General features: G+C 32.6%; 4 protein-coding genes and 1 long non-coding RNA gene across 7 annotated transcripts; 3 read left to right on the top strand and 2 right to left on the bottom strand.

Annotated features, from left to right (window-relative positions):
• Window positions 1-17,715: 17,715 nt before the first annotated feature.
• Window positions 17,716-20,022, top strand: LOC111409330 (UDP-glycosyltransferase 90A1-like). The gene is made up of 2 exons (XM_023039375.1): window positions 17,716-19,052; window positions 19,366-20,022. The coding sequence occupies exons 1-2, from the start codon at window positions 17,745-17,747 to the stop codon at window positions 19,468-19,470; spliced, it is 1,413 nt and encodes a 470-aa protein (XP_022895143.1). The 5' UTR covers window positions 17,716-17,744; the 3' UTR covers window positions 19,471-20,022.
• A 5,711-nt stretch (window positions 20,023-25,733) lies between these two features.
• Window positions 25,734-38,320, top strand: LOC111409331 (photosystem I assembly factor PSA3, chloroplastic). Its single transcript, XM_023039377.1, has 3 exons — window positions 25,734-26,176; window positions 36,572-36,736; window positions 37,756-38,320. Exons 1-3 carry the CDS (start codon window positions 25,811-25,813, stop codon window positions 38,077-38,079), a joined length of 855 nt encoding a protein of 284 aa, XP_022895145.1. The 5' UTR covers window positions 25,734-25,810; the 3' UTR covers window positions 38,080-38,320.
• On the top strand, window positions 27,919-29,531 carry LOC111409329 (UDP-glycosyltransferase 90A1-like). Its single transcript, XM_023039374.1, has one exon. It carries the CDS (start codon window positions 27,949-27,951, stop codon window positions 29,359-29,361), a length of 1,413 nt encoding a protein of 470 aa, XP_022895142.1. The 5' UTR covers window positions 27,919-27,948; the 3' UTR covers window positions 29,362-29,531.
• Window positions 38,321-38,924: 604 nt separating the features above from the next.
• LOC111409327 (uncharacterized protein At4g28440-like) lies at window positions 38,925-42,816 on the bottom strand. 3 transcript variants are annotated; one of them, XM_023039373.1, is made up of 4 exons: window positions 42,660-42,782; window positions 42,388-42,403; window positions 40,797-41,031; window positions 38,925-39,567 (listed from the first exon to the last, which is right to left on the bottom strand). In XM_023039373.1, exons 3-4 carry the CDS (start codon window positions 41,017-41,019, stop codon window positions 39,377-39,379), a joined length of 414 nt encoding a protein of 137 aa, XP_022895141.1. In that variant the 5' UTR covers window positions 41,020-41,031; window positions 42,388-42,403; window positions 42,660-42,782; the 3' UTR covers window positions 38,925-39,376. The 3 variants fall into 3 exon arrangements, with proteins under 3 accessions (XP_022895141.1, XP_022895140.1, XP_022895139.1); XM_023039372.1 differs by lacking the exon at window positions 42,388-42,403 and having other exon boundaries at window positions 42,660-42,816; XM_023039371.1 differs by lacking the exons at window positions 40,797-41,031; window positions 42,388-42,403; window positions 42,660-42,782 and adding an exon at window positions 40,335-40,587.
• Window positions 42,817-50,467: 7,651 nt separating this feature from the next.
• LOC111409674 lies at window positions 50,468-54,455 on the bottom strand. The gene is made up of 3 exons (XR_002705513.1): window positions 54,211-54,455; window positions 50,724-50,779; window positions 50,468-50,645 (listed from the first exon to the last, which is right to left on the bottom strand). It is a non-coding gene; the product is annotated as an uncharacterized LOC111409674 (long non-coding RNA).
• Between the last annotated feature and the right edge of the window lie 17,634 nt (window positions 54,456-72,089).

The following is a 72,089-nucleotide window of genomic DNA, read 5'->3' as shown; positions in this document are numbered from 1 at the left end:
AGTGGTAAAAAGTGTTAAAACAACCTGAAAATCGGATTGGAAGTCGAAAGGGTACGATTTTGTTCGAAAACAAGTTCAGCAGAAACTTTGAACCCATTTTCTGGAACAACTACACATATGGTGGACAAACAGAGACCACCACCAGACTCCAAACATCAAGCAGAACATTCCGGTGCAGCGCGTGTTGAACATGCGCAGGTGGTGGAGGTGGCGCGTGAGACCACGCGCAGAGAACAAAGGCGGCGCATGAGGGTGCATCATGAGGTTTCAATCAGAGGTCAAAAAAGACAGATTGTTTCTTGATGAATTTCTGACCTTCTAGTGGTGTTGGATTTCAGTTTGGTACACTGTGGAAGCAGATACAATCTTGGGCAGAAAAGTGGAAACGGAGAAACTTTTCCGTTGGCGGCTCGGTGGTGTTTCCTAGTATTTCAGTAGCTGTTGGATGACTTAGGGCAGATACTGGAGGCTTCAAATCAATAAAGACTCGCATCTCTCCTTAAAATACGAACCAATAGATTGGTTTTCGCATTCTAACGCCCTCTCGAATTTACAATTGAAATATTGTGTTATTTGCTGCCATATTGTTACTTGACTCTTGTGATATTGGTTATGTGTTACTTGTTATGATATCATCATTTATGTCATCTTAGAAAGTAATTTATATATAAATTGGTTTGAACTTGCATTTGTGTGTGGGTAAATTGGCTAAGTAAAACTTTTTTCGAAAACATTATTTTACTAATATGGCCTCTCGAGTTGAATTGGCACAATTCAATGGTAAGGGAGATTATTCCATTTGGAGCAAAAAATGAAAGCTATTTTAATTTAACAAAAAGTTTCTAAAGCTCTTGACGACTAGGAAAAATATTCCGATGTATTAAAAGCTAAACCGGATGAAATTACTAAGATGAATAAAATTGCACATAGTTTGATTATATTGCATTTATCTGATGATGTGTTAGGACAAGTTGAATGACATAAGATTGCCAAAGAGTTGTGGGAGGCACTTGACAAGCTTTTTTTGGAAAAATATCTTCCAAACAAAATACATTTTCTTCAAAAACTGTTTAGTTTTAAGCTGGACCCGGAAAAGGATCTTGAATCAAATTTGAGTGACTTTAACAGACTCGCAAGTGTTTGGCCCACAACGACAAGAAATTTGATGATGAGTATCTAGCGGTTATACTTTTAAATGCTACGCCCGAATCTTATAGAGATGTTAGGAATGCTATCACGTATGCTAGGGATACTTTGACCCAAGATATTGTGACTGATGCTTTGAGGGCTAGGGAACTAGAGCTTAAGAAAAAGTCAAGGGGTAGCTCGAGAGAAGAGCGTTTGTTTGCTAGATGGAGGAATGAGATGAGGGAGAACCATTTTCAAAGTAAGAAGGGCAGAGGAAAATCAAAGGGTAGGTCTAAGTCTAGAGATAAGAGTGGTAAGAAATGCTTCCATTGTGGCAAGTTAGGACATTTCAAGAAAGACTGTAATGACATTAAAAGGAAACAAAGACCGTAGCGAAATGATGATCAGAACTTAGTTACTGTAAGTGATTCCCTCGATTGCCTACATCTTATGACTGTGTCAGGAGATTTTGACACTGAGTTAAATGGTGCCAATGATAACATACATGTCATGAATGTTTCTAATATTGATTTTGACACTGGGTGGGTATTAGACTCAGGTGCTACTATTCATATGTGTCTTGGTAAATCTTGGTTCTATAACTATAGAGTTATGAATCCTAGAAAAGTATACTTAGGGGATGATCATACACACAATGTAGAAGGAGTAGGTGATATTGCTATTAGGATGCATGATGGCATTATCAGACCCCTTAGAGGTGTTAGGTATGTCCCGGGCCTGGTAAGGAATCTCATTTCCTTAGGCACTCTAGAAGAAGAAGGTCATGAGTTCAAATCTCATGCTGGTACTTTAAAGATTTGTAAAGGATCTCTAGTGGTTATGAAAGGTCCCAAGAAGAATGGGTTATATGTCCTTCAAGGTAAAGTCTTGAATAGTAAAGAGTCGGCATTATCTTTAGTTTGTGAAGCTCAATCAGATCTTTGGCATAAGAGGATGGGACACATTGCGAACAAAGGATTGAAATACCTTAGTGACCAAAATTTACTTGGTAAGGATAGTGTTACACCTTTAAGTTTTTGCGAGACGTGTGTTCTAGGAAAGTTACACAAGGTTAGCTTTGGGACAGGTGAACACAACACTAAGAGACCATTGGACTACATTCATGCAGATTTGTGGGGTCCTGAAAAACACCCCACAGATGGAGGAAATAGATTTTTTCTATCCATTGTTGATGATCACTCAAGAAAAGTTTGGGAATATCTCCTTAAATCCAAATCTGAAACTTTTAGTAAGTTTAAGTCTTGGCTTGCCTTAGTTGAAAATCAAATAGGAAAGGGTGTGAAAACTCTTAGGACAGATAATAGTTTAGAGTTTTGCAACTTCGAATTTGATAATTTTTGCAAGGGAAAGGGTATAATGAGGCACAAGACTGTAAGACATACCCCTCAACAAAATGGGGGTAGCAGAGAGAATGAATCGGACTTTAATGGATAAAGTCAGATGTATGATGATTAATTCTGGGCTGTCTAAAGGTTTCTAGTGTGAAGCTGTCTGCACTGCTGCCTATTTAATAAATAGGTCACCTTCTAGTTCTGTTAACTTCAAAACTCCTCAAGAGTTGTGATCTGGAAAACCCCCATATTTGTCATATATTAGAGTGTTTGGTTGTGCGGCTTATGCACATCAGGTTGAGGACAAATTGGACCCTAGGGCTACTAAGTGTGTCATGTTAGGTTATCCAGAGAGAGTAAAATGATATAGACTATGGGTTTTAGGTGTAAAGGGCATTAAGATTATTAACAGTAGAGATGTAAAGTTCAATGAACTTGATATGCCTTGTCTTAAAAACATAGTAAGTCAGAATAAACAGACTGAGGAAGGAGAATCTTCTACTGGAAAGACGATGGAATTTGAGGCGAAGAGATTAGGAGATAATCTAGAGGACTATAAAATCCAACCTCAAGAAGAATCTGATCAAGAAGCAGTGATAGAACAACCTGAACTTGAAATTCCTAAAACTATTATCCCTAATCAAGAAACATCTGCAAGTACTAATTTGGATAATTACCTATTAGTGAGGGATAGAGAGAGAAGACAAGTGAAGCCCAATTTGAAATACATCTTTTCAAATTTGATGGAATTTGTCCTAGTTTCAGGTGAAGCCTTGGAGTCAGTTGAACCGACTTCATTTGAGGAAGCGGTTAACTGTGAAAATTCTGAAAATTGGAAAAAGGCAATGAGAGAAGAGATCCAGTCTCTAAACAAAAATGAGACTTGGAAGTTGGTTGAAAAACCAAAGAATCAAAAGGTAGTCCATTGTAAATGGATCCACAAGTTAAAAAAATGAGTAGGACCTAAAGACCCTTTAACATACAAAGCTAGGTTGGTTGCGAAGAGATTTACTTAGAGAGAAGGGATAGACTATAATGAGCGAAGGGATTTACTCAGAGAGAAGGGATAGACTATAATGAGGTATTCGCATCGGTTATTAAGTATAAAACTATCAGATTAGTCTTAACCTTAGTTGTCTAGTATGATTGGGAGTTGGAGCAACTAGATATTAAGACAGCTTTTCTTCATGGGGAGTTAGATGAATTGATTTACATGTCTCAATCTCAAGGGTTCGAGGTGAAAGGAAAATCAGAACTTGTGTGTTTGTTTAGAATGTCCTTATATGGTCTTAAGCAGAGTCCTAGGCAATGGTATAAGAGATTTGATGCTTATATGCTTAAAATTGATTTTAAGAAGAGTGAACTTGATGCATGTCTATATTTTAATAACTCTAAAATAGGCTGTGAAGTTTATTTATTGTTATATGTGGATGACATGTTGCTTACTAGTCCTAGTAAAGCTGAAATCATAAAGATGAAAAACCTTTTAAAATCGAAATTTGGCATGAAAGACTTAGGAGAGGCAAGACAAATCCTTGGCATGGTTATTAAAAGGAATAGGGCTAATAATAGGATGACTATTAATCAAGAGTCTTATTTGGATAAAGTGATAACCAAATTTGGTATGAAATTTGCTAAGTCTGTCAATATACCATTAGTTGTACACACGAACTTATCATTTGCACAATGCCCTAAAACTGAAGAAGGAATGCATGAAATGAGTAATGTTCCCTATACTAATGCCATTGGGTCTGTAATGTGTTCTATGATTACCATAAGATTGGACCTTGCATATGCAATTAGTTTCTTGAGTAGGTTTATGTCTAACCCAGGTAAACCACATTGGACTGCACTTAAATGGCTATTAAGATACCTATGAAAGAAGAAGTAACAAATTAGAACTTAAAGGATATGTAGATTCTGACTTTGCTTGGGATAAAGATCAGAGGAAATCTACCACTTCTTACTTCTTCACTTTAGGTGATAATTGTATCACTTGGAAATCACAGTTGCAACCTATAATTACACTCTCCAGCACTGAAGCAGAATATGTTGCATTAAATGAAGCTGTAAAGGAATGCATGTGGCTGAAACGCCTTCTATGTGAATTAAACTTATTGAATGATAATGCTATGATTTTTACTGATAATCAAAGTTCATTGATGTTGTGCAAAAATCTTATTTATCATGAACGTACTAAGCACATTGAGGTATAGTATCACTTCATTAGGGAGAAGTTAGCTTTTGGTGATTTTATTTTGCTTAAAATTGCAACTGATGATAACCCTGCAGATGTTGGAACAAAAGTACTTGCGGTTGGTAAGTTCAACAAATGTTTATCAATACTAAGTATTGATAATGGTTAATTTTTGTGTAAGTACTAAGCTGGAGTGAGCGATGATGATAAAAATAAGGCCATACTAATTTGGCGATGGATGTTATGTGATCCAAGGTGAAGATTTAAAGGTGGATCACAACATAGTATTGGTGCAAATTGATTGGTTTAGAGAATGTGACTTGGATTGTGCTAGTTATGGGATGATATGGACCATAGATTAAATCCAATGGTTGGATTTAATCTAGTGGTCAATTACCTATACTAGTGTTGTCACTCTCTAGACCATAGTACAATATTTGAATTTTGAATTCAAATGAATTGACTCTATAATTTCAAGACCTCTTCATTCTCTCTACTTGAACTTGGCATAACATTTGAGAGAGAGCATAGATAGGTAACCAAGTGGGAGCTTTCCATAACTCCGGCGAAATTCTTGGTGGCTTTCGGCGGATCCTTTCTCGGTATATCCATTGTCATTCCCGTGGACGACAGTGCATGATCCGGTGTGGCACAAATCTGAGTTTAACGTCAAGAACACTTCATTGGTGGTGTTGAATAAGATTTGAGTCGTGTTTGGTTCAGTTTTACACTTTGAGAGTTTATTATTCCGCATTGTAGTTGTAATAATCTTTTGTATACTACACTTTAAACTCTACACCTTAAATGACAAGAACAGTAGTCCATGAGCGACATATAATCTACAAACACAATCAAAAGTAATTCCTCTCATTCTTCCTACACATTTAATGCAGATTACACCTACTTCCAATTTTATTTTTATTTTTTTGAAAATTAAGCTTAAATTGAACAAGTAAATAGAAAGATGTCCAAACAAAAGTAATAATAAAAAAAATGCATAGTAGCATACTAGTAGCATCTGCAATCTCTTCGGCCCATAAATAACCAAATTGTCACTGCAATCTTTTGGCCAAGAACGATAAAATCCAGTAGGTAAATGGTTTGCAATATATTATAATTTTAATACTCATGTCGTACTCAGATAGATGTTGATACTATGTTCATAATTACAGGAAATATGCACACACTATTGAGGCAACAATCTGAACCAAGCACAATTCTTCATATATGTTCAATATATGGTGGCATTATTTAATTATGAAACAAATTTTAGAAACACAGTTTAGAGTCACATATTATCGATACAAATCTATGCATAAATCATAAAACACGAATTGTCTACATGCAAATCACCAACACAATTTTAGATTCTTAGGAAAAGTGTGATTTGTGTATAGATAAATTATCAATTAACATAATAAAATAACAAATACAATTCAACTATAATATAACTTATAGTTGAGAAGAGATTTAGAATGCAAGCCTTAAGGAGTCACGCTAAAGATGACGTCCTAAAATCATATTGCCTCCTCTTCGTGTAGGTACTTTTGGTACTATATGGCTCCAAGATGAAAATCATGTGACTCACAGCCGATTCTCCTTCTATAAGTACGACTATATGGAGATAAAGAACGAACCTTTATCAAATCTCCAAAAATTTTCAAGTTATGTTTTCTCACACCGTTTATCTCAATGAAAATCACTCCCTTTTAGAGGGATAAATTTAACCCCCACACTTACAAGAATTCAATAATTTAAAATGTATGTTACACTATAATATTATTAATTTAATTTGTATCAATTATAAATACAAATAAAAACAACAAATTAAAATGCGTTAATTTGAAAATTTAAAATTTTAATTATTTATTTTGCGACAATACAAAGGAAATGGAAATTGTATATTTTGGCAAAAAATGTAAACAAGACATAATTTTAAATCTTTCTTTACCATCCATAAGAGGCAAAACGTAAATTTAAATCTTCCTATTAAAGTAGAATTTGAATTTAAATCCACCCAAATATAAATAAGGATGCGAAAATAGTTTTGAAAATGTAAACTTACAATCAATTTTACAGCACTATTGAAAATGCTCTTATGTCTAACAAAATGTGTGTCCAATTCAATGTGTTTCATCCGAGGATGAAAATAGTATTTGATGCTAGAGCACTGGCACTTCGAATTATCACACCACAGTGTAGGCACCAATTCATGATGGAACTTTTAACTCTTTTATCTCTAGGTAGCATAGACATGAAGCGCCTAAAGCATAACCACGCACAGATTATTCTCCAGACGGGAAAACCGAACGGATAAGAGAAAAAGAGATGTCATTGTGTCTCAAAAAAAAAAAAAAAAGTACCTTCAATCAATTTCCAAATGCTTCAACTTGTCCTTTGTTAGTAACTTAGATTTAGCTCCTAAGTCCTAACCAAAAGATGAAAGCGTGTTTTGGGGTGCATTCTAAATAGTTGCTACCCCGGTTGCCTTTATCCCCTTCGGTCTGAGAAAATCATAGGTTGCGATCACACTGAGTCTGCCTTCAGCTATGTATGCGGCCAGTCTGTCCATTCACAAATTTTCCCATGTTTTCTTGTTTATAAATATCTTGGTTTTTCCTTTTTCCTTGACTTTAATGAGTCAAAATCAAACCTAATAGTATACTTACATAGTCTATCTTGGTGGTTGGTTGGACTTGTAAACTTGCCAATCATTATACTTATTTCTATGTAATTCATCTCCAGGCATAAAGTACCAATAGAATTTAGACATATAAATTGGACTTTGGAAAACCCAAAGCAGCAGCTTGTTCATGGAAGAGACCTCGAAATTTTTGGCTGACAGATGATTGTTTGGTTTCCTGCAAGTGGACGGAATCGTGAACAAATAATAAAGTAATGAATAGAGTGTCAAACCCACAAGAACTATGTATTTGATTGAGTTCAAATTAATAGCAACCTTAAACAAACAAATTTTGAGTTTTCTATTCTAATATCTAAATTATCAATTAAACTAGAAAGTGATTCAATGGGTTTCTTCAGATATGTGAAAGCATTGCTAAGATGTCGAATCTCCATTGTTATTCCATTTTTAGTGTAACAATTAAAGTGATAATTAGAAATCATTAATGTTGGTCAATGTTCCCAATTTAATTGAAAGCATCTCTCGATAGCGATCAAATATATTCACTTCATGTGACCCTTCTATATTTTGATAAAAGATGAAAACATGATAAATCCGCTAATAAGTGTTAGAACACCTTTTAAAATCATATAAAGTATAGAAGTATATCTCTATCATCTATTGCACTTTACAATATTTATTATAATGTACTTAAACCTATTCTCCGTCTCGATAATAATAAAATCAACTAACAATTCAATTGATGATCAAGTAATTAAAAAGAACGATAAAAACGATAATAAACATCCTTAAATTAAACCAAATTAAAGTCAAAATAATTAATCAAAAATTAAAAATATCACTACAAGGATTCATTTCATCCTAGTAATGTATAAAACTGGCCTAACATATTGAAATTACAAAAAAAAAAATCATATTTAAGTGAAAATAGATAACCCGATCTTTGATAAATTGAGAAGATGAAGATAAATCTTGAAATTTTAAATCTCTTCAATTATTTCCTGATGAATCTCGACTTGCGCCCTCTTTTCTTTACTGAAAAACCAAGTTTGAATCTTCACTTAATTGAATTCTTGCAAGTTCTTTTCAATTCTCTCACAAAAATTATGAATTTTCCTCCTTTAATGATGCTGATTGATGAGTATTAGAAAATGAGATGTATATGAGAGATGTAGGAGATGTCTCTTTATATTTATTCTACTGTTACGAATTTGTAGGAGTGAAAATTGGTTGATGTTAAATGTAAAAATTTGTTTTCAAAAGAGTTCCAATCAAACAAGAAAAGTTACCTTCGCACGTCGAGTCAATATTATGGTCATAATTTTCTCTCCTGATATTCGATTGAGGCGATTCAAAATGTGATGAAAATATAACTCAAAGGGCTATAATTTTGTTAGCAATAAAACTCTTCCAATTCGGATGTTTGATATGCCAAAAATGGGCCTTAATGTTCGACTAAAAATCTAGTAGACATCTTGTGTGATTGGAAATCAATTTATGATAATATTCTGATCATATTCCATTTCTTTTTAACTTTTAATTTTATCAAATTAACTCCTAGCAATCTTCAAAGTATCGTCTTGTGGTTCGAATCAATCATTGGATATTTGTAATTTGGTCTTCAAACTTTTTACTTCGCCCCATTTTTCACCCTTTTTTGCTTCTTTCTTTCAATTCAACTTCCAACCATCGAATTTTACCTAATAAATGAAACACACAATAAGTTAGGTTATAATTGCTTAAAGAACTATTAAATGTCAATATTTTTAACACGCGCAAATTTAAATATTTGCTTGTCCTCAAATAAAATCATAACCTAAGCTAACAAACGTACAAACACGTAAAATATTTTGGTTAAATAATCTGATTTTCTACCTCAGGATTTGAAATTACGATATTAAATCTACCAAAAGCTTCAATGTTACAATACCAAAGTCAATGTCCACTTTTCCAATGCAAAATTGATGTGTGTGTGAAGAATTAGTTGTTTTAATTCTCGACCCTTTGTGGTCAAATATATTCTTTCATCTCTTGTATGATTCCAACCAATTATCTTTCTTTTTACTCGTTCCCAATGTGTAACCTAAGGTTGAATTATTCATTATTATTCTAACCCTCTCTAGTTCATATGCAAGTCAACATATTAATGAATAAGGATTCTTCAATAATTTGATTGCATCTACCGCCTAGACTCTATTAGGCTAACTATCCTTTATCAAAAGTCACATTCCCTCAAGCAAGTATTTGGGACTTAATCAAGGCATTACTTCTTTCGTTTTTTTCATACACTTGTTTTTTTCTAATTTTCAAAAGTATTTTTATTTTTAAATTTTTTTCTTTTTGCATTCTCTCTCTTGAGCTTTCTAGATGTCTCGTCTAGAAGGCTTTAGGTCGATAACTCTCAAATCCGACGATTTTAGGGCACTAGGTTTTAAGGACCTTAAAGAATAAATAACCTAAGTCAAAAAGGCTTCAAAGAGAATAATTTTTTTTTATGCAATTTCCTCTCTAATTGCTTTCTATACGATCCTTGTAGCGAACTTTGGACCGATAACTCTCAAGTCAGATGACCTTAGGGCACCAAATTTTAAAATACCTTTACAAGCTTAATTGCTCGAATTATAAAGGCTTCAATGAAAATTTTCTACATTAAAACAAAAATTTATGCCTTGATTAGTGTAATGTCTCTTATCAAACACTTATTCAAGCAAATCGACTACCAACTTAAGATTTTTGCCCAATTTTATCCTATTAATCTAAGACAATCCACACACAATAACTTTTTTCATACAAGGAATTTACACTCACATTCGTATCTTCTTACAATAGTAAAATCACTTCCAAACTATACTAGATTCGGTCTTAGAATAAATAATTTAGTATGATTTAGGTAAAGCATCTTTGCTTAATCTTTCAACCTACTTAGCATATGAATTAACTTTTTTTTTTTTTTTTTTTCGGTCTACTAAAACAAACACACAAAATAAACACACAAAAACCACAAAAATATATGAAACTATAAAAAATAAAAAACTCAAATTATTTCCCAACCCCAAACTTAAAGCCGACATCCTCAATGTCCTAAAGCATAAGTAAGAATTTAAGTGGACGGGGAAGAAAATGAAGAAGGTACTCCCAAATTTTTCTGTTGAATGTGTGAGGCATTATGGGTAACGACTAGATAATCTCCTTTATCATACTTTTTCCTTGGTCTATATTGGTTTAAGTGTTCCACGACGTAATGTTCCTGTACATAGCAGTCAAGCTAAACATTAAAGATCAAATAATCATAACATGTGTTACTTAGCCCAAACAATCGAAGTAACCAACAATAAACTCAAGGGCCTAAGAAGAAACTTGATAGGATGGTAATATCCTATAAATTGAAAAGTGTCTAAGTCTAATGCAAACTAATAATGAATATATATGGTGCAGTACAGAAAGTAAAGTAAATAAAAGAAAAATCGGTTTGTCTCCCAATAAGCGCTTAGCTTATAGTCTTTAGCTTGACTATCCGGAGGGATTAATCATGGTAGTTCACGATGGAATTTTGAAACCTAACACTCATTGCAATTTTTAGCTTTACATCCTCTTTTGCCCTCAAAACCATGAATCTTTGCTCTCCTTTCGCCCAAAGCTTCTAGATGTTTAGGCTCTGTCTATTTCGAGCCTTATTGTACTTCTTCAGCAACATATTTGATATCCTCCAGTACTAATGGTTACTTCGATGGATTATGTAGTTTAAAGATCTCATATATGCCCCCCCACCTTCACAGTTAGCTTACCCTTCCCCATGTCAATCAAGGTTTGATTTACTGCTAGAAATGGTCGACGTAAGACTATTGGCATATCTTCGTCGTTTTTGAGGTCCATAAAAAGGAAGTTCGCAGTGAATATCAGTTTTTCAATCTTGATGAGTACATCCTCAATCTTGCCCCATGGGTATCTGATGCTCCTATCTGCCAGCTGCAATGTAACATTCGATCCTTTAACTTTCCCAACTCCGAGTTCCTGAAAGTAGATAAAGGCATTAAATTTACACTTGTACCTGTATCACATAAAGTATTAAAATGAAATTCTTTGCCTACTGAAATAGGTAAAGTGAAACTCCCAAGTCTTTGAATTTTGATGGCAATTTATTTTGCAGCTTTGCACTACTCTCCTCAGCCAATGCCACTTGATCCCAGTCTAAAAGCTTTCTTTTCTTAGATATCATGTCCTTCAAAAATTTTGCATACATCAGGATCGGTCAAACTACATCGATGAATGGGATGTGAAGTGGAGCTTTTTCAGCATATCTAAGAACTTCCTAAATTGATCATCGAGCTTTCCCATTTGCAGTCTTTGTGGAAAAAGTAGTGGTGGCAATAATTTTTTAGTAGGAGCAATTTCCTTAACCTTTAGGTCCTCTAATGCTCTTTCTATTAATGCTTCTTTGTTCTGCTCAGATTCCTTCAATTACTCCTTAATCGTAGTATGTATCTCTTCTTTTGTATCAACTGGTCTCTTTACATTAAACTATGACGGTTGAACTCCACTGCAGATAGTTATTGCCTCAATCTGCTCTTCTTCCACAACCTTTACTACCATTACCTACTTTTGGGATTTGTCTTTGTATCATCGGGCAATGTTCCCGGTAGTCTCTCTGAAAGTGCTTTCGCTATTTATCCCATCTGATTTTTCAAATTCTTGATAGCAACTCCTTGAACTTGCAAGGTTTTATCCGTTCTTTGCATGTGTTGAGTCGATATTTCTACTAATTTAGTACGAGATCTTCTAGTGAAGACTTCTTTTCATTCTGCTAAAATTCGGGTGGTACAATATGTTGTATTGTGATCTGAGCTCCCTAATTGTTACTTCATTGAAAGCCTAGGTAATAAGTGTTGGGATTTGGCTTGTATTATTGCCTTTGAAAATTTTGGGTACAATTTACATCTATTGTTTGACCAAAAGGAGATCATATGTTACAATCAACACTCTCATGGCTCCTCCACAATGTTTGCATCTCGGTCCCACTGTTTGGATTGCGTTTATTTGATATACCTTCCACGCCAATGATGCCAATTTTGCTGAAATTACTGTCAAAGAATCAACTTTGAATAAGCGAGCATCTTTCTTTTCACTTGTCCTTTCAGTAGGCCAAAGTGCACTAGTGAATGCCAAATCCTCCATAATTTAGTAGACTTGATCCCTAGTTCTTTTTGTGATGAAACCATCGCATGCAGAGTCTATGTCAGCCTTGCTAATCAGATTTAGACCAATGTAGAAGTATTGTACTTAAAGTCACTTCTGCAATCCATGTTGTGAGCATTGACGAAGTAACCCCTTGTATCGTTCCCAAACCTCTGAATAGTATTCTAAGTCCATTTGTTGGAAAGTAGTGGTCTCATCCCTTAGCTTCGTAATCCTTTTCAACGAAAATATTTGTTGAGGAATTTTTTACTAAATTGGTTCTATGTAGTGATGCTTTGCGGTGGACAAGTGTCTAACCACTCCATTCCTGAGTCTCTCAAGGTGTATTGGAATAGCCTCGATCTGATAGCTTCACTTGACAGCCCTGGATACTCAATAGTTGTACATATGTTTAGAAATCTTGATATATGAGCGTTGGGATTCTCTATAGCTCTTCCAAAGAATTATAGAGCATTTTGGAACATGTTGATAATATACGTCCTCGGGTGGAAGTTTGTCTAACATATAATACTGGATTAGTTTTCCACGACCGGTGGAACCATATATTCACCCATGAGGCTTGCATTTCATTAGCTGCATCTACATTTAGTTGTGCAACTTGTTTGCCATTTCTTCTTCTCTTTGTTTTTGTGTGTTTCCAACTATTATCTTCTCCGAATGTTGAATGTTCATATGATTTTTGGGTCAAATTGATTAAGATCACCGATTCTCGAACTTTGTATACAAGCTCCTGAAAAATGAAGCAAGAAACACTGTAAAATTTTTCTAATATAATAAACTAAACTAAAGAAAGAAAAGTAAAATTCAGATTAAAGTTAAAATTATCTAAAACTTATCAAAAACTATAGTATTCGGCAACGATGCCAAAATTTGATTGTTTGATTTTTCGCAAGTGGACAGAATTGTGAACAAGTAATAAAATAGTGAATAGAGTGTCAAATCTATGAAAACTATGTATTCGATTGAGTTCAAATCAATAGCATCCTTAATCGAGTAGCAAACATATTTTGAGTTTTCTATACTAATATCTAAATTATTAATTAAAGTAGAAAGTGATTTAATGGGTATCTTCAAATATGTGAAAGTATTGTTAAGATGTCGAATTCCCCTTATTATTCTATTTTTAGTGTAACAATTAAAGTGATAATTTAAAGTCATTATTATTGGACAATGTTCCTAATTTCATTGAAAGCCTCTCTCTATATGTAAGAGACATAGGAGATGTCTCTTTATAGTGTTCTGCTGTTGAGTATTTGTAGGAGTTGAAAATTAGTTGAAAATCACGTCCAAATTGATTTCCAAAAGAGTTCCAATCAAATAAGAAGATTTACCTTCGCGCGCAGATTTTTTTGTCTTTGCACAACAATTAGTATTTTGGTTATAACTTTCTCTTCTGATTTCCGATTGAAGTGATTTAAAGTGTGTTGAAAAGATAACTCAAAAGGTTACAATTTTTCTAGAGGTAGAATTTTTGCAATCCGGACTTTTACTATGCCAAACACTGGTCTTAATTTTCAACTAAAAATCTGACATATATCTTGTATAATTTGAAGTCGATTTATAGTAATATTCCGATCATATTCCATTCACTTTTAACCTTTAATTTTATCCAATTGACTCCTAGCCATCTAAAAGTAGTATTGTCTTGTGGTCTGAATTAACCATTGGATATTTGCAATTTTGTCATCAAACTTTGTACTTCGTCATTTTGCTATTTTTGGCTCATTTCTTTCAATTCAACTTCCAACCATCGAGTTTTTCCTAATAAACAAAATATAAAATAAATTAGGCTATAATTGCTCAAAAAACTATTAAATGTCAATATTTTTAAGTCTAAATAAGTTTATAAAATACACTTATCAATAGATTGTGAATTTAGGCAGTGTACCCATTTTATCCTATCAGTTATAATTAAGGGAGCAATTCAAAAATAAATTTAAAAAGGTTTATTAATTTCAAACACTTATAACTTTTTCATTTTCAAAATATAGTTTTTAATTTAACAATTATATATATATATATAATTTTTTTATTTCTTTTAACACAATGTATTTTATTGTTATACAACTTGTTTCTTCCACCACCGTTGCCGTCGCCACTAATGACAAATTGTCTTACATATTTAACAATCAATCTTCATGCCATCACCCCTACTACTTATAATAGACCTTTTTACTCTCATTGCTACAATAGTTGTTCCAACCACTAATAATAAACATTGTTATAGTCTATCACCGCCACAGCTTAACATTGATTATCATCTATAATTAATTGCGTAAATTCAGTTCGGCTCTGATAAGAATTAAAGTTGAGAATCAATTAGTTCTAGTCCGGTTCTCGATTAAAACATCCACATCCAGAAACTTTCTATAACCTGATTTACACATATACTAATTAGTTAGACTCGGTATTTTATTTTTTAATTGAAAATTTTTGTTTTTTAACTCTTCAAAATGGATGCAAATTTTAATTTCTTTATTATAGGTACAAATTCTAAATTTCTTGGTTCTGTAAGCTACCACTATGAGTTGTAACTATCTTTTGACGTAATCGTTTGTTTGTAGAAATCGAGATGGGCATTGTTACATGTACCCGAGCGTTTACACGCCCCTCACATGGGGGGCGGGTTCCACGCATTTATTGTGCGTGGACCCCGCCCCCAATGTGAGGGGCGGGTAATCGGTCTTGTAAACGCCCTGGTACAAACAGCATAATTCAATCGAGATTCATCTTACTCCTATGCCTAACTTTTAGTCTAATTTATAATAATTTTGACTCCAACTTTTTGCACTTTTTTATCCTTGTTAAATATTATGGCTTAAGATATTTAAAACTCCATTTCTATTGGTTACTAAATCTTAGAACTTTAAATTGAAGGAACCGAATCAATCAACAGGTCTATTTTGATTCCATTTCGTTATCTTTAAAATCAACGAAATTGGACTATGTCCATTCCTACTTTGGCAACTGAATCTCAAATAGTTGCGTTATCTTATTATAACTAATGTTGCCATCACAAAATCAAGAATCGACAAGCCAATTCTTGAACTTTCATTCATTCGGTGTTATTTAAATTTTGTCCTTTTATCTTGTGAACATCTTTCTAGAGCGTGCTTATACATGAATACAATTCTCCATTGGTTAAAATTGACCAAAGTGTGTTTCATTTTCAGTCATTTATTAACCAGCCATTCCGTGAGCTTTCTTATTGTTATTGTAATGGGCATCCATCATTTAAGTAATCTCTGGAACATGCTTATGCATACTTGGGGCAATTGTCTATTTCTTGAAATCGTATTCGTCCAGCAAGTTTTTAATCATTAAATTTCATTTGGTGACATTGAAATCAAATCGAGTCAAGTCGATTAGAGTGATTAAACACATAATTTTAACTCAATCAAGTTACAAATGAATCACCAAGGTATTTACTTCTGATATTATATTGGTAAAAACAAATTCATCCAACTCATGCTCGAATTTTGTTTACATTATTGAACTTTATATCATCCTGATCGAGTTACTAAACATATAGTTTTAATTTTCATCTACTTGATGCAGTAGGAGAAATGATACTGTTTAATTTTTAATTTTTATTGCCTTGATTTATCATTATTTTACACGTTTTATTTGTTTTTAAATTAGACTCTATTTTATTTTTTTATTTATTTATTTTTTGGGGTGAAGTAGGTTTTGATTTATGAGTTTTACTATTTAAGATCTCATTATAGCTTTATTGTTTCTCAGTGGTTTATTGAATAATTTTTTTCTACCATATTTCAACATTCCTTGAAATCAACAATTTTGTTGATAAAAAATCTATTCTCGATATTCATTATTGATCGTCAAGTATCCGATATTCTTATAAATGTTTTTTTGCTTCCGACTGTCATAACCCCTTCACTATCTTGTCCATATTTAAAAGAAATTAATGAAAGTACTAACAGACACTTCTATTGATCAATATATATATTTTTATCAACATTAACATAACACCCTGATTTGAAGCTTTAACCATTAAATTTTCACTCATTTTAAGTGAATGCAAGGCCGACTTTCAAACATCAGTAAAAACAATTATATTGATTACATCTCATATAAATGTTATTTGTAATTCATTCATCTCTCTTCGATCCTTTAACCTTGACTTTTCACATTTTTAAGGTAAGGCCGGCTTTTAAATATCGGTAAAACTAAAAAAAAAAAGTCTTGTGGAAAATTTTATGGTGATTAAGATTACAACCTTAAAATGTTGCAATAAGTTAATAGGTATATGTAACTGTCATTAAATTACCTAAAAATTATAGCTGACTCATCTATTATTAATCATTGTTTAAAGAAAAATGCTAAGTGACTTATACAGCCCTGTCACAAAAAGTGGGACTCATGATTAAAATAATATCGAGCTCCACCTCCTAGTGTGAGAGAGCTGTCATAATTGACGTCAAAGCAACTGTACCTGTAGCATGCTTCACAAATTAATTAAAGATAGGTAGTTAAATTATGCCCCTGTTTGATATACATTTTTTTTAAATGTATTTTTCTTTCTCTTCTTTTCAACCACACATTCTTTATTAAAATATTATACGTAAATTAAAAAAAATTCTTATTTTTCAACCACAAACTTCTCATCAAGTTACTATTTTAAAATGTATTTTTACATAAAAATGACAATCAAACACCCCCCTATATATAGAAAATTTTCTTAAAATCATTTTGGTCGGTGCTAATTAGAGCCTCACCCCAAAAAATTGATTTTTTTACTGTTATTCACTATATCAACCGTAATTTTTGACTTCTTCTTTCACAGGTGGACCCCACTTTTCTTTTAACGGTCAAAAATCAATTCTCAAAATTCCTTCCAAAGGGGGCCTTAGTCTATTTCCAACTCATGAAAAGACCACACCCCATTTGCAAACGAAATTATTAAAATTAGATTTTCAATAAATTTTTATAAAAATTGATGAAATATATAATTGAAAAGTTGTAAATTTTATGAAATATATGATGAAAATAAACTTTTATACTTTGACATAAATTAAAATATCTATTTTAATTGGAATCTGCTATAATGATAGTGCCAAATGACAGGCCCTGTCAACAGGCCGAGGTGGCTGTCCTTTGACAAGACCTGCTATAGTGACTCTAAATGGCAAAACCCATTTTAATTTTCGCAAAACGGGGCTATATAACCATAAGCGTATAAGAATTTCCTTCACACAAACCAAAGAAAATGTCTCTTCTTTCTTCTTACAATCCCAAACCACACGTGGTTCTGTTTCCATTCATGTCCAAAGGGCATACTATCCCCCTCCTCCAACTTGCTCGCCTCCTCCTCTGTCGCGGCTGCGCTTTAACCCTCTTCACAACCCCGGAAAATCGTCCGTACATCGTTCAATCTCTCTCCGGCGATGATATTACCATCATAGACCTTCCATTTCCGGGAAACATTCCCGGAATACCTCCTGGAATTGAGAGCACGGACAAACTCCCGTCCATGTCTCTCTTCTTCTCCTTTGCCAGAGCCACGAAACTCATGCAGCCCTATTTTGAAGGCGCGCTGCAAAAAATTCCTCACGTCACCTGTATCGTATCAGATCTGTTCCTCCATTGGACGGTGGAATCCGCCATAAAATTTGGCGTTCAACAGCTGGGATTCGATGGTATGAGCAACTACGTCAATTCAATTAACAGAGATGCAGTTATTAATGGATTACTGTCATTACACGAGTCCGCCGACGAACCTTTCACTCTCAGCAGCTTTCCATGGATTAAGCTCACCAGGAATGACTTTGACTACCCGTTTAATCAACGGCACCCGTCAGGTCCTCTATTCGACTTCATAATGGAGATGGGCATAGCCCTCTCCAAAAGCTATGGCCTACTGGTGAACAGTTTCTACGAGCTCGAGCCACTGTACGTAGAGTACTGGAACCGTGAGTCTAAAGCAAAAGCATTCTGTGTCGGGCCCTTGTGCATGGCCCGACCACCAAAAATGGAGCCGGTATTGCACCAGGAATGTAGATGGATTAAATGGCTGGATCAAAAACTGGCAAAGAAAAAACCAGTTCTGTACGTTGCATTCGGGTCCCAAGCAGAAATATCATCAACACAATTAACAGAAATCGCTCGTGGCCTGGAAGAATCGAAAGTGAGCTTCTTGTGGGTGGTGAGAAAGAGTGGAAGAGAATTAGGTGACGAATTTGAAGACAGGATAAAGGAAAGAGGAATCATAGTAAAAGAATGGGTTGATCAGAAACGGATTCTTGAACACGAAATCGTGCAGGGATTTCTGAGTCATTGCGGCTGGAACTCGGTTTTGGAGAGCATAAGCGCAGAAGTTCCGATACTGGCATGGCCAATGATGGCGGAGCAACCCCTGAATGCAAAAATGGTTGTGGAAGAGATTAAAATCGGGTTACGGGTCGAAACAGTTAATGGGTCGGGTAACAAATTTGTGCAGGCGGAGAGCTTCAAGAATAAAGTGAAAGAACTTATGGAAGGAGAAAAAGGAGAAGAGGTGAGGAAGAAGGTGAAGCAAGTGGCAGGGCCGGTCCTGTGATAATGGAGGCCCGAGGCGAGGTCCGTAAATTGGGCCTCCGGACGAAATCAACGTAAAAATTTACGTAAAAATCTAGTAACATTTTCAATTATGTACGCAAAAATTTGAGCATTACAAGTTTACGAAAACAATACAAAATTAAAATAACATCCGAAATCCAAAACTATCCCAAAAAAAAAAAAAAAAAAAAAAAAAAAAAAAAAAAAAAAATTGAAGCAAAATTGGGCCCCCTAAGGGTTTTGGGCCTGAGGCTAAGGCCTCAAATGCCTCAGCCCAGGACCGGCCCTGGCAAGTGGCCGAGGCAGCAAGGAACTCCATGATGGAGGGAGGCTCGTCTTGGCATACACTAAACCAACTCATTAAAGAGATTTATTTGCAAAATCAGCCAGAAAAATAAATAGAAGTTACTTTTAAATAAAATTTTGTTTTCATAAATAATCGAGTAATTTAATTTTGTTCATAGTTTGAGTGCAAGTAGTCACCTTGCTGCAAAATTATACCAGTGGAGAGTAATGGGAGTAAAGAAGTTGTGGCATGTTTGGACTAATTATAAAGTTGCTTTAAGAAGTATGTTTTTGCATTATGCTAAACGTACAGATTTCTTTCATAGAATGGTTTCGTAAATAATAACACATGGAAAAAAATCATCGACCAAAAAAAAAAAAAAAAAGAATGATGTGCTGCTGTGTAGGAAATCTGTAAAACTTTCCTCGTACGTAGGAATAATCCTTAATTCATATGGTCTACAAATAATCAGTTTGCTTTTATTTTGACTTGTGCCCACAAATTTTGAGGACATCGAACTGTCAAGAGGCTGAAACAATGGAGCCTAAACCGGCAATGTGGAAGGATTTCTTATTTGTAGTCAAATGATCTGCTCGATTAGTTCTTTAAGTTGTTTAGGTCCCTATTTGACCTCATTTTTTGAAATGAAAATAGCAAGAATAATGTCTTTTTGAAAAATGAGTGGTTGAAAAAGAGTGAAAAGTTCTTGATATACGCATAATATTATTTTATGAAAAATTGTGTGATTGAAAATAGAAGAGAAAAATGAAATGTAATTTAGCCCCCGTTTGATCCTCATTAATTTTCATTTCATTTCATTCCATTACATTGCATTTTATTTTTCTCTCTCCTATTTTCAACCGTACAATCTTCCATAAAATAATATTATACGTAAATCGAAAAACTTTCCTTCTATTTCAATTACTCATTTTCTTAAAAAAAAAAAAAATACTATTTCACATATTTTCATTTCAAAAAAATGGGGCCTAATGGGAGCTAAGAGAGTGAGTCGTGGTCAAACCGATTTGATACTTCAATTAATTATTGATAAGCACGCTTTATTGACTCAATTACTTGGTGCAATAATTCATCCACGCCTAGCAGAATGTATCCACACAAGAAGCTGGTGAGTCATTAAATGAGATATTTAACCCATCAATATCAAGAACGTGACACATGAGAAGGTCCTTCACGCTTTAGGGTCAAGGTTTCACATGGAAATTCCTTTCTAAAGAGGTGTCGGTTACGTACTGAAATAATTATTCTCCACTTAGGCCCCATGGCATGCCCAAGTATCGTTGAACATTCGTACCTCAATCATCGAGGTACAATTGAATGAAAACTACGTCGATGACTAAAACTCCATTAAGCAACAAAATGGGCAAAATCCTAAAACTCGGCTAGAAACATGTTGGAAGCTTCATCCAGCAAAAGGACATAATTTTTTCTGAATTTTCTCTCAACATGTGTGTAATCCAATCACTCGAAGATCCTTTATGTGACTTATATATATTTGTGTATTTCCATTATTTTATATATAAAGAGATTCCAATTGGGCAAAGGGGGACTTATCTTTTATAAAATTATATTTGTGACATTCAAGTTTTATGTTAAGTCTGAAAATTTGGATTTCAAATTAGAAGCCTCCCTCTTTAAATAAATTAAAAAATAACTAAAGGATTAATTATTATACGTTTGATAGTTATATTCACACCATATTTTAATTGCATTAAATTAACTTTTATGTATTATCACACGTGTATAATTATTTTCTTTCTACATCACATTCTTATTTATAACATTCCATTAATCAGAATATCTTGTTCTTTGTTATAAAACTAAATAGAAAGAAAGAAAATATAGAGAAATCAATAGATTTGTGCATATTATTAAGAACTAATACCCTATATTTATAGAATCCAAAATAAGAGTTACAATTGAAATGAAATAGATCTTCTAGATTAGATAAAACTTATCTATGTATCATGATGACATTAAATAATCATCAATAATTATCTCATTATTTTACAACTCTTCCCCTTTGATGATTATTTGTATAATAACTATCTCATTGAAACATGTTTGACAAAAAATAAAAAATAAAATAAAATCTGATGGGACAAAAATGCCAACAAATAAAAAAAGAGTACAAATAATTTGGAATAATAAATTGCTTTCTCTTTAAAATCTTGTCAATAAAATCCAATAAGACAAAACTTGATCGAAAGAAAAAGAGTACAAATACCCCCCTCCCCCGGATTTCAACTCTTGTATCAAGCTATTCATGTCTCGTACATCAATATCTTCAAAATTACAACTTCAGATGAAGCATGTCTCATGTTATCTTTCATAGTCTTCAAATAACACCTTCTTCATAAGAGATATTTATCATCCTTTAATAACTGTGATAACATGATGATTTGAAAATAGTTCTTGGTGATCTCGTCGAGCGTTTCACATAAGAGTATACTTCTTGAGGGTAAATGCCTTGTAGGTTAAGGATATCATTATACAAAAAATATGCCTCAATAAAACCTTATTAGGAAAAACCATGTGATAAAAATCCTAATGAATGAAAAAGAGTACATAATTCATTTGAATACGCTATAAAAGTCGTTTCATTAAAAACCTTGTCAGGAGAATCCAATGAGACAAAACCTTGGTCAAGAAAAAAGAGTACAATGTATATTTACTCCCCCTCATGATAATATCACTTGAATTATGCTTCAAGCATATTAAATCTTTCAAGGTAACATTAGTAGCCACGCCAGATGCATTGGCTATAATCAAATTCTTAATATGTATATCAAATTTCATGCATTGTCACTTTAATGAAATAGAGACTTGTAATTACATCCACCACATGATAACTTATCTATTTATATAAATCTTCACGACATTTATTATGTAAAAAGTTGTATATTTCATATTAGGACTTTACTTTTTCATTTTCATTTTGCATAAATATACACCTTTTCGTGTTCGGATTATAGATCCAGAAATTTCAGGTTTTTCTAGTAAGTTCAATTTTACTAGGAACACATCCATTTTATTTTGCCAATCATTATTTTGATTTATGACAAAATTGATTTCGATATCCTTGATATTCATAATATAATATAGTACATCACCTGCAAAAATATTGTCGACAATTCTTCTTTTCGATTATATTTCTTTTTCCATAATGACAAAATTTATTGAGATGTCTCAACTTTCAACATATCAGGTAACGAACCTCTTCTGAAATTTTATAATTTGTTATGTCTAAATACTCATCAAAAGTATATGCCTTCTTCATTGGGACCATCTTTGCTAATTGCTTCATCTTCATTTGAATTTTTTTTTTTTATTAGAATCGAATGCTTCCATGCTTCAAGCATAACACAAATATGTCAAATATAATGTTATCAAATTACCCTCTTAGGATATCAATTTGTATTGGAACATTTAAAATTTGTGCGTGAAATATTGTTTTTTTCTTTGATCAATAAATGCATCTAAATAAATTATATTTCTAACTTCTTATTCGAGTGATCTTTTATGAGAATTTAGATGATGATACATTTATACATTATTTTCAACTTCTTAATTCCTCCCTCTAATACTAAGAGAATCATTCAATTAAATTGAGAATAAGCAAATTGTGCTATCAAATATCACCCATTTGAGAAAATGGTTAAAACTCCGTATTTATTTTCAACATTCTTTACTTTCCATCTTAGTGCATTATGGTGGTTTAATTTTACGCTGCACTGTGAAAATAATTAGATGAAAAAAACTAGGCTCTCACCGTAAACTAATTATAACGGGAGAACTATGATTTTGACATGATGAAATAAAAATAGGAATATACTTTGTTCTCAATTAAATTAATTGGAAGCTTTTAACAAACAATTTATCAACATCCCAACAAACACTCATTAAAATGTTGAGATTTATGCCCACTAGCATTAGCAAGACTCAATTTTTTATTGTATAATTTGAAAATTATGTTCATAATTTAAAATTTGAGTAGTAACTTTGCAAACTTTAGGTTGCAAACACTATACAATCATCTAGTATATGTATCAAATCTATTAAATACAAATAATATTTAGATGATCAACGTGAAAGATATGAGGGCCCTTTTATCATCATGATTAATTTTTTGAAATATAGGGAATTCAGTCCCTGTTTTAACTATTGATGATCAATAAAATAATTTCACGAAAGAGAACAAACATCATATAGAATTTCATTGGATTGAAAAATCTTTTGGTTCTTTAATGATTATCCATTTGAATTTTTTTCGGCATCATTGTTGGTCCAGTGATTGTCCAACTGGTCATGCCAAACAATAAAATTGAATTGAACTTTTGGTTCCGTATAAGATATAATACAGTTACTTAATTTTAAAGAATATGATTAAATATTATATAATTATATAATGATCAATGTTCACATGACTTAAGTCGTATGTTTTCCTTTAGGGATAAAAACAAATTCATAAATTATACATGATATATTCTTCAAAATATGTGTTATTTCAAGAGCATGTTGTATTTTATTATCGCTTCTTTAAGAGCAATATCAATATTCATTTAAAATATTGGAATCGTGGTGTTATGCTCTCTAGAAACAATAACATGTTATTATTCAAAATAATAAATTGTATAAAAATTTACTTTTCAAGAATAAAAACATAATTTATGTTAGATCGTATTTAATTATGCTCTTCGGGAAAAAGTAAAGTCTAACTAAAATATCTGTCAATAATAGTGTGCAACTTCAGGAGCAATAATATTCCTTCTAGAATATTAATAATATTGTGCAATATCATGAGTACCAATAAATTATTGTTTAAAAATATTAACTTTTCATGAGTATGTTTTCTAGACAAATATTAATATTTGTAGAATTGTACTTCTTCGGGAGTACTTCGTATTTTACTATTGCTTCTTCAATAGCAATTAATCAAACTTTATATTTTATTATTGCTTCTTCAAAAGTAATAAATCAATATCTTCATTCGAAAATTAAAAAATTGTAATTTATGCTTTTCATGAACAACACATCAACATTTTTCTGAAATATTGAAAATTATAATTCTTGCTCTTTGGGATTAAATAATATATTTTCTGGAATATTAATAGTGTTGTACTCTTCGGGATCAACAACGAATTATTATTTAAAAATACGAACTTTTCAAGAACGTGCTTTCTAATAGAATATAAATATTTCGAGATTAGTGCTTCTTTAGAAGCAATTATCTTCATTTAGAATATTAACAGTGTTGTACTACTTCAGGAGCACCAACAAATTATTTGTAATAAAGAGGCTTTAGAAACTAAAATTATAAACTATAATATGTATTTAAAAAAAATATGAACTTCATAATTAATCGAATGATAAACAAGAAACAAATAATTAAATACATCACATGCAATTTTTTAATGAAAAAATAATCGTCATATTTTTATTTATTTATTTTTTAATTATGGAACAAAAATTATGGAATCAATTGCCTGTTGCACAAATATGAATTTTTGATTTGCCTATTGCATTGAACTTAGCTGGATGGTTCCGCGATGATTAAAGGCGCTATATTTCAACATCCTATACTTCAAATACTTTTCTTTTATTTCTGAAAAATCCCTCTGTAAATTGGATAATTTGGGAGCAAAAGTCTACCCACGAAACTTGAATACAATATACGTACGTGGCAGTCAATTCACCCACTTTCAATCCCCCCCTTTTTTCACAATTTTCAATATATATATATATATATGAGAGAATCAGAAAAAAGAATTCATTTGACGGGGCAAGTTTCATGTATTGGGATTATTGTGCTAATAACGTGTTATAAAACTAAAAGAAAGAAAGAAAATATAGAAAAATCAGTAGACTTGTGTGTATTATCAAGAACCAATACCCTATATTTATATGTCCAAAATAAAAGTTATAATTGAAATAAAATAGATTTTCTAGACTGGATAAAACTTATTTATGTATTATGATAACACTAAATAATCATCAATAATTATCTCATTATTTTACAATATCCTTAATTATGATTTTAGTTAAAAAAATATTGTTAACGTGCTTTAAAACGATGGTCAAATATTTAATCTCATTTTCGCATTATTATTTGTTTTGCTTTTCTAAAAGTACAATAGACAAAAGAGTCTTTTTATTCTATATTAAAGAAAATTTTGGAATGAAACTATAAGCAGGACCGATTTATATTGACTTAAGAATAAGAATTGATTAAAAAAAGTTTGGGATATAAATGTGACAACATGTAAAATTTATGAATTTTTTTATGTAATATAAAAATATGGTGTGTAGTTATTAAAAATTGTGGTTTGGGTATGTTGAGATTCGTCATCTTGACATAATTGATATCCATCCATGCTCATCACTTCAGTAGACATAAACGAGAGGCCAAAAATTGACGAAGATCAACTCCTAACATGGTGGCACTCTCCTCTCTCCAAACTCAACTCCATTCTTCTGCAAATGCCCACCTTGTCCCCTTCTCCTCCTGCAAACCCACCTCGCCATTTTTGCTATACTTCCGTAGAACTCCCAGGAGGCCCCAGGGCTCTAAACCAAATGGAGTTTATGCTTATATGGAAGAAAAGAATTCCATTTCAAGTTTTGCTAATAAGGTCATCGGTTCACTCCCTGTTGTCGGGCTTGTAGCCAGGATTTTTAGTGACGAAGGAGGCGTTGGAGGCGATTTTATTGATTTTGCGGAATTCAGAAGAAAGGTTGGAAAGAAATGCTCCATTAATGATTCTAGAGCTTTCTATGAGTTCAAAGATCGACGTGGCCGGGTACTTCTTCTCTCAATTTTATTTTTTTCCCCCTGATTTTCATTCCTGAAATACCCAAATTTATTCTTAAAACCGGCTTGAAAGGGAGGTTGCCTAGCAGGCTGTAACAAGACTTCACTGGCCCAGTCTTGCAGAAAAGTAGTCCACTCTTGATCGCCCCGACATAAAAAGCATCCCTAGAAGGGTGTCTAAATTCTGTTATAACCTTAAATAGGCAGAACTCGCACTGATAGTGTTGGAATTAATTGAATTTGATTTGGGTTTGATTTGGGTTTAAAATATTAAATGTAATATTTAATGATATGGGTCATTGCAATTAATTTAAGTGAATTGGAAAAGTCTCCAATATAGGCCCATATGTTGATAAGCCCATTTTAAGTGGTTTTTATATGGAAAGGAGTCCCACATCGAAAGTTTACAAGAAAATAGTCTTGTTTATATAGTGGGTTGTGTAAATAATATATAATTTAATATGTTACCTACCACTTGGCTAACTTTAGCTAGCCAAAGGCTAGCAAACTAGCCAAAGGCTAGTCACCACTAGAGTGGTGCTTCGCACCACTAGCACCATTCCCCGGACCCGGACCCGGACCCGGTCCCGGTCCCGGCACGCGCACGTCGCAAAGTACGCATTGGGCGCTTTAGAGGCGCACTTGGCACTTCGCACGTACGCATCGTCGCGAGGAGCTGGGGAGCCTTATAGTTTTCGGAAATGGACTCGTGGTTCGATGACGTGGCAGCACAAGGCTCGATGAGTTGGCATTCTAGGTGGCGCACGAGTGGTAGGTCGCGTCCCTTCGTCCTGCATGGCGGTTAGGTGTACGCATGGCATCCGTATGGCTGTGACTGTTCAGAAATTGGTGAATAGGCATGATGAATGGACACTTCACTTCATGGTTCAATCTGGGCCGTCAGATCATAAAAATAGTGCGATCCAATGGCTAAGACGAATCAGACCAAGTGGTGCACCAATTCCTGAAATGTCACACACCTGTTCCATGAGACACTTCAATCTCTATAAATAGGGACCCCAGATTCGTTTTTTGACACACCAAATCAATTACCAATTGAATTGATTTCTAAATTCTTCTATCTCCATATTCTGCTCATAAAAAATCTCTTATACTTCCGTCGTTATTCCGTTCAAGTACGATCATTCATTACTTCTCATCAAGTTACTATTTTAAAATGTATTTTTACATAAAAATGACAATCAAACACCCCCCTATATATAGAAAATTTTCTTAAAATCATTTTGGTCGGTGCTAATTAGAGCCTCACCCCAAAAAATTGATTTTTTTACTGTTATTCACTATATCAACCGTAATTTTTGACTTCTTCTTTCACAGGTGGACCCCACTTTTCTTTTAACGGTCAAAAATCAATTCTCAAAATTCCTTCCAAAGGGGGCCTTAGTCTATTTCCAACTCATGAAAAGACCACACCCCATTTGCAAACGAAGTTATTAAAATTAGATTTTCAATCAATTTTTATAAAAGTTGATGAAATATACAATTTAAAAATTGTAAATTTTATGAAATATATGATGAAAATAAACTTTTATACTTTGACATGAATTAAAATGTCTATTTTAATTGGAATCTGCTATAATGATAGTGCCAAATAACAGGCCCTGTCAACAGGCCGAGGTGGCTGTCATTTGACAAGACCTGCTATAGTGACTCTAAATGGCAAAACCCATTTTAATTTTCGCTAAACGGGGCTATATAACCATAAGCTTATAAGAATTTCCTTCACACAAACCAAAGAAAATGTCTCTTCTTTCTTCTTACAATCCCAAACCACACGTGGTTCTGTTTCCATTCATGTCCAAAGGGCATACTCTACCCCTCCTCCAACTTGCTCGCCTCCTCCTCTATCGCGGCTGCGCGGTAACCCTCTTCACAACCCTGGAAAATCGTCCGTACATCGTTCAATCTCTTTCCGGCGATGATATTACCATCATAGACCTTCCATTTCCGGGAAACATTCCCGGAATACCTCCTGAAATTGAGAGCACGGACAAACTCCCGTCCATGTCTCTCTTCTTCTCCTTTGCCAAAGCCACGAAACTCATGCAGCCCTATTTTGAAGGTGCGCTGCAAAAAATTCCTCACGTCACCTGTATCGTATCAGATCTGTTCCTCCATTGGACGGTGGAATCCGCCATAAAATTTGGCATTCAACAGCTGGGATTCGATGGTATGAGCAACTACGTCAATTCAATTAACAGAGAAGCAGTTATTAATGGATTACTATCATTACACGAGTCCGCCGACGAACCTTTCACTCTCAGCAGCTTTCCATGGATTAAGCTCACCAGGAATGACTTTGACTACCCGTTTAATCAACGGTACCCGTCAGGTCCTCTATTCGATTTCATAATGGAGATGGGCACAGCCCTCTCCCAAAGCTATGGCCTACTGGTTAACAGTTTCTACGAGCTCGAGCCACTGTACGTGGAGTACTGGAACTGTGAGTCTAAACCAAAAGCATTCTGTGTCGGCCCCTTGTGCATGGCCCGACCACCAAAAATGGAGCCGGTATTGCACCAGGAATGTACATGGATTAAATGGCTGGATCAAAAACTGGCAAAGAAAAAACCAGTTCTGTACGTTGCATTCGGGTCCCAAGCAGAAATATCATCGACACAATTAACAGAAATCGCTCGTGGCCTGGAAGAATCGAAAGTGAGCTTCTTGTGGGTGGTGAGAAAGAGTGGAAGAGAATTAGGTGACGAATTTGAAGACAGGATAAAGGAAAGAGGAATCATAGTAAAAGAATGGGTTGATCAGAAACGGATTCTTGAACACGAAATCGTGCAGGGATTTCTGAGTCATTGCGGCTGGAACTCGGTGTTGGAGAGCATAAGCGCAGAAGTTCCGATACTGGCATGGCCAATGATGGCGGAGCAACCCCTGAATGCAAAAATGGTTGTGGAAGAGATTAAAATCGGGTTACGGGTCGAAACAGTTAATGGGTCGGGAAACAAATTTGTGCAGGCGGAGAGCTTGAAGAATAAAGTGAAAGAACTTATGGAAGGAGAAAAAGGAGAAGAGGTGAGGAAGAAGGTGAAGCAAGTAGCCGAAGCAGCAAGGAACTCCATGATGGAGGGAGGCTCGTCTTGGCATACACTAAACCAACTCATTAAAGAGATTTATTTGCAAAATCAGCCAGAAAAGTAAAGAAAAGTTACTTCTAAATAAAATTTAGTTTTCATAAATAATCGAGTAATTTAATTTTGTTCATAGTTTGAGTGAAGTAGTCACCTTGCTGCAAAATTATACCAGTGGAGAGTAATAGGAGTAAAGATGTTGTGGCATGTTTGGCCTAATTATAAAGTTTGCTTTAAGAAGTATGTTTTTGCACCATGCTACATGTACATATTTCTTTCATAGAACGGTTCCATAAATAATAACACATGGAAAAAAATCATCGACGAAAAAAAAGAAAAGAAAAGAATGATGTGCTGCTGTGTAGGAAACCTGTAAAACTTTCCTCGTACTTAGGAATAATTCTTAATTCATAGTCTACAAATAATCGGTTTCCTTTTATTTTGACTTGTGCCCACAAATTTTGAGGACATCGAACTATCAGGGGGCTGAACCAATGGAGCCTAGATCGGCAGTGTGGAAGGATTTCTTATTTGTAGTCAAATGATCTGCTCGATTAGTTCTTTAAGTTGTTCAAGTCCCTGTTTGACCCTATTTTTTGAAATGAAAATAGCTAGAATAATGTCTTTTTGAAAAGTAAATGGTTGAAAAAGAATAAAAAGTTTTCAACTTACACGTAATATTATTTTATGAAAGATTGTGTCATTGAAATAGGAAAGAGAAAAATAAAATGTAATTTAGCCTTCGTCTGGCCCTCATTAATTTTCATTCCATTATATTCTACTTTTCTCTCTTCTATTTTTAACCACATAATCTTTCATAAAATAATATTATACGTAAATCGAAAATCTTTCCTTCTTTTTCAACCCTCATTTTTCAAAAAAAAAAAAAACTATTCCATCATTTTTAATTCGAAAAAATGGGAGTCAAACGGGAGGTAAGAGAGTGAGTCGTGGTGGAACCGATTTGATACCTCAATTAATTGATGAGCACACTTTATTGACTTAATCACTTGGTGCACTAATTCATCCACGCCTAGCAAAATGTATCCACACAAGAAGCTGGTGAGTCATTAAATGAGATATTTAAGCGGGTTCAGTGAAGAACCCATCAATATCAAGAACGTGTCACATGAGAAGGTCCTTCACGCTTTAGGGTCAAGGTTTCACATGGAAATTCCTTTCTAAAGAGGTGTCGGTTACGTACTGAAATAATTATTCTCCACTTAGGCCCCATGGCATGCCCAAGTATCGTTGAACATTCGTACCTCAATCATCGAGGTACAATTGAATGAAAACTACGTCGATGACTAAAACTCCATTAAGCAACAAAATGGGCAAAATCCTAAAACTCGGCTAGAAACATGTTGGAAGCTTCATCCAGCAAAAGGACATAATTTTTTCTGAATTTTCTCTCAACATGTGTGTAATCCAATCACTCGAAGATCCTTTATGTGACTTATATATATTTGTGTATTTCCATTATTTTATATATAAAGAGATTCCAATTGGGCAAAGGGGGACTTATCTTTTATAAAATTATATTTGTGACATTCAAGTTTTATGTTAAGTCTGAAAATTTGGATTTCAAATTATAAGCCTCCCTCTTTAAATAAATTAAAAAATAACTAAAGGATTAATTATTATACGTTTGATAGTTATATTCACACCATATTTTAATTGCATTAAATTAACTTTTATGTATTATCACACGTATATAATTATTTTCTTTCTACATCACATTCTTATTTATAACATTCCATTAATCAGAATATCTTGTTCTTTGTTATAAAACTAAATAGAAAGAAAGAAAATATAGAGAAATCAATAGATTTGTGCATATTATTAAGAACTAATACCCTATATTTATAGAATCCAAAATAAGAGTTACAATTGAAATGAAATAGATCTTCTAGATTAGATAAAACTTATCTATGTATCATGATGACATTAAATAATCATCAATAATTATCTCATTATTTTACAACTCTTCCCCTTTGATGATTATTTGTATAATAACTATCTCATTGAAACATGTTTGACAAAAAATAAAAAATAAAATAAAATCTGATGGGACAAAAATGCCAACAAATAAAAAAAGAGTACAAATAATTTGGAATAATAAATTGCTTTCTCTTTAAAATCTTGTCAATAAAATCCAATAAGACAAAACTTGATCGAAAGAAAAAGAGTACAAATACCCCCCTCCCCCGGATTTCAACTCTTGTATCAAGCTATTCATGTCTCGTACATCAATATCTTCAAAATTACAACTTCAGATGAAGCATGTCTCATGTTATCTTTCATAGTCTTCAAATAACACCTTCTTCATAAGAGATATTTATCATCCTTTAATAACTGTGATAACATGATGATTCGAAAATAGTTCTTGGTGATCTCGTCGAGCGTTTCACATAAGAGTATACTTCTTGAGGGTAAATGCCTTGTAGGTTAAGGATATCATTATACAAAAAATATGCCTCAATAAAACCTTATTAGGAAAAACCATGTGATAAAAATCCTAATGAATGAAAAAGAGTACATAATTCATTTGAATACGCTATAAAAGTCGTTTCATTAAAAACCTTGTCAGGAGAATCCAATGAGACAAAACCTTGGTCAAGAAAAAAGAGTACAATGTGTATTTACTCCCCCTCATGATAATATCACTTGAATTATGCTTCAAGCATATTAAATCTTTCAAGGTAACATTAGTAGCCACGCCAGATGCATTGGCTATAATCAAATTCGTAATATGTATATCAAATTTCATGCATTGTCACTTTAATGAAATAGAGACTTGTAATTACATCCACCACATGATAACTTATCTATTTATATAAATCTTCACGATATTTATTATGTAAAAAGTTGTATATTTCATATTAGGACTTTACTTTTTCATTTTCATTTTGCATAAATATACACCTTTTCGTGTTCGGATTATAGATCCAGAAATTTCAGGTTTTTCTAGTAAGTTCAATTTTACTAGGAACGCATCCATTTTATTTTGCCAATCATTATTTTGATTTATGACAAAATTGATTTCGATATCCTTGATATTCATAATATAATATAGTATAGTACATCACCTGCAAAAATATTGTCGACAATTCTTCTTTTCGATTATATTTCTTTTTCCATAATGACAAAATTTATTGAGATGTCTCAACTTTCAACATATCAGGTAACGAACCTCTTCTGAGATTTTATAATTTGTTATGTCTAAATACTCATCAAAAGTATATGCCTTCTTAATTGGGACCATCTTTGCTAATTGCTTCATCTTCATTTGAAATTTTTTTTTTTATTAGAATCGAATGCTTCCATGCTTCAAGCATAACACAAATATGTCAAATATAATGTTATCAAATTACCCTCTTAGGATATCAATTTGTATTGGAACATTTAAAATTTGTGCGTGAAATATTGTTTTTTTCTTTGATCAATAAATGCATCTAAATAAATTATATTTCTAACTTCTTATTCGAGTGATCTTTTATGAGAATTTAGATGATGATACATTTATACATTATTTTCAACTTCTTAATTCCTCCCTCTAATACTAAGAGAATCATTCAATTAAATTGAGAATAAGCAAATTGTGCTATCAAATATCACCCATTTGAGAAAATGGTTAAAACTCCCTATTTATTTTCAACATTCTTTACTTTCCATCTTAGTGCATTATGGTGGTTTAATTTTACGCTGCACTGTGAAAATAATTAGATGAAAAAAATTAGGCTCTCACCGTAAACTAATTATAACGGGAGAACTATGATTTTGACATGATGAAATAAAAATAGGAATATACTTTGTTCTCAATTAAATTAATTGGAAGCTTTTAACAAACAATTTATCAACATCCCAACAAACACTCATTAAAATGTTGAGATTTATGCCCACTAGCATTAAAAAGACTCAATTTTTTATTGTATAATTTGAAAATTATGTTCATAATTTAAAATTTGAGTAGTAACTTTGCAAACTTTAGGTTGCAAACACTATACAATCATCTAGTATATGTATCAAATCTATTAAATACAAATAATATTTAGATGATCAACGTGAAAGATATGAGGGCCCTTTTATCATCATGATTAATTTTTTGAAATATAGGGAATTCAGTCCCTGTTTTAACTATTGATGATCAATAAAATAATTTCACGAAAGAGAACAAACATCATATAGAATTTCATTGGATTGAAAAATCTTTTGGTTCTTTAATGATTATCCATTTGAATTTTTTTCGGCATCATTGTTGGTCCAGTGATTGTCCAACTGGTCATGCCAAACAATAAAATTGAATTGAACTTTTGGTTCCGTATAAGATATAATACAGTTACTTAATTTTAAAGAATATGATTAAATATTATATAATTATATAATGATCAATGTTCACATGACTTAAGTCGTATGTTTTCCTTTAGGGATAAAAACAAATTCATAAATTATACATGATATATTCTTCAAAATATGTGTTATTTCAAGAGCATGTTGTATTTTATTATCGCTTCTTTAAGAGCAATATCAATATTCATTTAAAATATTGGAATCGTGGTGTTATGCTCTCTAGAAACAATAACATGTTATTATTCAAAATAATAAATTGTATAAAAATTTACTTTTCAAGAATAAAAACATAATTTATGTTAGATCGTATTTAATTATGCTCTTCGGGAAAAAGTAAAGTCTAACTAAAATATCTGTCAATAATAGTGTGCAACTTCAGGAGCAATAATATTCCTTCTAGAATATTAATAATATTGTGCAATATCATGAGTACCAATAAATTATTGTTTAAAAATATTAACTTTTCATGAGTATGTTTTCTAGACAAATATTAATATTTGTAGAATTGTACTTCTTCGGGAGTACTTCGTATTTTACTATTGCTTCTTCAATAGCAATTAATCAAACTTTATATTTTATTATTGCTTCTTCAAAAGTAATAAATCAATATCTTCATTCGAAAATTAAAAAATTGTAATTTATGCTTTTCATGAACAACACATCAACATTTTTCTGAAATATTGAAAATTATAATTCTTGCTCTTTGGGATTAAATAATATATTTCTGGAATATTAATAGTGTTGTACTCTTCGGGATCAACAACGAATTATTATTTAAAAATACGAACTTTTCAAGTACGTGCTTTCTAATAGAATATAAATATTTCGAGATTAGTGCTTCTTTAGAAGCAATTATCTTCATTTAGAATATTAACAGTGTTGTACTACTTCAGGAGCACCAACAAATTATTTGTAATAAAGAGGCTTTAGAAACTAAAATTATAAACTATAATATGTATTTAAAAAAAATATGAACTTCATAATTAATCGAATGATAAACAAGAAACAAATAATTAAATACATCACATGCAATTTTTTAATGAAAAAATAATCGTCATATTTTTATTTATTTATTTTTTAATTATGGAACAAAAATTATGGAATCAATTGCCTGTTGCACAAATATGAATTTTTGATTTGCCTATTGCATTGAACTTAGCTGGATGGTTCCGCGATGATTAAAGGCGCTATATTTCAACATCCTATACTTCAAATACTTTTCTTTTATTTCTGAAAAATCCCTCTGTAAATTGGATAATTTGGGAGCAAAAGTCTACCCACGAAACTTGAATACAATATACGTACGTGGCAGTCAATTCACCCACTTTCAATCCCCCCTTTTTTCACAATTTTCAATATATATATATATATATATATATATATATGAGAGAATCAGAAAAAAGAATTCATTTGACGGGGCAAGTTTCATGTATTGGGATTATTGTGCTAATAACGTGTTATAAAACTAAAAGAAAGAAAGAAAATATAGAAAAATCAGTAGACTTGTGTGTATTATCAAGAACCAATACCCTATATTTATATGTCCAAAATAAAAGTTATAATTGAAATAAAATAGATTTTCTAGACTGGATAAAACTTATTTATGTATTATGATAACACTAAATAATCATCAATAATTATCTCATTATTTTACAATATCCTTAATTATGATTTTAGTTAAAAAAATATTGTTAATGTGCTTTAAAGCGATGGTCAAATATTTAATCTCATTTTCGCATTATTATTTGTTTTGCTTTTCTAAAAGTACAATAGACAAAAGAGTCTTTTTATTCTATATTAAAGAAAATTTTGGAATGAAACTATAAGCACGACCGATTTATATTGACTTAAGAATAAGAATTGATTAAAAAAAGTTTGGGATATAAATGTGACAACATGTAAAATTTATGAATTTTTTTATATAATATAAAAATATAGTGTGTAGTTATTAAAACCAGTTCCTGAAATGTCACACACCTGTTCCATGAGACACTTCAATCTCTATAAATAGGGACCCCCAGATTCGTTTTTTGACACACCAAATCAATTACGAATTCAATTGATTTCTACATTCTTCTATCTCCATATTCTGCTCGTAAAAAATCTCTTATACTTCCGTCATTATTCCGTTCAAGTACGATCATTCATTGGTTCGACCGACAAGGTTGGTATTGTGCAGTATCGACTTTGGAAGGAGCGTTGTATCTTGGGAGACAGACGTCCATAATCCCGTTTGCACTTCATTGGGGGGCGAAATCTGTCTTAAGGAGATTTGCTTACTTTATTGGCATACCTCGCTTCATTTACTGTCTATTTTTCTGCTTATTTTATTTCTTCTTTTGATTGCGTTAGTCGAATTTCCGACAACAGATAGCACATTCATTTTGGACATCTTGGTTAGACATTCCATCACCTGTAAAAACTCTGGCCATTGATTTGAACAAGTCATGTTACATGTACACTTTGTTTGACATCATTTCGACATTGTGCCGTGTGTCGTAACATAAGCGGACAGTTTTAAAATGAAGCATACTTTCCTGCCCATTTCAATTTGGAAATCAATGGAGTGTCAACCATAACGTGAACAAAAGAATGTACAAGTGGCTTATTCCTATTCAAATAAGTGGCCAGATTGCCAGCCACGTAATGAAATGTCAACAAAACTGTCGGCTTAGCAAAACTCGAAAGCAACTTGTAAGGGAAGAGTGCCCAAGTAGTTGTAAATCCATAACTCAAGCTTAGTTTTGCAATGGAGGACTCATTAAGAATATTACAATAATCTCTTGGAATGATTGATTTATTAGTTCCAGATTACTAGGTTTCTGATGCAGATTAATCGAATAATATTTTCTATAGCTTGTTATATGATTATTATATAAGGAATATAAATTGTTTTGGAATTAAGATTCTGGCATGGGGTTTATGTATAGGCAGGGGATCCTCTGTATGTTCTTCTGTGCTGTTGGTTGGCTGCAGTTGGAGCTGGTTTGCTCAAATCTGAGGAGATATTGGAAGGGGTTGCAAGGCTTCGGATTTCAAACGATATTGAATTTGAAGAAGAAAATTTTATTGCAATGATGAACGAAGCAAGAGAGGTTAGTTTGTTGGGAAGCTGTATTCTTTTACTGTCAGTAGATCTTGCTTTTCCTAGATTACAAAAGAACTGTTGACGGATTTTGATGTCTACGAGCTTTGAGATAAGGTGGTTCTCGAGTCTTATCTCACATGTTTTCTTTTGATAGAAAAATTGAACCTGACCAGCATGTAAAATTACGTGTTAAAGATAAGATGTAGATAGATAAACTAGTACTTTCCATTAGAGCGTAAGTGCCAATACCAACTTTTCACGAAATAATATAATCATGAAAGTAGTGTGTGAAATAAAATATGGATATATAAACTTGTAATTTCTCTCCTAAATGCTTAAACTTGTAGACAAGTTTGTTCGACACCAACATTTCACGAAATATAAACCATGAAGTACCCTAGTCGAGCGGAAAATAAGATTTCCCTTTGTGGCTCTCATTTACATGGTTGAGTAATGAATCAATATTTACAACACATGATTTGCAATCATACAATTTGCCTTGTAATGCAAAATTGGTCGAGAAAAGTACTGAGTTTTGTGTTTAATTCTCCTTTAGAACTTGGAAAATCCTGCAAATTTAATGCAATTATAACTTGTACTTTGTAATGACTCAATTGGTTTCTAGTTTTAACAAAAAGCTATATGAACTTCACAATTGAGAAGATCAAACTATACTAATAATGAGTGATCCTGCTTCAGTTGGTTTTTGGCTCATCAAACTTGTGCTACCTTCAATGTGTAAGCAGCTGGTGCTGATAAATTGGCTATACATTCTATAGTTCTAGTGTGAGACCAAAAACCATAGAACATAAGAGTTAAAGTTTGCTAAAAATCATTACTATAGATGTACATTATAGAGCACTAGCAGGCAAGCCTTATGCTTGTTGCTCATCAATCCCCTCCGGAAAGAGGATCTGTTACTGTGTCATTGGAGGAATAGAAGCAGAGACGTTATTTAGGTCTATTGACGTTTCTTTTGTCAATTTTTAACTTACTAATGCAAGAAGTTGATTGTCTTCTCTGCAGAAAAGGGCAAAACTAAGATCTCCGGTCCCATCTATTCCAATGGTAGTTCGTGCTGAGAAGGCCCTTGAAGCTATTTATGTATGTTGCTATGGGAGAGATCCGTTGGAAGAAGAAGATGAAAGACTACTACGTATCATACTCAATGCCGTATTCCCCACAGTTGGGCAGCCACAAATCGAAACAATCATAAATGAGAAGGCAAAGAGAGTGGCCGAAGGAACAGATGAAATCAAAATTTCGGAGCCTATGCCCTTATCCAAAGAAGCTGTGCAAATGCAAATGAAGGATTTACAATTCCTTAGACAAGGAGACGAGAAGTCTTGATACAGCTTATTTCCTATGACTTTGATGTGAAACCGAAATTGGTGAATTCCTATTGGTTATGACGGCACGAGAAATTGGAATCTAGAGCTCAAGAAAGTACCTAAGGATCTAGATTTTGATATTGAGGAATTTTCATACTTTGATGAGCACAAATTTCTGTCCTTTGTCAATATAAATATAGAAACGGGAACTAAATGAATTACCTTCATTGATGCCAGCTATTTGCTACGTTTTTCACAAAGATTTTCATTGTTATGTGTAGTAGTTGATTAAATGTTGGACTCTTAAATTATTTTTCCTTTTTCTTACTCTCATCTCCAGTATCCATTTTTTTTAAAAAAAAAATTAAAAATAGAACTTAATATCCATCAAATAATAGAAAGAAGCAAGGAAAAAAATTGTGATTTATCACAACTTGAAGAAATGGATAATAAATTCTAGGAGATCGTTAGAGAATGCCCAAATGTGAGCTTCTTAGGCCTAGTTTGACATGCTTTAAGCACGGTTCAGTTATGTCGTGAACCAAACCGACCCACTCCTAAAGTTGAGCTGTGTATATGACAAAGGCCAGCTTGCCACATCACAGATTGAACCGGACCCATATAAATTTAGTGCTAAAGGTGACCCACTCCTAGAGTCGTGTATGGCCTCTAAGACCAACCTGCCACGGATCCACCAAACTGGACCCATATAAATTTAGTGCTATAGGTGAACAAGAAGGCTCAATTTACACGTAATTTTAGTGCTAAAGGTAACCCAAGAAGGCTTGATATTCAAGTCTACATGAAAGTTACGTCCTAGGCAGAAGTGAACGACCATTGCAACTTCACGCAAGCTCACAGTAATAGACAACTAAACCATAAAGTTCAGATTTTCAACCTTAGAATCCACAAATACATATACAATCTTCACTTAATAATGTCAGGAAAAACATCAAGCATTCCAGATGAAACTCAAAACATTTAAGAAACTGCACTTTGCACATAAGATTAATATATACGAAATCTCATAACAGGGACAACGATGTGTCTTTAACACAGACAACCAAGGTTCCCATGTTATGTATTATGGAATGATTCTTATTACTCCACCAGCTGTACTGATAGCCAACTGCCATGGGACAGTTGGAGTTTCTATTCATAGAGACGACTTCTGAATCCTTCAAGAACTTCCTGTGCATCAAGCAAACAAAAGGACCAGTAAAACAACAAATTTATCACCCTGCCAATCTCCTAATACCACATTCTGCCTGATTTAAATATTTTGACCCCATATAGAAGGAATTGTGTTGAAGCAGTTACTCCTCTAAAACATTGACCAATTCGTATTCCACCAACGACAGGTTATTATCTTCCTTGACAGTGAAGCTGGCTGGTTCAGTAACTTCTACACGTCCCCACTTATCCACTGCAAGCCTCATTGATCCCTTGAACATGTCAATTTTTGCATTTCGTAATATTATTGTAGCTTCCGGCTTCATCAGGTCCACTGCACGATCGATGTGTCAACAGAAATGCAATTAGACTCGCACACCTCAATTCTACATAAATATGAAATGAACACAATCGCAGCTACACCAAATTTATAACTCCAAACTCACGGACCACGGTTAACTATGATTAGCTTAAGGCATTCACTAACAGCAAACTGCAAAGTGAACTAGAGGCCGACTTATGAATAATAGTCAACCAGAATTCCAATTGAGAAATAAAACCCTAAGTGCGTGAATCGCGCAACAAAATCTGTAGAAGAATAAATTATGTTAAACTAAATAAACCATGACATGATAAGGTACAGGAAACGGTAATGCACAAACCTTAGCAGCCAAGGAAATTGAGAGTGCAGCAAATCTACATCAAAGTTTAAATATTAAACTAAAATATAAAGTTAGCTGTGTCAAATTAGCTTACATTCCTTGCATAATAATTCCTAATTCCACATTATCTGAAAGCTAATTCTTCTACATCATCAATATTCATAAGCTATTGAAGCACAGAGAAAGGAGAAGTAAAAATATAAGAGCAAATTAAAGGATGAGAACAAATTTGAAATTGTTAGAAATAAAGGGGGCAGCAACAACTATAAATGCTGCTACTAGAGCCTTAATATCACTCCAAATGGACAGTGAAGTGTGATAGGGGAGAAATTCGTAAACGACGGAAGTGAACAAAGGGCCTTAATGCATCAGATATTTATCATAAAATGCCATAACTATAATGATAAGGACCAAAATTGGCACAACGGCACTACCATACCTTGGTCATTCCTTGCTGTAAACACAATGGTCCCAGTTTCATCTCCAACCAAGCATTCGGCAATCCGCATTTGACGTAGTTGGGGCCCATCTGGCCTGCCCTTCTGCATTACCACATTGGCACTCACAACTTTTACTACAAGATTGTGTCCATTAGTTCCAGGCCTGAGCTGATCAACCTTGGTGAAAACTGGCTTCCTCATAGCTGATTTTGCTTCAGCCATTGGAAAGAAACCCTACAATATGGCAATGCAATCCCCTGTTAGAAATAAAGGGGGCAGCAACAACTATAAATGCTGCTACTAGAGCCTTAATATCACTCCAAATGGACAGTGAAGTGTGATAGGGGAGAAATTCGTAAACGACGGAAGTGAACAAAGGGCCTTAATGCATCAGATATTTATCATAAAATGCCATAACTATAATGATAAGGACCAAAATTGGCACAACGGCACTACCATACCTTGGTCATTCCTTGCTGTAAACACAATGGTCCCAGTTTCATCTCCAACCAAGCATTCGGCAATCCGCATTTGACGTAGTTGGGGCCCATCTGGCCTGCCCTTCTGCATTACCACATTGGCACTCACAACTTTTACTACAAGATTGTGTCCATTAGTTCCAGGCCTGAGCTGATCAACCTTGGTGAAAACTGGCTTCCTCATAGCTGATTTTGCTTCAGCCATTGGAAAGAAACCCTACAATATGGCAATGCAATCCCCATCAAGGGCATAAATAAAGCATATTGAACTTTAAACAAATGGAAGCCAATAACTGTCCTCCTTCCCCCTTAAACACACACACAAGCAGAGGAGACAGAATATTCTATTTGTTGCAAGAATAGCAATGTTATACCATGATACAAATCATTTCAGACAACAAATTGCTGCACAGATCAACGCCCAGGCACAAACTAGAGGAAGCAACACTTTCACAATAAATATACACATTGTTTAGAAAAGCACCCAAGGCTTTACCCCTTTAGTTGTGGCACAGGTGATGTTTTCAGTACAAACCTTGAAATTACATTTTGAGTGCCATTTGTCCAGACTTATGTCTTGACTTGCTGAAGCATGCACCTCAAGAAGTATGAGCTGTGAGCTTGTTCTTTCTTATTTCGTGGCTTTTTATCATTAACCACGGCTTCTTAAGCTGGTCACTTATAGCTTAGAATAATTAAGAGTTTTTTGATTATTTCAAACACAAAACAATCAACTTAGATAAGGAAATGAAGAAGAGCGCACGTAAAGCAAGCCAACTTTTCAAGAGCGGATGAATGGTGAACAGTGCCATATGACAACTAAATATTTTTGTAGCTTAATATTTTCCTTGTTGCCCTTTCTTTTTTTGCCTTCACAGGGAAGGGGAAGACATTGTTGCAGATGGAGAATAAAGGCAATTGAGAAGAAATCAATAGTGACAACCAACGAGGAAAAATGACATGGAAATCAGATATCTTTACTCTTAAAAACCCATTGTCCATTATTTCCTAAAAATGAAAATCTAGATTGGCTACAACTTACTATATTGCTAGATCAATAAAACATAAAATTAATAAAATGCATAAAGTGTAGATACATAATATTCCACCCTATAAAGTCTAGGATTATAATAGTGGATTGTTACCTTAGTTTATATTTTCATATTTAGGAAATACTAGACAATATGGAGCAAAACGTGCTCATTGATTTTAGAAGATCATAGTTTCATCATTTTTCTGTATCAAAATGCTAACTTCGTATTGCATTTCCTCCGAAACAATTAATATTCTGGAGTTCTTAATTTTATGGAATAAATCTGTCATTCTCTTTTCTCCCTTTATTAGTTTTACTTTCATGCGACCAAGTTGTGTTCTTAACATATTGGTAACTGACGATTTACTACTAGCTACTTTACTAATCGATTTTTTATAACTTATTTTTATTGGTATTTATTGAGATTTATTCTTAGGTCGAGGTGCTGAGTACTCAATTGCACCTTTTTAAACTTTGCAGGTACAGACATATACACTAAAATATATATTATCTCAATTGTATTGCAAGATAGGACAATACCTGACTTTAAAATCACCTACGAAAGGAAGAAGAATATAATCAGATCACAAAGAGAGAAAATCTTATGCGAACGATTAATTGAATAATTACAAGTAACAGACCTAAACGCAGTTGTCAAAAGCTCAACTCATATATATGCACAGAGATACTTCAAAGAGATAAAAATTCATATAGAAAAACCCTAATCTTCAGATCAAACTAATTGAAAAATGAAATTCTTTAAACTAATAACTATATTAAAAATCGATCCAATAATGAGAAATTTGAATTACCTTTGACGAGGACACAGATTGAGAATTGGTAGATCGAGAATGTGATTCGGCGATCTTCTTTCACTCCGCTGCTGAATGATTTCGAGAACCGACTAAGAAATCGCCCTTTTGAATGAAAAGTTCTTTTGGGTTGTGACCGTTGATCTTCCGCATTTTCTCAGCTAATCTCTGCCGTCCACGTTTCGTGATTCTAAAGCTTTTGCTAACCCGGTAAAAATCACTATTGTTAGCCCCTGTTTCAAACTACTATTTTTCATTTTTTTTCCCTACTTATTTTAAATCATATATTCACGCAATAAAATATTTTACTTAAAATTCCAATAATTTTTTTAACTTTCTTACAATCTTTAGAACCTTTTATTAAAAAACTTCGACATTGAAAGATAAAAAGTTCAATGATTTATTTTTTGATCTGTAAAGAGAAGTCACATTTATTTCTATTTAATGCGGATAATATGTAACTTTCTATAATAACTAATTTTCCAATTTTTCAAATCTTTAAACAAATATTAATAATATATTTAAAACTTCCAAATGAACAACAAAACAAATAGATGAAGTATATTTATTTAATGGCATAAAATATCAGAATTTGAAAACAACATATTTGTAATAGCCTTAGAGCAGCACTTTACAGTTCAACAAATTTATTTCTTTAGATTTTTTCTTTCTTTAACTCTCTTAGTTATTTTCTTGACCTTCTAAAAAAGGATTAAGACTCTAATCAAAAAGATTTTTATCATGTTTAAAAATGTTTAAACAAACTCCCTTAATTGGAATACAAAAAAGTTAATTTAACTTAGAGGAAATCACCTTATCTTTTGACAATAGAATTCAGAATAAAGGGGTTAAGAGCTTTAAAAATGTGTTTGAAAAGGAAATGTAACATTACTTTTGAATAAATTAATTGCTTATTTGGTGTTTTCTCATTTAGACAATTCCCGAAAATAAATAAAATAAAAGAGAATTATAAAACAAGAGAAAATATGAAAAGAACTTACTTTAATTTGATGTTTTTGAATTTACAAAGATTGTGAGAGAATTTTTGAGTATAAGTGTTATATTGTGTGCTTTGTATTTTTTGGTGTGTGATATTAGTATTTATAGACGCCAGTACATCACGTCTATTCTTTTAAAAAGAAATAAATATTATACAACTTTATAAGTGTGATTTACAATTAAGGAATTAAATGTTATTTTACAGTTGTATGAAAAATAATAAAGATTCTTTTGAAAATTTCGTCTTCACGCCCTCCTTTTTTTTACGATCCTGGGCGCTTGAGTCTGCTTACGGATACCTCGACTAATCTCATAAGGCTTTAAAATTTACAGTCGGGTACTTACCTCAATTGTCTTTAGGGAACTTGAACTGGTGACTATTGGGGAGTAAATCCAAAACCTGACCATCGTGTTATCCCTCAGTATCACGTCCCCCTTTTTTACTTTCTTTGTTAATAATTGTTTTTCGAGTACTATTCATCTGTCCTTGCTTAGTCTTTTATTCTATTTGTCCATCATCTCTATATAGGCTTATTTTAGGTCTGTATCCATTTAATTAGTTTTGCCATCAAATATACACTATTCTTTTTCTGTATCTGATTGACTTTCTGTTAATTCGTTATTTGTTTCTTGAAAAGATATCATATATAACTCTTTTTGTTGAATATCTGGTACTAGAATTTTTCATGTTTTTAACTCTTATAGCAAGATGTTTTTGACAGATAATAACTCCTTTGTTTCACTGTGCTATAAGTTTGGAATCATTATTTTGAACTTCTATCATTGTCGCGTTTTCTAAGATCTATCTTTCGTAATCAATTTATCTAAGTTCTATTTTAGTATTTGTCTTCGAAGAAAGTCTAAATCTTTTTTCTCATTCGTATATTAGAATATAATGATAAGTTGGAATTACTATATCATTATTTGCAAGAGGTGCTCTAGAAATGAATTGGATAATTAAAGGGTAATAATTTAACTGATTAAGAAGCTGTTTTAAGTTTAGGTGGGAAGAATCTGAAGGATGTGTATAAAAATACGCATATAGTATCTATCATGCCAAACTGTAAAGTTGGATAAAAAATGTTTTTTCTTCAAAGATTTTATAGTCAAATGAAATTGTAGGATAATTGTGTCTAAGAAAGCTAAATTTTTAATAGATGATTCGTATTTAGGGCAATGTTCAAGAAAATATCGATTTTCCTTGTAATAGTAGCTTAGCATTTGAGAAAAATCGATTATCTCCTGTACGACTGACTTCTTTATAGAATTTTTAACAATACTAGCACAATCACCAATTTTCTATTCTAATTTATATAGTCTTTTTCTTTTCCTGTAGCTATAGAGTCCGTTAATTTAATAGGTCTTTCTATTGTAGAAGCAATATCTTTTAAGATGGACCTTTCAACAGTATCTCTAAAACTGAGTCTTTTTAAGTTATTTTGTAACTTAAGAATCTCATTTTGATATTTACTAATGGCCTGTCGAGATGAATAATCTCATCTTCAAGGATTTGTAGTTTTTCTTCTAATGAATGCTTTTTACGATTCAAATATCTAAAAACCTTGGTCACAATTTCACAACTATCACAAAGTTGTATTGATGAAAATGAAGATGATGGTTGAGAAAGCGGTTTGCATGGTCATAGTTTGTCTAACTTTTTCAATATATAAATCATATCTTTTCTCTACGAAAATTTAAAGTTTCTTCTAATGTGTAAAATCTTTTGAAAAAATGGTCTGAAAATATTTTTACTTCTTGTAATAATTTTGGCCAATAATTATATATACTAGAATTTTTGCCTTGAATTATTGCAAATAAAATAAAATAAAATTTCTACTTGATTGTGAATCTATCTAAAATGATTAGCTAAAATATTAATACTGCTTAATATTTGTTTAAAGTCACGTGTTATCCAGAGATTATCTAGTAGACAACGTTTCCTTTCTGGAATTTTTCTTAAATTATTTCCTCTAAATCGGAAATTAGATCCTTATGGAGCCACTCTTAGAGTGATATTCTCAAAGTTCATCATCCCCTGATCCATCTGCACCATGAAAATAATTGGTTAGAAAATTAAGTATTCAATATCTCACACAATTTTAATTTATGTCTTATTTTTATCAAATTTTGTTTTTAAATAAATTTTACTATAACGTCACAATCTAACCTCATTGTAAATTCAGTATTTAAAAATAATTTAAAACTTTCTATGATATCTAAAGGTAATTCTAATCATGGTAAATTTCGAACTTTTTTTTTTTAATCTTTTTAACTAGCACTATATTTGACTAATAAAAATGTTTTTGTCATTTGCTAGACAACTTATTATACAATGAACCTACTTTATTTCCTAAGTCTACTAAAATGTCTAGCATAATTCAAAATCCCTAAAAAGGCTTATAATTTCTTAGTTTTTTCAATTTTATCTGAAATTTCTAAAATTGTATGTACTATACGTTGTTGCAGCTTTATTTTTCCTTCTCTTAAAATTATTCCTAAAAACTCCATTTTTTGTTTATTTATTTCCTTCTTTTTACTTTTAATTAGACAATTTTCTATGAACTTATTTAAAACTATATCTAAATACTTCATATGTTCTTTATGATTTTTACTATGTACTAAATATCGTGTATATAACATAAATAAATGGAAAGAATTAAAAATACTATCCATCTTTCTTTGAAAACAGATAGTGCATTTTTAAATTCAAAATGCATGTCTAACAATTCAATGTCCTAGTGACGTAGTAAAAGTTATCCAGTGGATTCTACAAATAGAATCTTTTGCCCCTTTTATTTGTCAAAATCTAGATTTATATTCAAACTTTGAAAATATTTTACTATATTGTATTTTATTTATTAATATGTTTTTATCTTATATTTTATATTCATCTTCTATAGTATCATCATTTAGTCTTTTGTAATTTATAGCCATTCTTGTTTTTCCTCTTTTAATTTCACTATGTTGACCATTTGATGGTCTTATTACTTTTAAATCTAATAAATCTTTAATCTGTATGTTAGAATCTTCTATGTCTTGATTTGAATGTTTGATTTTTACGGTTCTAATTTTTATATTTTCGTTTATGATTTTTAATTTAGCTTCTATTTTATCTTTGGCATAATGTTTTATTGGGTTTTCTCTTATTATTTGAATCTTATAAACTAATTCTAAAATTCTATCTATGCTATCTACCTTAGATGGCTTTTTATTACAAATTATTAATTCTTAGTATAAAATCAATTTTTAAAATTTCTAAAGATAAATGTTTTAAACATTCCAAACTTTCTAAATTATCTAAATTTTCGTCAAAATCTAAACTTTCTCGTTATGTTTCTGTTGGTGAATTTAGAGGTCTACCACGCTTCACTTGCAACTTTGATGAATCTATAGTATTAATGATAGAGGTATTTTTTCCAAAAATTATAACATCAGGAGTAATTGTCAAACTTTCATTTCTATAAAAAAATTCATCTTTTATTAATTCGCTAACTAATGTAGTTGTAATACCATAAATTTTTATAAATCTTGAAGTGTTACCAAAGATTTTTCTCTTTGTATTAAAGGAGGAACAATAAAAATAAATTTCTTTATAAATGTCTTAGATTAAATTAAACTAACTAATAAATTTAAAGGCAGAAAAACTTAATGTGTATTTTTTTGTTTCCTTCTCTCTCTATAATGACTCCCTCTTTATTTTCTTTGTTGAAATAGTGGGAGTTCTCGCAATATTTATAGTGAAAATTCTCAACTGAGTTTGTATGCAACTAAAATTGATAAATTGTGTAATACAATAAATTTGAATAAGAATTGGTTTCAAGTAATAGAATTTGAATTCTATTCAAGTAATATTTTCATATCAAATAAAAATCACGTGGAGGTAGGAATTAAAAGAGAAAAAGAATTTTATTTAATTAATATTGCAAGCCCCCACAAACTCTATTAACCTATTATTCTTTTAATAGGACTTGACTTGATGTAATATAATCCAAAATAACATTTTCTCGTGTTGAAGACTTTTAATTAATTACAAATTACAAAAAGAGTCCAATATTGATATATTAAAATTTGCTCTATCAAAATCTAATTATTTGACACAATAATATAAGAATTTAAAGCATATTTCACTTTAGTCCTTCAGTTTTCAAAATATAATTATATAGCATACAAAATAAACAAACTTTATTCTATAAAATTTTTGGGGCATTACAACCCTCGCTCCTCAAAAGAATTTCGTTCTCGAAATTACCTCAGTTAGTTGAAAAGTTTTGAATACTTGACTTTATCATACTTATAATATTTCATGACATGAAGCAAGACAAATCAAAATTATGCTAAAAAAGAACATTTAATTTCATACCTTAGATTAATTAGAAAGTGGTTGAATAATGAGCGTTGTCTACCAAGAATTACATGTTTAAAACTTTAAATTTTTTTACATTGTACTTAAACTCCTAATACTTGTGAAAATACTTTATTTTTATTGTTACTACAAATTTCCTAAAATATGATTTTTCTGAAAATAGAAGTTTTTAAAATAGAACATTCTTAAAATTTGAATGGTTTGAAATTTAGTTTTTTGTCTTGTTGATTTGAATAATGCATAACGAAAAGGCATCCAAATGAGGAGGGGGTTACAAGTGGACTGCTTAAATCTCAAATTCTTCTTAGACAATTTAGATCTTTTTGATAAAATCTTTTGATCATGCAAATACGTAAATCAATAAAACTCAAACAATAAGCGTGAACTAGAGATATTTTAAAAAATATTTTTCAAATTGGTAAGTTCTTATTAAACTCATTTACATGAAAAAAAAAATGGTCCATAGAAAAGTAGACTCAAGCTCTGATGCCAAACTGTAACACTTCAAAATTTATGAAAATTTGGAGTGTTGCAGTAGTTGTTAAACTACGCCGTCTTTCTTGAAATTTAATCTTGCAGTCATGAAACATTTTTCTTCGGATCCCATTTTACTGCTATCCATTTGACTACCTCTTATTTTCATTTTCTAGTCTTTGTCTATAGTTTTCTGGAGCTAAATCTTTTCTAATTATATTAAATTACCTCATGTGTTTATTAATAGTTTTATCATTTTATTTATTTTTATTTCTATGGGTATTCTGAGACTTTTGGTTGGCTTTACATTTGACAAACTATTTCTTCTTGATTTTTTGTTTCTAAATGATTATTCTCTGTGTAATTATCTATAGGTTGTTTTCCTTTTGTTTATAAATTTTTAATCCAATATTTTATTTCTCCTAATGTTTCATATATTTCATCTATTCTATTATTTGTATCTATTATCCTATCTTCTAATCTTTCTATATTTTCACCGTGATATTTAGTTTTGTAATTAATTTATTCTTTAATTCCTAAACAATTATTACATTGGATTTCTAAGTAAATTTTACATTGATTTCTATTTTTATGTCCTAAGTATATTTTACATATTTTGCATTTATCCATCACTGATCATTAATATGCATTTATCCATCATTGATCATTATCATCTAATCCATTCATGAACACGTTCTTGTTCTATATTCATTATTTTTGTATTCAAAATCGAAAAATCTAGTTATTTTAAACTACTAATAGTAAGACGCACGTGCAATGCACGTGACACCGTATAATTGACTATGTAATAGCGTAGATACAAAAAAATTATTTGTATTAGTATTGAAAATATTTAATACACTAAGATAAAGTTTGAAATAATACTGTAATATGTAAACAGGGGGTGAGTGATATGCCCTGCTAAAGAGAGAATGAAATTCAACTTAGCTTGCCATTTTTCTACTTGTTGAGGGGCGCTCTAGTGCATCATAGATTCTTATCCAAGACTTGTATCATTTGATGATGCAATGTGAATCGAACTAATATTGGGTTATTTACACAGAGGAATGGAGAAAATTGCGGAAAGTAAGGCTTGATTTCCCATTCATTGTAGTTCATTGGTTATTAACCCATGTGCAGGGGATAGTGTCAAACTACCCATTTGTGTTTGAGTAGGCATATAAATCACAACTTAGATTTCAAAAATCAAGAGCAACTTGTTGAAAATAAACAAATAAAGAAAGATGTCACTAATTACAGAAATAGACATTGAGGTTGTTCAAGAATTTACCAAATTTAGGCAGATTGTGAAATTAATTTAAGGTTTTGCTAGTACCATTTAAAAAAAAAAAAAGAAAAAAGAAGAAGAAGCAGCAAAAATAGAACCCATAATTCTTAAATGCAAATGAGAGCATTGATAACGTAGTGAGAGAGAGGCAACATAATCAAACAATTAAATACTCAAGTTGTAGGCAAAAGGAAAATTAAACCAATATCAATCTACAGATGAGTAAAATGAAGCAACCATCAATTTACAATGCACTTGAAACTTCTTTGTATGATATTCATAAACAGCAACATATACATTACAATGAGAAGATAAAAAATTCAGCTTTGTATTACAACAAACACATGCGAATATATTACGCCGAGAAACAAAATAGTTCACATTGGCATTTTTACAAACACTTACAAAATAATTTATATTGGCATTTATACAAACACCTTAAATTTGTTGAGAGAAGCAACGTATAAAGGAAAGGAAGAAAATTAAGGTGTTTGCTACAAATTACAAATGGAACACTTGAGATGTGGAGAAAAACATATGGGGCTGTCAAAGACCACAATGAAGTTGGCTTGCCAATGTCAATTCTAATTTCAAGTAAAAATTTTAGTCCTTTTCTTAGGTTGTTAAAAAAGTAATGTATAGAACATTACGACTCAATAGAAGAACCCACAAATAATTTCAAGTTTGTTTAACAAAAAAATTCCTCATGAATGAATTCAAGAAACTAAGACAACCACAAAAAGATATAGAGAGAACTTACAAACATCTGTATTGAAAAAACAAAACTTTGCAAATGAATTTCGAATCACTCTTCCATTATGGCTGCACTACAAACTCTTCATCGATGTCAGGTCTCTTGCTCCTTGGCAAAATGAAGATGCAAGATTGAATTTTTAATAACAAATGAAATTTCAAGTAAAGGTAAGATTTCTTCTTTTACCTTTCTAATATTTATAGAAGCTGCAGTACATTTATGCTTTCCCTCTTATCTAGCAACTGAAAAAAGCATAAACAAATGAAAGTAATTTAGATACAAGTTAAGCTCCAAGATTTACAGTTTCACAAAAAAATAATAAAGAATGGAAAGATGACATTAAAGCACCAACTCTTCTACATGTTTGAATTATATTTGATTTTGGAACATTAGCATTGCCATGAACTTCCTCGTACAATTAAAAGAAAATTTTGTATCAGGTCAAATATGTTGAAGTAGAAAGATTGTCTAATCATGGAAATGTGGGAAGGTGACTAAAAACAAATGCTAAACTACTTTGTTGAAATATTGAGTAAATAAATATTCCTTTAGCAGCTCACACGTCATAACATCTATAAAATAGAATGCAACTAAGTCGAATTTTGATAGATGTGAATTTGGTTCATTCAATCCACCGCTAAGTCTATCGAGAGAATTATTAGATAGAAAATAAATTCACTACGACCTCATCAAACCCTATAAACAAGATATCGTCACACTGTTATATTGTGTTCAAAATATCAAAAAAGATATATATCTTAACTTCTCACCAATCATTTTCAGTAAAAGATGTGTCAAACCTAAAGTAACTGGAATAATGCTTATGGCAAAGCCCTTTCCCTTCCTTCACAATATATGCTTTGAATTTTGCTAACATGTGAGATGCATCAGGTGCAAAATAGTTGGTGAAAATGATTTCTTAGAGCAAGAAAATATGACAAAGAAGTAGATGAAATTAAATGATTATGGAACTACCATTGGGCCATTGATGTAATTGATGGTATTATGCTAATGTGGTAACATCAGTTCTTTAACACGATAATTACTAGATTTTTTTTTCCCAAATTCTCCAATTGGAATAGTCAAGTTCGTCAAAATAATAACAAAATTTCACATGGATACAAAAAGTCTCTTCCAAATGACTCTTCGATAAGATTAAAAAAGGGTACCCCTTCTATCATTAGCTTTATTCTATACATTGAAGTGATCCTAAAACTTGATAAAAACACAAAATATGACTAACATATATACTGATTTCCCATCATCATGATTTAGAGACTGAATTAGAGCAAGTCTATGGTGGCTTGTAAATAAGATTATAAATATGAGAGAGAGCCTGACAAACCTTTTTTTTCTCATACATATATTTGCACAAGGTTACCAAAGCTACGAAAGAGAGCGGAGCAAAAAAAGAGAGGATATATTACAATCTTAAAAAATCTTGAACATAATGGTGAACTCCCAGCAAAGAGCATATTGGAAGAAGATAATAAAATCCAGAATTTCACGTTAAAATCAAGTACGATCAGAGCTAATAGAAAATATGCATAGCAAACTTGCAGTTCTGCCCATTTATTCCCATATAATTGATGAAAAGAAGCTAGGACTAATAATTTCTCTTCAGTCCATGTGTCTTTTTTAACTACTAGATCTAGATGATCGTGCCACTTTAAGATCATGTGCAGCAATAGAACTTTAAAACATAGGCCACATCTTAACATCAGGTAAAAATATCAGAGGTTTAACTAAATTATGTAGATGATACATCTCTTGCTTTATTTATGATGAAAAAGTGTGCAACTGTCCTTAGAAGGATAAATAGAATCCAATCTTATGCTTTTCATGTGCAAATAATGACCCTTCAACCTATTTAAATGACGGAGTGTGTTGAAGACTATTTAAATAATATAAGCATGGTATTATCTAACAATTTAAACTTTTAGAGTTAGTGTTTAAATGGCGACTAAAGAAAACAAGAGGAAATCAAAGAAACATAACTTAATTGTGATATATTATTTAAACAAATGACTACCCGAAAGTATGTCTATTGTAGTTCTTTCTAACAAAAGAGTGTCAAACTATCATTATGAATATGGTCAAACTGATAAGTAAAGTAACGTTGAAAAAAAAAATATCGTAACATGATAACCTCATTTCAATATCTATATAAAGAAATAAAGAACCTTTATAAAGGTCCAAGAACCATGTCTACCAATCAATTTAAGAACTATCTTACATTTTATTATCTAAATTATTATCCACACAAGGAAAAAAATTAAGTGATGAAACAAGGGCATTTAGTATATAATTGTTTAACAGGAAAATAAACAATTTAATCATTTTTCTTGCATTGTAACTGGTCTAATAAGAGGACCGTGACAAGATTTGCTAAATTATGAATTGATTTCTTTGTACTACTCTAATCTAAGTATATGCCAAACATGTCCTTTAAGTTGGCAACTGGACAGAATTAACAAATTGTAGTAGCAGAAAAAAATACAAAGTAAAACTTACATTTCTACCATGCCTCAGTACATTATAAAGGAATCAATGACATCTTTAAAACCATTTTAATTATAGTACTCGGTCAAAATGTCCTTTTGAGTGCTAGCTATTGTGAAATCTTTTATATTTTGACATGACCTTTCCAAAAGGTCAATTGTTACTATAACAAACCAATGTGAGGACTCAAATGTAATGATTTACTATGTTGCAACTTACCCTTCTTCCCTTTGTGGAGCTTAGATTATGGATACAAATGAATATACAAGTAGAGCCAAGAGCTAGGGATCATTATTAATTCTCAGCTCAAGAACAACACATCTTCATATTCATTCCTTTAATTTGTTACTATAACATAATCTTAGACCATGCTTGGCTAACACTTATACACCATTTATTATTGATAGAACCACTTTTATTCACACATTTTACGGAACCACAAATACTACCCACTTATTTATCATTGGTTTCTATCTATTATAATTTAAACGGTTTACAAACACTTCTCAAACAGGTCAACTTTATTTTGTACATTGTGGATTTGAATAATTTTGTGAAGTTAAGGGAGTTAACAACACAATTCATTTATTTTAATTGCAGATAAATTATTCCAATTTGTCAGAATCTACTACGAATGGCAGGGATGTATCCATACAAAACACAATTCCTAAAATTCCTTAGGGGAAGAAATAGTTGCAGATGAAACATTTTAATCAATCATATTATCATAACCAAATACTAATCACAAAAATGTCACCACAAAATCCGATTGTGAGAATTCATGATGCAAATAGAAGTTGTAGTATAATTAATCGGAATCAAATATGAATAGGAAAAATATATCCACGCAAAACCCAATAGCTATAGTACATAAAAGGAAAGAGAAAATTGCAGACAAAATACTCGTGAATCGAAATCAAATGCGAAAAAAAAAAGCATCCATACCAAATCCAATTGCTAGAATTCAGAAGGGGAAACATAAAATACAAAATAAATACTCAAGTTAATCAAAATCAACTATTAATCGCAAAGATATATTGTTGGACAAAATGGGGAACATGGACTTGATTGCACAAAGGGCTTTAAAATAACTTTGCAGGAGGTTGTGGCGTGTGGCAATGAATAGGAGGGGATGAAACCTTTTTATAGTAGCATATTAACATTTACTTACCAAAAAATCTTTTTTCGATCATTCTCTCGGTCGTTTGCTTTCTCAACGATGAAAACTTCAAACCTCTACAAAAGAAAATAAAAACAAAAGATTAAAATTTTTGGGATGAAATGTCTAGCTAAATTAAGCAGTATAATGAAAAATAGAAAATAGAGAAGAACTAATTGTGTAGGAGAAGTGAAGCAAAAAAGAATGGTAGTTTGTGTGTGAAAATGGAGAAAGAGTGAGAAGAAATGGGAGAGAGAAAGAAGTATGTGAGAGAGAAGAAAGAAATGATAGTTGCGTGTGACATTGATGTAACAATTAAGTGATATACAACTCTATTCAGACAAGAATGGTTTTTAAAGGAAAAAAAATAGCTGTAAAGATGAACCCAAAACTATAAAAAAAAATTGGTAGCAAAAATAATAAAAAATGAAAGCAAACAGTAAAATTGCACGATTTCATAAAAACAGTACCATCAAGAACTGCCTCTTTTAATTTTGTAATGATAACAATCTTCATAACAAATTATTTTTAAATTATCTAATTCTTTGTCTATGTAAATACTATATATTGAACTACAAAATTCATTATCTACTTCTTTAATTATCATAGATTTAGCTATATTTTCTCTACTTTTATTTTTATTGGGCACTTACTTGCAAAATGTTTACGGTCTCCACAAATATAACATCTACAGTCTTTTTTATTTCTCGACTTTTTAACTTATCTATTATAATTTGGTCTTTTGTTTTTATAATATGTTCTACATGGTCTAATATTATACTTTTTTCTATCTTGATATTGTCTTTTATATATATGCATTTTATTCTTTTTATACAATTTTGTCTTTATTCTTTTATAATCATAGATTCAGGGCGTATATAAATTTGAACAAAAAGAATAATTTAATTTCTTTATTTGCTTTCTAACTACTTTTTCTACACAATATTCTTTTAGTTTATCAGTCATAAATTTTATAGTAGCTCTCACAGTTACATCTCTTGTTGGTGCTGACTCTATATCTTTTTTAATCTAAGCATTCCATGGTGGTTATATCTTTCTATTTATCCTTTCAAGTATAGGTATATCTAATGCTAAATTTAATATACTTGCTAATATTTCAAAGTCTAATAAAAATGGTTGTACATATACTTCATATCACTAATACTTAATTTTTCTAATTCTTCTAAGGTTTTATTTTGTTCACAAGTGCTATCTCTACTGTATCAGATCCTATAATTAATTCTCTAATAAAACTTGTAAAATTTCTAGGATTATTTCCTCCGGCCATTCTTAATCTAATTTCTTCTCGATTTGGTCTTTTAGCCGTAACATATATGTCTAATGCTGTCTTTCTTAAATACGTTTCTAAATAAGCTCATATTTCTTCTACAATCATTTGTATAGGTACACCATTATATGCTCTATTTATAGAAATTTTCCATTTAGTTATAGTACTATAAGTCCATCTTGAGATTTACAATTATTTAATTCTAAAATTAATCATATGTCACTTGCTAAAAAATTGTTTCCGAAATGAATTTCTTTGTAGGGATATCTTTTATACCTTTTTGTCCTAATAATATAATTATTTGATTATTTTCAAATTTATAAATTGGTAGTACTGTTATCATTAAGTCTCTTTATGAATCCTGTGCAAATTAATAAATTTTCTTTATCCCTATCTTTTAACTTTTATTCCTATTTTAATATCTTTATAAAAACTTTTTTGTTTAACTGAATAATCTGGTGTAAGTATACTATTCCTCCTTTATTATTCATGTCTAATTCTATGCTTCATAATAGTCATTATTCTATGTCCGTGAATCTGCAGTCATTTAAACTAATACTTTGACTCCAGAATTTTCTTTATGAAGTCCTTTTATTCCTATTATTATTAATTCTAAATGAATCTTTTAAAGATTTTTATTAACAATTTCTTTTAAACCACAAGCAACAGTAAACTTGAACGAAATTTTTTCTTTCTACAAGAAACAAAAATTTGAATGATTTTGGAGTTTTTACAAGAGATTTTGATGTTATGTTCAATACAAATGATATTGAATGCATAATGAACGTCTAAAAGGTCCTATTTATAAAAGATGAGAGGTTGCAAGTGAAAAAACACGTCCCAAAACTTAGCAACCCTCTAGAAGGGACACATCCTTTTTGTTGCCAACCTATCGCTAGCCTCTAGCTCAAGCGCCAGTGACATATTTTCAACAAAAAATTTTTGCTCGCCTGTCATTAGTCTATTACTCGAGCGATAGCTTCTCTGTTCGCTTGACCACTTGAGCAACAATGCTATATGATTTTTCATCTTTTTTCCTTGTTTTTCTTTCCAACTTTGGACTATAATTTCTCATTCATCCTGGATTGATTTTGAGATTCTAAATTTGCTTCTCTTTGATGGAAGTTTGATTTTCCCATAATGTATCCTAATTTTTGGCCTAATTCTTTTTCTGATGATCGAATCAACCTCTGAAAAAAATATACCTCGGTTATGTTTCATCTCTTCAACAATTTTATAATATGACGATCTATTCGATGAGTAGAAACAATTAGTCTATTTATTTTTATAATTTGATTATTGGATCAAGTTTAAATATTTGGTCGAAGTTGACACAAACTCACTTTTCAAGTTTATACTTAACCAAAATTTTAAATTTTTAAAACAAATTTCAACAATCCCTCATGTGAATGAAAATTCAATCATGTTCATGCAAAATTCCCTTGTTGTTCGCAGCCCGTCACAAATTTGGAGACTTTAGAGGTAAAGTATGATGGCGAATATTTAGCCTTAATCCTTTTGTGTTCGCTGCCCGTTTCGTTTAGAGACACGTTTTTGTATAGTTATTGATAAGTGCATTTTTACCCACTTATTTAGGCTACAAAACATGACTATTTCTTGTAAATATAGTGGAATATGACTTAATTCTATGAAATTTTTTTATATAGGTCACGTTGATGGATATAATGGAATTCACAAGAAAAGACACAAAAAGAGCCAAAACAAAAAAATATATGAAAGTTTAGGGACCAAAGTGCAATTATCCAAAAGATGACCCAAAGAAGGAATCGACGACTTGAATGAGCTAAGCACCAATTGGATGCTATTATGGATAGATGGAATGAGAAAATGAGGAAAAAAGGTCAAAATAGGAGTAAATCAAGTTTAGTGACTAATTGACACAATCTGGAAGTGTATACTACTATGCAGTAACATAGTAGTAAACTTCATGCGGTCGCTTCCACCCCAGCAGGGATTTCAAAGGCCTAAATTTATTTAACTATGCGGTCGCATTGCTTGAAGCTATGCAATCGCATAGATCTTTTCAGGGGTCAAATTCTGTAATTTCCTATTTTCATTAAAACTCTTATGAAACCTCGTTGGGATACGATATAAAACCCTAAAGCCATCATGTAGAAGGGAAAATGCATTGGAAATGGAAAAAAACGTATTGAAGAGAATTTGGAACCACAACAACAAAGAAAAACACAAAAATCGACCGAATTTCAAGCAATTATTTAAATTGATGATGTTATTTCTTCAAGCTATTATGTATTTTGTATTTTTCTCCATGCTAGGCTAGAAATTCTTGTACTAGGAGATCAATGAATCTTGTAATGTGATTTTTAATTCCTTTTTCTATATTTTTGACATTAAAACAACTATTGAATATTTTGAATGGTTTGTATACATTTAATTTTTTCCATAATTTTTGGGCCCGTAATTGTGTGATGAGGTGATCTATTTCTTGCATTCAAAAGAAGGAGAGTAGGTTTAACAAGCTATAAATTATCGTAGAGTCCGATAAGGGATAAAGATATACAGCTATACTCTGCGTGAATTGTTAAGTGCTCACATAACTACATGCATTCTTGTATAATTGTACCCATCATAGAGATATATACTGGTGGTATATGAGAGTAGGTTTAATTTTGCTTGAGAGAGATTGTTGGATAGATTAAAGAGCATTGATTCTTCATGATTTCAACGTGTTGTCAAATTATAGAACTAGGGTTGAATTGAACATTAATTGAGGTTTATGATCCTAGATCATTATACATCGATTGAATTCATCAATTTGCATTTTAAACATTCAATTTGCATTTTTAGTTCATCTAAGCGTCAATGTCCATTTTAATTCATTCAAATCATACACTTTTGCATACTGAGTTTAGGTCACGGCTTAATTAAGTTATAAAATCACTTTTGTAATTTTGTTTTGGTTAAGGTCAAGATAAATAAAATTAAGCTACTCAATCTTTTTGGAATGATATTCAGATTCTAAAATCTACTTTATTACTTGTTGCGAATCGTACATTTGCGGGTACAAAATGAAAGAAATATTTTGTGAACAAGTTTTTGACGCCATTACTGGGGATTGAGTATTCGTTTAATCTTGTTTACCTTGGAGCTAATTTGAACATTATTTTGTGTTCTTTATTTTGTTTTGCCTTATTTTATTTTGTTATTTCAATTTTTTTTAGTATCTAAGTGCTACCACAGATTTTTCTCGCAGATTTGCATGCTAAGATCAACTGGAGGAAACCTATTTCCAGTCGATCCAAAAATTGACCGAACTTTTTATCGAATGCAGGAAGAAGCTAGGAAAGCACAACAACAAATGGCTAATGTGCAGAATAATCATATCTTTCAAGCCAATGAAGAAAGGGCGACGAATGAAGGTAACATGCTTGTAGGAGACTTCATGACCCCGCAAATAATTTAAAGCCAGTCAAGCATTGTGTATCCACCATTTGGGTAGCCTAACTTCCAATTGAAGACCAACGTGATATAACTATTTCAAAATGGACATCAATTTTACGGCAGAGCTGAAGAAAATCTACACACGCACGTCTCTCACTTCTTTGAGATGTGCCAACATTTTAGATATCAGGAAATCTAAGACGATGCTATCAGATTGAGGCTGCTCCCACATACACTATGCGACAAGGCAATAGAATGACTAGACTCTCAACCAATCATCAACATCACTACTTCGAACGATCTAGCACATAAGTTCTGCACCAATTTCTTCCTACCTGCCAAGATTGTAAAGTTAAAGCATGAAATATCTATTTTCCATCAACGCGACTCAAAAAACATTTACGAAGCCTGGAATATGTCAAAAACATGCTGTGAAAGTGTTTACATCATGAGATTAGCAAGGGACTCCATGTCCAATATTTTTACGCGAGATTACTTCCAGCCTTCAAAAGTATGGTTGACTCATTATCTAATGAGTCGTTGTCCACAAAAACAATTGATGAAACACTGAAACTATTTGAGACAATGGCTACTACATCAGTTATGTAGACTTCAGAACGAGCAGTTCAGAGAACGACACCGAGGGTTTATGAAGTGGATGCATATTGTGGCTTGTCTGCAAAGATTGATTAACTATTTCACAAGTTGAAAAACATGTCACAATCAGCTATTGCAGCACAGACGAAAAATGTCAGTTTTGAGGAATGTGGGGCTGAACATATAATAGCGGAGTGCCCAATCTTAATATAAGAAATAGAATAGGAAAATTTTGCTCAATGGGAACAACACCAATAGAATAATTCATTTGGGGATACATATAACTCGAGCTGGAAAAAGCACCTTAACTTTTCTTGGAGTAACCAAAATTAGAGTAGGCTACAAGGACAATTTCAACAGCAAGAGAAAAAGTCTCAACTAGAGGAAACGTTTGGAAGATTCATGAAAAAGACCAATTCGTACATGGAGGCAAACAATCTATTCATGAGGAAAATCGAAGCCACTCTTCAATATTTACATGGCACCATAAAAAATTTGAAGACTCAAATGGGACAGATGACAGTTACTTTGACTAGCAGAGCACCAGGTAGTTTGCCAAACAACACAAAAATCAACCCAAAGGAGCATGAAAAGGCAATTACAACTTGAAGTGAGGCACAACTGCCTGAAATATACGTCAAAAGGCCAGGTGTAAACAGAGAAACAACATCTCCTGCAAAAGAAGAGACTGGGAGCAGGACGAGCATATAAATGAGTATATCGTAACAGGAGGTTTAGAGACATCACGAGATAAAGCAACAGCCACCATCAACCCTTATGAGTCTTCCATTCCATTTCCATAGAGGTTAAAGAAGCAAAAGATGGAACAATATAAAAAGTTCTTTGAAATTTTCAAGAAACTTCACATAAACATCACATTTGCCAAAGTACTAGTCCAGATACCTAGTTACGCCAAGTTCCTGAAAGACATCCTATCAAACAAACATAAGCTAGTGGAACATAAGACGATAGCATTAATTGAAGAATGCAGCATGAGAATTCAGAAGAAGCTCCTACGAAATTAAAAGATCTAGAGAGTTTCACTGCTTCTTACACTATTCGTGAAGTTTATTTTGATAAAACTTTATGTGACCTTGATGTAAGTATTAATTTAATGTCTTCATTTTTAGGAAACTTGGATTGGGAGAGGCCAAGGCTACCACTGTGATATTGCAATTAGCTGACAGGTCCTTGACATATCTACAAGGGATAATAGAAGATGTGCTACCCAAAGTGGAGAAATTCATCTTTTCTGTTAATTTTCTCATTCTAAATATAAAGGAAGACAAGGATATTCTATTGATACTGAGTAGACTGTTCTTGGCCACTAGGATAGCTCTGATTGATAAAGGATAGTTGATTCTGAGGCTTGGAGAAGAGCATATTTCCTTTAATGTCTTCAAGGCTATGAAGTTATCTACAGAGTCAGATAGTTGTTTTCAAATTGACATGATTGAAAAGGTGCTTAGGAAGAATTAAACGGTGATTGGATGGACTATAGCATATATCAAAGGGATCAGTCCTTCATTGTGTATGCATAAGATTCTCATAGAGGAGGATTTTCAGCCAAGTATAGAGAGTTAAAGGAGGTTGAATCCCAATATGAAGGAAATGGTCAGGGTAGAGGTACTCAAGTTTCTAGATGCAGGCATCACATATTTGATATCAAATAGTGCATGAACTAGCCTAGTCCAGGTTGTGCCAAAGAAAGCCACAATCACGGTAGTACCAAATGAGAAGAATGAGTTAATTCCTACCAGAATAGTGATGGGATGGAGAGTTTGCATCGATTATCGCAAGCTCAATGCAGCTATAAGAAAAGATCAAATTTTACTCTTGTTATTGATTAGATGTTGGAGAGATTGACAAGTCACTCACATTACTGCTTCCTTAATGGGTACTCAGGTTACAATCAAATACCAGTGGCTCCAAATGACTAGGAAATGACCACTTTCACCTATCCTCATGATACTTTTGCATACTGTAGGATGCCATTTGGTCTTTGCAACCCCCTGTCATATTTCAGAGGTACATGATGGCAATATTCTCAGACATGGTTGAAAAGTTCATAGAGATATTCATGGACAATGTCTCAGTCTTTGGGTCTTCGTTTGACGAGTGCTTGTAGCACCTAAACTTAGTCTTATAGAGATGCAATGAAACAAACTTGGTATTGAATTGGGAGAAATTTCATTTCATGGTGTAGCCGTACTGGGACACCAAGTATCAACAAAGGGAGTGGAAATAGACAAAGCAAAGATTCTGTTCATTAAAAAGCTAGTGCCACCTACATCAGTTAAGGGTGTTCGCAGTTTTCTGAGACATACAAGATTTCACAAATGGTTTATCAAGGATTTCTCGAAGATCACAAAGTCGTTATGCAACTTATTGACGACAGATGTACATTTTGAGTTCACTGAGGAATGCTTGACAACCTTCAACACTTTGAAGGAAAAACTCACTTCAGTGCCGGTAATTGTGGCACCAGACTGGGAACTACCGTTTGAGTTAATGTGTGACGCTAGTGATCACATTGTAGGATCGTATTGGGACAAAGAAAAGACAAAATCTTCCATGTGATCTACTACGCAAGCAAAACCTTGAACGACAAATAGCTTAATTACGCAACTACAGAGAATGAGCTCTTGTTGTGGTTTACGCCTTTGACAAATTCAGGTCATATCTAGTTGGGTCAAAAGTCATAGTGTACACAGATCACGTCTCTTTGAAGTATTGATGACGAAGAGGGATGCTAAACTGAGATTGATTCACTGGGTTTTACTGCTGCAAGAGTTTGACATAGAAATCAGGGATAAAAAGGGCAGTGAAAATGTTGTGGCAGATCATTTGTCTCGATTGGAGCTTGGCGAGCCTGAAGGGTTAGTAGACATCAATGAGATTTTCTTAGACGAGTAGTTATTCAGTGTGGAAGAAGCACCGTGGTACGCAGACTTTGTAAATTACTTGGCCAATTCTATCACTCCACCAAATTACTCCAGTCGCCAGAGGAAGAAATTCTCTGCAGAGTTAAAATATTACTTCTGGAAGGACCATATTCTCTATAGGCGAGGAGCAGATTAGATTACTTAGTGGTGTGTGCCTAAGAAGAAGTGCCTCAAATTATAGAACATTGTATTTAATCTGCATATGCGGGCCACTTTGGAGCTTCAAAGACAGCTGCTAAGGTTTTACAGTCGGGATTCTACTGGCCTACATTGTCCAGGGATGCTTTCAAATTCGTAAAGACTTGTGATAAATATCAGCACACTGGGAACATCTCAAGAAAGAATGAAATGCCACTTAACAGTATTTTGGACGTGGAGCTGATTGATGTTTGGTGGATTGACTTTATGGGACCATTTTGCCGTCTTTCTCAAATCAATACATTCTAGTGGCAGTTGACTATGCCTCCAAGTGGATGGAAAGCAGTCGCATTACCAACCAACGATGCTAAGGTAGTAATTAGATTCTTGAAGAAATATATTTTCACCCGCTATGGCACACCACAGGCTATAATTAGTGATGGGGATAAACACTTCTACAATCGACAGTTTGAGTAGTTCTTAAGTAAATACGACGTCAAACATCGAGTAGTTACCCCATATCATCCTCAAACCAGCAAGCAAGTCAAAGTCTCCAATAGGCAGTTGAAGATGATACTTGAGGTCACAGTAAGTTATTCAAGGAAAGATTGGTCTAAAAAGTTGGATGACACATTGTGGGCTTACAAAATAGCATTTAAAACACCCATAAGCATGTCTCCATTCCACCTTATTTTTGGAAAAGTGTGCTACCTGCCACTTGAGTTAGAGCATTGTGCATATTGGGCAATGAAAAAGTTGAATATGGATTTGAAGGTAGCCGATGAAAAATGTCTGCTACAGTTTAACGAGTTGGATGACATCAAAATGGAAGCATTTGAGAATTCAAAGCTCTATAAGGAACGTACCAAGAAATGATGATTTACATATTCAAAGGCAAGAGTTTGAAGTAGGGCAGCGAATTTTACTGTATAATTCTAAATTCAAACTCTTCTCGGGAAAATTGAGGTCTAGGTGGTCAGGTCCTTACACTATTACAAAGGTGCTACCAAATGGAGATATTAAGATCAACCATAAAAGTGAAGGGATCTTCACAATCAATGGACAACGGTTGAAGCATTACTGGAGCGGAGAATTTTTCAAAGAAAAGTCCATCCTCATTCTCAAGATACTAGAATGAAGTAGACACGGGAGAGTCGAGCTATCAACTATAAATAATCATTGGATAGGAAGCAACCCATTGTTTTCTTTTAGTTTAATTTGTTTCTTTGGCATTTATTTAGGAATTTTTTCATTTTTTAGCATGTTTGGCACTTATAGGTCATCGGTCGTCCATATAAGTCACATGGAGTCGAAGCATGGTCCACACACATTCCAATGCATCGAGCACAAGTCATGAAGTTTAAATTCTTGTTTTGGTGGTTGGATATGAGTTTCATGCATTTCGAGGCACAATTAGCGCTTTTCAAAATTTTCAGGGTCAAGGTGTGATTTTAGTCATAAAATCAGTTTTGAGACTAAATTCATGGCCTACATGCACCTTATATGGTTTAATATGTGTTTAGGTGAGTGAGGAGGCAGTAAAAGCTCGAGTCAAAATCATAATTTAAAATTCGAGATTTGGAGAAAATTTGACAAAAATTGAGTTTTGGAAAGCCAAGGGTAATCTACAATGTGTTTTTCCCATGAGCATTCACTCAATTTAACATGTTAGACACGATTATTGAAGCACTAAAAAAAAAATAATTGGAACTCGTCTCTTGGTAGTTTATGCGACTGCATAAACTATAAAGAGATGCAGTCGCATAGCAAGGTTTTGAGCCTAAAATGGCCGTGATTTATTACTCTATGTGACCATACCAAAGTACTCTATGTGGTCGCATAGAGTATGTATAAAAAATATTTAGGTTCCAATAAAACACGGGCACACGCACGACACAAACACAACGCAAGGCCACACACACAAACACGCACACCTCCATCTCACAGCACACACTCACAAACACACAATCCACAGTCAAAACAAACAAAAGGGATTCAAATCTTTAATCATTCATCTCCATAGATTTGGCACAAAGTATCCTCCATTTGCACTTCAACATATACATTGCAAGGTAACTTCCCAAGCCCTAATTTTTCAATTTTGCATGTAGGAAATCTTGACTCCTCTTGGGTATTTGATGGATTATGGATGGTATTGTAGTGGTGTGTTGATTTTCAAGTATATTGTGAATAATGGGGTTGAAGTAATACGTATGCATCATTAAAAATAGAAAGAAAACACTATGCACACAACATGTTTGATGAAATGCCTAAGTGAAGAGTTGTATGCATTTTTGTCAATCTTGCATTTGAATTGTGTGTTAGTTGACTTAGATTGCATGTTGTTACAATATCGCATGGCCATTGACATGGACAATCTCAAAACACCCAAATTGAGCACATGAAGGCACAACTAAAGGTATCTCACGTCACCACTTGGCCCCATAATTTGATAACCCAAACAACATCCAAATGACCCGAAATTTGAATATGTACTAGAGTAACTTGAATACTTTTATATACTCGGAGATCGCTTGGAAAAATTTCGATGTTTCTTGATGGTGCCCGGGGTAAAAATCCTAGGTCGATTATGGGTCCAAATTGAACGAAATGCACGTTTGAGCTAAGTTTTGTTGGTGTTTCACATTTTCATGTTATGAACTCTATTTTCAGATATTTTATGCATGTTTCACACCAAATTTGTATGTGTGCACCTTGAAAGAAGTTTGGGGGTTGAACTTATATATGCTACTTCATGTGTCTTTGTTATCCATTTATACTTGGTGGTCTAATGCGTTATTGTGCATTTTTGCAGGATGCCATCTATAAGAACATCCAAGGAGAAGGAAAAAGTAGGATCCTCATCAGGCACCGTAAGCAACAGAGAGCCCGAAGAGGGAGTAGGAAAATTTCTCATTCGCAAGACCACAGCTCGATGTTCGAATATCATTAGCCATTGGGCAACACATTTAGAGAGGCCAGTTAAGTTGGATGATTTTCTCAATTTTGAAATGGGCACCTTCGTCCAAATTTGTGGATGGGAGAAGGTGGTGGAACAACCTCACCCAATTTATGAAGGCTTGGTTAGGGAGTTTTATTCAAATTTCAATGCTGAAATAGATACTCCAAGGGTCAAAACACTTACATTAGACATGCGTGAGAGGAAAATGGATCATGATCTCACCTGAGGTCATCCATGATTACTATAAGTTGAGTTGGAACAACGTGGTGCCCATCCCGAGAAATTTCAATTGGCATGAAGTGGTCGAGGCATTATTGGGACGTAAAAATGCATGGCCTCTACAACCAGCAGAATGGCATCAGATCGAGTTCACTCGATCTATAACCATCCTATGGCTATTCATGTGTCACAATGTTGAACTCATCTCACATAGGATAACATTCACTAATCCGAAGGCAGGGTTCGTATATCATCTAGTTCGGGAAAAAAATTGATCTGGCCACCTACATCTATAATCAAATACATACTATTGGGACATGGGGTGATTGACATAGCTCACTAATATTCCCAAGCTTGATTAGCAAAATCTGCAAGGCTGCAGGTGTCCCAATCCCAACCGGAGAAGCACCTAAGAAATCGAGTCCATTTATCAGACACACTACATTGGAGGCTCAGGATAGAGCTAAAGAAAAGCACAGAGAAAAGATGGAGAACGAGCACCACAGACGGCAGCAGGCAGAGCCAGGGCACACAGTTGAGGATGTAGCAATGCCATAGGCCTCTCTACCACCTGTTGATGTGGACACATAGTTATTGAGCCAGATGTTCACTACTATGATCAGGTTCGATCGAGACATTCAAAGTCTTCAACAAGCATTTGAGGCTATGCATACTGATATCTAATAGCTATGAAATGACATGCACATCATATGAAATTTTGCGTCAAATGCTAATAGAGAATCCTTGGTATCGTCTAGGCAATTTGGAGACCAGGGTTTGAGATATGCAGGTCGAGCAAACCTAGTAGTCTGAGTTGATGAGGCAGATCCTAACCTCGACTACATCTACAACCAGAAGATGGCACTGCGAGTCCCAGCTTACCACCACCACCATACTGAGCAGTGTAGTGTTGATTAACCAACTTTTGTCCTTGCATTTTGATATTGTCCTTAAATTATGCCTTTTTACACTTACACCTATTCTTACATTGAGGACAATGTTTTGTAAATTTGGGGGAGGTGGCATAATTTTGGCATTATGGCATCTGTTTTTTGTTGCATTGGTCATATTTATCGAACATTGTGTTTAATTGTTACATTCCGTGCTTAATAAGTGCCTTTTTTAAACAAAATTATAAAAATTGCATGCTTTATTCATTCTTGTTGTGTTTTTGTGGGCTTGATAGCCTTGTGGGCTAGATGTAACTATTGGAATAATATGAATTAGGAAATGTGAATATGGTACAGAATTTGATTAACATGTATTTGTTGATGTATTACTTGACAATCCCCGTGCACACTCTCATGTTTTAGATGTTAGGTTAGTAATTGAATTCTTGAATAAAGTAGGAAAAATTGGAAAAACCTCTATTGTGTTAAACAGTAAACCACTTAGGATAGTTTGGAAACAGTTGAGCAACTATAGGGGAACATTAGGGTAAGTAGGGGCTCCGTACGTGAATTTTTATTGTATGGATTACCTAGACCACTGGGGTGAAGAATAGGTGAAAGTCTAAAGTTGGGGGTTGGTTTTGAAGACTAAATATCTAGGAGACACTTATTTCCAGGCCTTTATGACTCGAGCAAGTAAGCATGTAAGAGTACTTTGAAACCTGGTGTTCTAAGGCCAATTGGTTTGGGAGTCACTGGCCCAAAACTCGCTACAAGGGTCATATAAAAAGCAAGAGGGAGAGAAGTTAATAAAAAGTCATCTAATCGAGCATTTGTAACTCAAGTGAATAAGCTTGCAAGAGTTTAAAACTTGATGCCATAAAGTTAACTGGTTTGGGAGTTATCGGCCTAAAGCTCGTTAAAGTAGTTATATAGAAAGCAACTTATGGAAGCTCACTTTTGACTTTTCTTTTCCCTCTAAAGACTCTCTTTTTTCCTTTCTAGTGGCTCTACTCTTTTTTCTTATCTTCAGCTAACTCTTTATTCTCTTTTTTACTCTTGGCTCTATTCTTTTTTCATGATTTTCAGCCACCTCTCTATTTTCTCTTACTCTTTATTTTTTTCCTCTCTTTTTTCTCTATATAATTAATTATATGAGAATTAATCATACTGTGAAATTTTAAACTTTTCAACAAATTATCAAACTCATTGCGCTTCGTAACAAGTGCTTCATGTACCAATGGGTACTCTATTCCATCAAAATCTTTAGAATTTCTTCTAGGCCCCCTTTCATGCCTACCTTTCTATTCCTCATCTTTTCAATTTCAACTACCGACATTTGGTTAATTTCAGCACTAGGATAACGTCTATCTTGCCTCCTAACATCATGAACTCTCCTAGGTTGACTCCTTTGTAAGTTTGAAATCAATGTATCTCGGCAATCTATTCTGTCTCTAATTTCTCGACACACCACATTCATCCGCTCGAATTGTTGTTGTATGGCCCTGATCACGAAGGGTTGATTGTCTCTCACCCTTGATATTGATTCTTCATTATCAAATATATTAATAACTAGAATTTTGTATGCTTCACATATTTGCACTCATGTTTCACTCAAAAATCAGATTTTCCCTCTAGTAATCTCATCGCTCTTGCCTTTTTCCTCTCAATACTTTCTTTCAAGTCCTCTAAGGAATTAATTATTCTCAATCAAAAATTTTCCCCTTGTGAGGTTCAAATCTTCAAGAACAAGGAATTTAAGAAAGATATTGACTCAAGAAAAGGACTCAAGAAAAGAAGGAAAAGAAGAATTCAATAAAGAGAACCAAGAATTTCAAGAAAGTGTTTCTTGAAATCGACTTATATCTTTTCCTAAACAAAATTGATGCCAATGGATGATTTAGATATTGAATTGATTTCTTGACAGAAATTGCGCTTCAAGAATTTTCAAGAAAGTGTTTCATGAAATCAAATAAGCATCTTTTTGGCTTACAATTTCTTTTTTCTTTTTTCTTTTTTTTTGCTGATTTTTTTTAATTTTCTATTTTTGGCACTAAATACGCGAAAAACTAACAAAGGCAAAAAAGATCGAAACAAAATTGTAATGTTGTGCTAAATTTAATGTACAAAACAATTTTGAATATTTTTGATATTTGTGTTGATGTAAAAGACTCAAGAAGATGATGAAGAGTTAAGAAAATGACGGAGACTCGATAAAGAAAATGAAAACTCAAAGAAGATAGAAAAAGTTGCAAAAAGTTAAAGATATAATATTGATTTTAGAGCCAAGGCTCTGATATCAACTTATGTGAACTTACATAGCAATAGTAGTTCCAAAACCCACAAAAGATTGAATCACAATCGAAGAAAACTAAAATTTCGATTTGAAGTTTGACCAAATAATTTTTTGAATTAAGATATCAAAATTATTAAAGAACTTGATCATTTAATTACAAAAATTATGAACCTTGCTATGAATTTGTTGAATGCCATAAAGATGAAATCTTTGATAAGTTCGAAATTGAGTTCAATGAAGAACAAGAAGAAAACAACCTTGCTTTTATTTAATCTCTCAATAATAATGTATTGTTTTGCTATGAAAAGAATGACCATATGTATAGGGAGCTCATAAAACCCTAGTTAAAACATAAAACATCAAGAACATATCAAACAATTAGAGCTCTAAATAAAAAGGAAAAATTAAACAGCCTTCTAATTTTTGTATTGTACGTGCACACCATTAAGTTGATTTGGCTATGTGTTGAAATTTTGCACCCATGTGCGTGCAACCTATTTTGCCTACGTGCTCGCCGCTTTCCAACTACACTCCAAGCTTCTCTTCTTCTAACTTAGTTTGAATTAAGTGCACTAATATTGGTTCCTCTTCCATGCGCAACATGAAATTTGATGTTTTGCTCTTCGTAATCGAAGTCTCAGCCCATGTAACATGAACAACTAATCACATGAATTCTTTAATCTCTCCATGGATCCTATCATCAACTCTGTTCATTTATGTAAAAAAGCTTTGCCTAAAAAGAAAATAACTATTGGGAAATAAAATCGATCAAGGTAATATATATCACACGATATGAAGAATATAATCGCAAACAAACAACAAGATAGAAAGAAAAGGAATTAATTGGCCAAGGAACAGAGTATTATACTCAATTGATTAGTATGAATAAAATAAATATAATAATTGTGCCTACACAACTATTCTATATTTCTATGATACTAAAATTTTGAAATCTAGTACCTATAGGGATACATGTCAAACCCTAGAAATGCTATAAAGATGGAAACAAGATAAAAAATCACATAGAATAAAGGAAAATTTATTTTCTCAAAAATCCAACATAATTTGGATAAAAAAACCTAATAATCTCTATCTTGACACAAATTCCGATACAACAAACGAAACTCTAAAATTTCTTCACCTAAAAAAATCCGATTGCAACAAAAAATTTGAACACTTCAACAAGAACCAAACTTTCTTCAACACAAAAATACTTCTCCTTTTTTGGGTATCTAATATTGATACATGAACCCAAATATTGGGTTTTCTAATAGTTGAATATGATGGAATTGCAGGTAATGGTGGCAAGGCAGAGTTACCCATATCATCTAAACTCAACTGAGTCTATTCTTCAATATGGACCCCAACCAAATCCCAAAGATACAATACTAAATTGAATCTTTACCACGGTGCTAAATCTGTTCTGACTTTTCTATTCAAATTATGTCCAACCCTGCAAGATATATAACAAGGACCTCTTCCGTTCCTTAAATACAACACAGTCACATTTCCTAACCTTCCAGACTATACTTTCTCCAGAGAACGTGTACCCTTATTGTATCAAGAGTACTCAATGAAATGAGAGTCTTCTTCAAGTCTGGATTATATCGAACGTGTTCAAGTGTTATAAATGTTTCATCCACTAGCCTCAATTTGACTTTACCAATACCAGCTACTCGACAAGGTTCGTTGTTGCCCATGATAAAGACATATTGCATCACCGTTTCATATATTTCAAATAAATCCCAGTTGGAACACGTATGGAACACCCAAGCTGTATCAAAATCCACTCCTCATCGGGTTTGGATTCTATATTAGTAATCATCAAAGTATCTCCATCACTTAAATAGTTCTCGACTATGTTGGTCTAGTCTAAAGTATTTGATTATTTTCGATGATTTTCGGTCAAATTAACTTTGTTCTGCAATTTATTGCAACCTTATTTTCTTGCCCACTCTCCATTAACGTAAAAAGAATAAAAACTAGTTATAAATTTATAAACTTTATAATATAGAAAATGTAACCATGTTATTTATCAGTTTCAAAGATGAAAACATTTTCTACACAACTATGAAATTTCTTTGAAAAATTAATGATTTAAAGAATAACGTTTTATACATTTAGTTAGAAGTTTTGAAAGAACAATTTAGATATTACATTCCTGTTAAAGAAGTCACAAGATGAAAGAAAGTCTATAAAACTATAATCATCTTTGCTATTATTTAAGCTAACACGTGAAAGAAAAATGGTTAAATGAGGTATGCTTATTAAAAAGATTAAATAAAACGAGGTTTGTGTAGATTTTGAGAATGGCGGTGATGTATATGAAATTGTCATAAATTTTAGTGGAGGCGTGCATTATTCAAAGGCAAACTATATTGCCACCATGATATTTATTTGATTTATCACATTTTCAAGTATTTTTTTCTATTTTTTTAATATGACTATAAGTAATATTACATAAATAACAATACTTTTAAATCTTTTATTTTTTTTATTTTTTACATAAAATATTTTTAATTGTTCCACCACAACCATTGTTGATATTTAACCGATTTTTTTTTCTAGGGCTTGGATTTTGAACATAATTTAGATTCTTTGGAGTAATGTTCCTGTTGTGAATGGCTCTTATGAACATCGATAATTCAGGCACATCTTCGTGAAAGTTCCATTGTAAATCTCCATAATTTAGTTTTTTTTATTCAACCACCTCATCATTGTGCTGATTTCCATTATAAATGATAGCACACATCAAAATTCTCCATATGAGGATAGGTCAAATTTTAGTGTCTCATTGCTAGTTGTCATCAAGTACTATAGTTTGCAAATCTATACAAAACATCAAACCCAATATATTGGCGATAATTAATTTTGGAGTTAGGGATGCCTGAGCATCTTGATGACAATTAGGGTACGGTGGGGAGTTTTGGTGGGCCAATATTATTGTAAAGCCATATACAATGCACAAAAGATAATGTCCGTACCGTTGTTCAATTTTGTCCCTCTGAAATGAGACATCGAAGGGAGCCATCATGAAGGAAGCTTCGAGCCCATATTGGTCATGGGCCATGGCCCTGAATGAGAGAATCAAGGATAATATTTGAGAAGAAAATGAATGTGGTGTCCATATATT

Source organism: Olea europaea, chromosome 14, assembly GCF_002742605.1.
Source record: "Olea europaea var. sylvestris chromosome 14, O_europaea_v1, whole genome shotgun sequence".
Lineage (NCBI taxonomy): Eukaryota > Viridiplantae > Streptophyta > Magnoliopsida > Lamiales > Oleaceae > Olea > Olea europaea.
This window is presented reverse-complemented; position numbering and strand designations above follow the sequence as displayed.

Excerpts from the sequence above, each read along its gene's own strand:
- LOC111409327 (XM_023039372.1), bottom strand. The coding sequence starts at position 41,019 with ATGGCTGAAGCAAAATCAGCTATGAGGAAGCCAGTTTTCACCAAGGTT. Across the intron at positions 39,568-40,796 it reads TACAGCAAGGAATGACCAAG|TGGACCTGATGAAGCCGGAA; the intron begins GTATGGTAGTGC and ends TCGATCGTGCAG.
- LOC111409330 (XM_023039375.1), top strand. The coding sequence starts at position 17,745 with ATGTCTCTTCTTTCTTCTTACAATCCCAAACCACACGTGGTTCTGTTT. Across the intron at positions 19,053-19,365 it reads TGAGGAAGAAGGTGAAGCAA|GTGGCCGAGGCAGCAAGGAA; the intron begins GTGGCAGGGCCG and ends CGGCCCTGGCAA.
- LOC111409329 (XM_023039374.1), top strand. The coding sequence starts at position 27,949 with ATGTCTCTTCTTTCTTCTTACAATCCCAAACCACACGTGGTTCTGTTT.
- LOC111409331 (XM_023039377.1), top strand. The coding sequence starts at position 25,811 with ATGGTGGCACTCTCCTCTCTCCAAACTCAACTCCATTCTTCTGCAAAT. Across the intron at positions 26,177-36,571 it reads TCAAAGATCGACGTGGCCGG|GCAGGGGATCCTCTGTATGT; the intron begins GTACTTCTTCTC and ends GTTTATGTATAG. Across the intron at positions 36,737-37,755 it reads TGATGAACGAAGCAAGAGAG|AAAAGGGCAAAACTAAGATC; the intron begins GTTAGTTTGTTG and ends TCTTCTCTGCAG.